Here is a 65,524-nt window from a genome sequence, read left to right as displayed (position 1 = left end):
GCAATCGGGCATTCCTCAGCACTGTCTGTCCCTGTCATCCTCTGGCTTCCTACTCAGTCGCAATGAACGACCTCTTGTGCAAGATGGCTACCTCTCCTGACATGGCCGGCATCGCCAGCCTAGGCTGTCAACTCGCTACGAAGCTGGTGGCTTACGCGATCGGCACGTCCGAATCACTCTCTGCGATCCCGTTTCTGGTCGAAGATATCTTTGCAACCGCAACAGCACTCGGTGAGCTGCGAGAGTTCCTCGCCTCTGACGCTGGCGCGGCATCACCTGTCTACAAGCGTGCCGGCCGCGAAGCCATTGAAGATCTCGCAACGCGATGCGGCAAAGTCTACACCACTATCATCCGCACCATCTACCGTGCCAGTCTCTCTGCCAAGGTGGTCGAAGGTGTTGACTTTGAGGCACTTGGCCCCCAGGATCTGAAACCTTCCAGGCTCATCGCCGTCAAGGCCAACATGAAGTGGGAGATGATCTCAGACGCTGTTGACGACTGCAGAGACCAGTTGCGCTGGCTCAAGCCCAGTCTTTTGCTGCACCTACAAGTGGCCAATATCGCACACCTACAGACCACGTGAGCTACCTGTCGACCTGTTCGTGTTGTGTTGCTAACGCTGCCGTGAAGATTCAGAGCCCCTGGAAGTTTCGACGATGAGTTAGCCTCGAGGGCGCTAGCAATTCGGATGCTGATGCGCAAGGTCGCGGCCACCAAGTCAATTGTTAAAGTTGCCGAGAGGAAGGAGAGACTGGCATTGTCAGACAAGTCTGACACCATGAGCGTTACTTCTGATGCGCCGTCTTCAAATGGCGACGATTCCAACGATGATACAGCATCCTGGAAGTCCGGAAAAACGGCCAAAGACTCAACCGTGCCGTCCATCCGTGGCGATAAGACAGTTGAGAAGGCTGATGTTCCTCCTGTCTCGAATTCTATCGCGCCACCTCCGCCTCCGCATGTTTTTCCAACAAGTATCTGGCACCAGCCGCGGAATGGGGGCCCTGATGCCGGCCCTGTTGAAATAAAATTGCTGGCCCCGAAGCCCCGGTTCCCGGTCAAAGTCTTCAAAAGCATGGGGAAATGGGTCAAGGGTCTCTTTCGCCGCAAGACCACCCCTTGCCTCGACGACGTGGAATTGGAGGCGACCATTCTGAGACACGGGCCGTTCTACGATCAGATGGCCTTTGAGCCAAACATGCTGCGCCGGGAGCTGAAGCGCATCCTGAAGCGCCGTTCCGATACCTCCAATGATGCGTTGGTCCCCCAAGATAGCCAGCTCCGCTCAGCTGTCTCGAACGCCCTCCTGCGTGCTCAGAAGAAGGACGGAAGGGTGAGACAGCTGATAACTGTCGATCTCACAACCCAGACCGATGTCGCCGTTGTCTTTATGTCTGTCAAGCCCGCCCTCGAGCCTATCCACATGACAGACGTTCTTGGCCGCAAGTACGACCTACCGTATGAGATGTGTCGGACTGTTCAAGTAAGCTCACTTCCCAAGATGGCATGCGTCGACCATGTAAGAAACTGACATGCATTTATCTGCTAGGGTGCGCGCATGTGCATCCGCGACCGCTTCAGAGATGTTAACAGGCTGTGGTCCATCGTCAGAGATGGAGCCTTCGAAGTTGTCGACGAGTGCGACACCGTCATAATACCAGAGGCGTGGGCCACAACAATCAAGCCAGGGGCCGTTGTCAAGATGCGCGTCTCAGCCTTCAGCGACAGCGGAAAAATCTTCACGCACGTGAATCAAGGATGCGAGCCCCTCACCTGGGCCGAGCCTTTGGGGAGGCCGGCCTGCTACCGACCTCCAGGTATGCCTCCGCATATGGGGCCGAGAAATTTCCCTCCCCCTTCGAGGCCCCTGCCAGGCATGAGTAGGCCGCCGCCACGGCCGCCTACGCAGCCGTTCATTGTCAGCACTGCCCAGAAGGCCGCCGCCGGATACGAGCTTGGCTTCGAGCCGGACTTTGGCCCCCCTCTGACCCGCGAGGAGGACCTCGGCGAGGAACGCAAGGACCTCGGAGCGTGGGTCGCTCTGTGGACCAACGCCACGGACACCAACTTCACCACCGACTCGGGAGAGATTCCGTCGTACGATGACGCCTCGTCCATCTGTTCCGGGTCGTCCTCGTCTTCCTCGGAAGAGATCGTCGACTGATGTCCCGTACCCGGTTGCCGTCGTCTGGTTTTCTTCGGAGGGTTGGTGCTTTTCAGTGGTTTCCGGGCGTCACTCCTTCTCGACCCAAGACTCTGTGGAGTATGATGATGCCACGATATAATAGTTTTTTGATTTTCGAATTGACACTCTTTTTCTGACAGACCCGTTCTTCGCTTGAGGTGTCTCGTTCCGATTCGTGTCAATGTCCCCCACACTGTACGGTCTTGATTAAAAAAAAAAAAAAAAGGTCTGGCTATCGAATCTTTCACTCAACTCCTCCGCATGAACGGTCACGGGAATCTGATTCAGAAGAAATTCGGTGGCTAACCGCTACTGGACCGCCTCTCTTCCCTATGATTTACAAACGTGCCCGCTGCTGACCAAACCACATTTCTTTTCGTTATTTTGCATATGATTATATATATATATATATCAAGAAGAGGGATAAGAAGAAAAGGGCATCTGGGGCATCCACCTTCGTACCAACGTCCATGCTCCTTTCCGACACGCAACAGGTTGCGCAGGCATCACCGACTAAGCGCCAGCAACCAAGCCACCAGATGCAACATGACTGACTGGAGAAGAAGACAAGAGTGCACTAAGACCAGTCGCAAAGATGCGCCTCTTTTCTAACTCTTACCAAGTGAGGCAATTGGCAGCGAGCAGGGCGGGGACGTCGAGGTGGTGGTGGTGATCTCTATGGAATGGAGGAGGGCGATGCGAAAGAACAGGCCGCGTTCCAGGCCGTCAACAAACTCAGCTGATGTGTCATTTCGCACGCTTTGTGATGTCGTCTTTAGTAGATTGGGGTGTATTCGCGCCAGGGGCGCTCCCGTCTTGTACTGTGATACTACGGGGGGGGCGGCTCCCAGTCAGGCGCGAACCAGGACAACAACGTCCGTTTGCTCGTCAAAGTGCTCTTGTACCATCTATTCTTGATTATTCAAGGGCGAGGGCATGCATCTACTTCCACAGCGCGAAGAACAGGGCGAGGACCACGGTATTTGGGCCGTTCCAGCCGCAGAATCAGCGTTCTTTCCCCTCCTGCCTAGGACTTGAAGATCAAAGTTGTTTCCGGCGGGTATCTTGGCACGCGGGGACACAAGAATATATGGGATGGGCCAAGATGGCCAAACGCTGGTCAGCCGCGAAAGGATTTGACAGAAAAAAAAAAAAAACCCCCCCGATGTCCCAATTGCGGCTCAAAAAAAAAGCCAAGTCGTTCAGATTAGAGTTGGAGGTTCCGCACCCAAAACGGAAGGTGGCAGCGGCGACCCGGCAGAGTGGGACCGGTGCACACACCAGCTCGGAAGCCGGCGTCCGTCGCTGGTGATGCGAGAATGGGGCCGGAACAAGGAAGGCATCGTTGCCGCTCGGCTGCCAGGAGAAGGTACTTGACCAAAAACGGCTGGGATAGTAAAATTAGAGAGATGTCAACCTGGGTCGGGAAAAGGGGCAACCTTGAAGAAGGCAAGGTGGCGCTGGAACGTCCCCTTGGTGCACAACCTAATGAATGCTCTAGCTTATTGTTGGCGGCTGCTGTGGCGGTCGAAAGATGGGAGTTTAAACGGTTTGATCGGGCCTAGGACAGTTTATATGCGATATGCCTCGTTTGCATCGGCAGTGCATCCTGGGCCTATATGATGCTACGCACCGGCACCTGGTTCCTTGCATACGAGAAACTGGATCGGTTCATGCAAAATTTCGACGCCAGATGCGACTTGGGATCGTGTTCCGTCAGGGAAGCTGCACACTGGACCTTCTGGCCGCGTCGTGTTCCATGCCGTGCAATCATCGAGGTGGTGGCAGCTGAGTCAGAGCGCGCCTCACTGTCGGCGTGCCTACCTTCAAGAACCTGAAGCGTTGATGTGAAGGAGTAGAATTAAAGGACAGACCTCGGAAACATTAGCAGGGCCAATAACCTCTGATAAAGGCTGTCAGGAATGCAATCCGGTAACAACCCTGCCCAAAATGAGACACGCCACAACGGTGAGCTGGGGAGACACGTAGGTGGAAAAAGAAAGAAGGGACCGTTTCGAGAGCTGGGGTCAAAGCTCGTATTTCGAACCGAGCGGGGTGCAGTCGATGGTCAGCTCAGACCAGATCGTGCACGAAGGCTCATTGTATAGTAACATAACGCCAAAAGATGCTGCACAAGATTTGACGGGGTTCCGCGGAGAACCCGGGGCAGCCCTTCTGGAGCGGAAACGGCGGGACCTCATGGCGGGTGACAAACATGCCCGTCAGTACCTTGGATTGTGCCCGATGACCCAGCCAGGAAGAAGCAGCAGGGGGGGAGCAATCCTATCGTTCGCTGGCCCAATCGATATTGTTCGGGCCTATAATGTTACGATCTAGCCGACGACCTTGAGGCGAATCGCAGGCGAGAGAGACTGGCTCAAGCCGTGTGGCCACGTTGATAGCGATACGAGCTGCCGTAGTGCTGAGGGGGGCGGAATTCCTTCGACCAAAAAGGGGATGCCTGAAAACGCCAATATTGGCAAAGGTGGCATGGATCGATAGAAGGGGTATGCTCGCGACTGTGGTGCAACATCTGACGAACATCTGCCAACAGAGTCCATACGTTCGAACCATACACACGTCATGGTGCCCAAGGACTACGGAGCGGAAAACGGGTCGGATTTGGCCTCGGAGTACGAACGAAGGGTACGTGAAGTGGTGGACTTGGCCGAAGACAAAGCTTACAGGCCGGCGACGCAGGGGTGATTAAATGAGGTGAGCGAGAGCACCACAAACGAACGCTAGTGGCAGCAAAGAAAATGATACCTAATCAAAAAATGCGGCAGCCTTAACGGGAACAGGAAAAAAAAGAATAATAATAATAAGGAAAAAAAATTGACAGGCGGTGCGGGGCGGTCGTAATCCGGGCGCACGAGAAGCTGGCGCAGTGCCGTGGTCGACAGTACGGATATATCGGAGCTATCTGCCCTCCATGGGCGGCTGAGAAACATCTCCGGAATACTACGCTGTGAGATTCGGCCGAGCTCTGCAGTGAAAAGCAATAGAGAGAGAAAAGGGGAGCTCGTCGTTCCAACCCGTTCAAGTTTGCGTGCGCCATGCGTTGTTCGTTAGTACGATCGTGTGTGTGTGTGTGTGTGTGTGTGTGTGTGTGTGTGTGTGTGTGTCAGACACTAGCTAGAGCCGGTGCTTGAGCCGCTGCCGTAGCGTCCAAAAAGGCAAGGTGACTGAAGGCAGCGACGACGACGGCGGCAACACCAACTGAAATGTTGCATCGCCTTGGTGGCCTTGAGCGGTGAGTCTGTTCTGTGTCTTATGTCTGTGGCGCAAGGCACTAAGCTCTTCTGACATGGATGCTGGGGGGCGCGTCAGTACAGTACGTACCTGCCTGTGCGGCATACTACTGGTACCTACCCACCTAAGTATACTAGTAGTAGCGTAGTAAGGTACCCACCTTTGAGCACCTACCTACAGTATGTAAGAGGGACCACATTGAGTACGTACCCCCACGCCTTGCTCTATCTTACCTAAATTAATAGCCCGGAGCAAGTGCCGACCTACACTGTGTGGCTGTTGACACATGCCAACTGCCGTCACACGTTTCTCGCGCCGTGTCACAGTGCCCGTTCTTGCGCAGACTGTGCACGCGCTCCTTCCCCCCCCATACCTACGATGTACGTAGCTAGTAGTAGCTACCGGTACTCCTTCATGTCAGCTTTGCCCCGGTCACAGCCTTCCCGCGGTTACCACCCACCAACAACAACCCCAATCCCGACCTCGCGTCGCAATACCCGCCAACTCAAGTAAGCTTCTTTTTTCAAACCCTTTCAATGTCATTCGCCAAGCACCGGTATTGCGTCCTGCACCTCATCATCCCATCTCCCATGTCCTTGGACTCCTGTCAAGGTATCCTGGTCGAGAAGCGGCTGACTCCTCCTCTCTACGTCAGACCATCATCGTCTGGTCCCGTCTTCTTTCGTCTCGATGCACTACCATCTACTTAGTAGCCAGCCTAGGTAGTGTGCTGCAGGGCGACAACCAAAGTGCCAACGACGTGGTGGATGATTCCCTCCTGAGCATTATCTTACCTCGTTAACCCCAAAAATAGCCCCCAAAGACCCTATGTTCGGGATGGCAGCCTCAACAGTCGAGTGATTGATTACCAGTACTGAGATAACCAGAGCAGATGGCGCTCAATACGAGACACCGGCCATGTTGCTGAGTACATGATCCGGAAAGGACTGGCTTCAACACACCTCGATTCGCCTACCGACCATGCAGCACCCTGCACTCACTCGATGGTGCTGGTCTGCCCCGGGTGCAATTCACCTGGTCCGACGTTCCCGTCTCTGGACTGGCTCCATCTTTCTGCTCCTCTAGGGCCCGACCACCCTACTCACCACTTGACATGCATCACGAAGCATGCTTTTGCTTTTTCCATCTTCTGCCCTCGTATCTGCGAACCTGGTCCCTGAGTTCACCTCCCGCTGCTTAGCCATCCATTCCCACCTCACCGCCGAGCACCCGTCTTGTCAACAATAATAGCACTTTGGTCTCGCTACGGTCGACTTCTGTCCACCAAACCCCTCTGCCAGATGGGCCGCCATGACGCCTTCACACCGTTGATGCATTCCGTTTCTGGCTTGCCGGCCTAACGGGCTCCCCTGCCAACTTGCGTTTCTCCGAATCCTGCAAGGCTTACGGATACATCTGGACTGATACGGTCCACTATTGCTGCTGCTTCTCCCATCTATGCATCACCATGTGATGCCGACTTTCCGCCCCGTCCCGGTTTCCGGCCAGTCACGCCGTGTGCTTCTTGAATGCGGTCATTCCCCTACTGGCCGCTACGAGAATCTACTCTCTCGTGATCACCTCGGGACCTCCAAACTATCATTGCAAGTTGGCAGTCATGGCGGATATTATGCTGACAGTCGTCTGCAAGTCGAGCCAAGCGCCCGCCGAGACGTTGCGATCCGATTGGCGTATACTCATCCATGAGTGCCGGACCATGCCATGACATATGGCTCGCCTCCGAGAGGCCTGTCAGCACATTCCTTCACCCCTTCTCTGCCTCCGCCCCGCGAACAAGGCAAAGCTCGGCTGTGGTTCATATTCGTAGGGCAGATTAGCGTCGTCAAATACGGATATTGGGCCCAATTTGGGGATCTGACACGATCGGTTCCCCCCTGGTCAAGTCTGTTGCTTTCCGTCTGCCTAGCTACAGCCCCCCCCCCCCCCTCCTGGCTAAGCCGGCGCTCAGCCTCACCCGCAATTATTCATAACCGACGTCTCCATACCACAAATCTATTGCTGGCTCAAAGCTGACCTGAAGCCTGGGTCATCGACCACACCGTCTTCGTAGTGCCGCACGATCGTCCCCATTTCCAAAAGGCCTTGGCTTGTTGTTCCCTCCATGTCAGAAGGAGTCTAGGTCGCTGCCTGAGGGACAGGGGTGGATGCACCTCATCTCAACTCACACGTCTTCTCACTTGCATCATGGCATAGCTGGAAGGCCGCATGCCACTCCGCCGGCGTCCTTGGGCATGCAAGTGCGTCGAGACTATTGCTTTCCTTCCCGAAAAGGGTCCTCACGTCTAGTACGACGAGGCATCGTGTTGATGCACAATGTGTATATAACACCTTCTATCCGTCCGATATTTCGACGACAATTCAGATCATCAACTCACTCGCTCATCTCCTACTCGTTTCTGTTCTTCCACTCTCACTATGTTTTCCACCTTGGTGCGCTCCAGCCTCGGGGCTGTTCTCCTTGCTTCTCTCGCCCATGCCAACCCCGTTCGTTCGGTCGAACCAAGGCAGGCAGGTTGCGGCTCCAATGGTCCCGGTAACCGGGCCTGCTGGAACGGAAACTTTGACATCAACACGGATTTCGAGATCGCCGTACCGCCCCAGGGAAAGTTGAGATCAGTAAGAATCTCTTTCGCCCCGACGCATCATCGCATGTGCTGAAATCTGTGCAGTTTGACTTCACCGTTAGCAACTTGACCGACATCGCACCAGATGGCGTCCATAAGCCGGCCATGCTGATTAACAACCAATTCCCCGGTCCGACGATCGAAGCGGACTGGGGCGACATTGTTCAAATCCACGTGCACAACCAGCTCCAGAACAATGGCACCTCTTTCCATTGGCACGGCATGCACCAGCGCAATTCGAACGACCAGGATGGCGCCAACGGTATCACCGAGTGCCCCATCCCCCCCGGGCAGAGCAGGACGTACTCTTTCCAGCTCACGCAGTACGGCACATCTTGGTAAGCAAGCGTGTTTCTTTGTGCAAGAAGTTGCGGGACCCGCGTGCTCACCCGCCCTCCGCAGGTACCACAGCCACTTTTCTTCTCAGTACGGCAACGGCGTGGTCGGGTCCATCAAGATCAACGGCCCGGCGTCTGCAGATTACGACATCGACCTTGGCCCGTATCCCATCACCGACTGGTACTACGAAACCGCGGATCGTCTCGAGCGCCAGGCCGAGCTCGTGTCGAGCGGGGGTCCGCCGGCCAGCGACAACATTCTGTTCAACGGCAAGAACATCAACCCCTTCGGTCCGGGGGGTCAGTATCAGAAGACCAGGTTGACACCGGGCAAGAAGCACCTTCTCAGACTCATCAACACTTCTGTCGATAACAGCTTCACTGTGTCACTGGTTGGCCACAACTTCACCGTAATTGCCACTGATCTCGTGCCTGTCAAGCCCGTCGTCAAAGACAGCCTTTTCATGACTGTTGGTCAGCGATACGATGTCATCGTTGAAGCCAACAAGGCGGTTGAGAACTACTGGTTCAACGCAACCGTCGGCGGGGGTGGTTTCTGTGGAGTGACCAAGAACCCGCATCCCGCGTCCGTGTTCTTCTACGACGGTGCTCCCGATAGACTCCCCGTCGACCAGGGCACGCCTCCCGCCGACTTGGGCTGCGTAGATACTACAGGATTCACCCCTATCCTCCCTAGGACCGCACCCAAAGACGAGTTCGACCCGAACAAGCAGATTCTTGACGTCAACCTGGCCCAACCGACCATTAACGGCACCCAGGTCTTCCGCTGGACGGTCAGCGGCAGTTCCATTGACATTCAGTGGGACAAGCCAACCCTCGAGTACGTCGCCGAGGGCAACTCGTCCTGGCCGACGCGCGCCAACATCATTGAGATCCCCCAGGCTTCCGTATGGACGTGGTGGGTCATCGAGAACGAATTCGTCCTTCCGCATCCCATCCACCTTCACGGCCACGACTTCCTCTTGCTAGGTATCGGTGACGGGAAGTTCACCAGCTCGGAGACTCTGAATTTTGACAACCCCACTCGCAGAGACGTCGCGCAACTCCCCGGCGGCGGATGGATGGTGATCGCCTTCAAGACGGATAACCCGGGCGCGTGGCTTATGCATTGCCACATCGCATGGCATGTCAGCATGGGCCTTAGCGTCCAGTTCCTCGAGCGTAAGGACGACATTTCCAAAGTCTTGGACTTGGGTGCGCTCGCACCAACCTGCGATGCGTGGAGGAAGTACTACCCGACAGCACCCTGGCCCCAACACGACTCTGGGTTGTAAAATGCAGCTGATTTGGGCTGGCTGAGAGCACCACAGGCAGCAGCGGCTGCGTCCAATGGCCGGTGACAGGTTGCAGCGTGGCGCTTGCCAACACGAGCGCACCATCTTACAAGCGCCGCCGACGCCTCCTCCACCGTCATTTTTATACATTCTAGTGGGCTTTCGATCTACTATCACGTAATCAGGCATCCAAAATTGAATACCAAAGGTCCAGGACGGCATGGAATATGGGCGTTTATGGTCCTGCGCAGAACCACCCCGCTCGCAAAGCAGCCACACCCGCCCTGCGATAGGGAGTGTCGGGCGCGCGCACACACATACACACACACACACACACACACACATTCTCCTCACCATTTTCTTTCTTCGGGATGCGAATCGATTATTTGGGAGATAAATAATGTAATCAGTACAGCTGTCGCATTTCATTGGAGTTTTCGTTTGTGGCTTTGGGTTGGAGTTATCCAGGAGCCAGCGCCTTTTTCTTCTGCCCGCTACTGTCTCATCGTCATCGACACTTATTATTGGCGTCTTGCACGATGCATAGGATGGGTGGGCATTTCTGTACATAATTAGCCAGTATTCATGCAAATATGCGCCTAGTTCCAAGATTTATTCTTTTTTTTGTGTCGGATTTGTGTTTGATTTGGAACACCTGAGCCCTATCAGCAAGCTATGCCGCTGCAGTAAGGAAACAGTAACCACGCCGATTGGGCGGAGAGGGGGACACGAGAGGGAGGATCGCCTCGTCTTACGCGGGCGGAAGGGACGGAATCAAATGAAGCAGCCCTCATCAGCCAACAGTGCCGAGAGCTGCGGTAGTGGCCGGAGAATATCCACTGATTGGGGATTCCTGATGTCACCCTTTGTCCTTTTGTATATGAGCCCCCTCCCACTTCTCTATCTCTCTCTCTCTCACCCACTCTCTGTGTGTGTGTGGGTAGGTGTGGGTGGCGTAGTGGTGTAGTATGACTTCAGCCTGCAGGGCTACGTTCGCCCGGCCCGGTACCCTGGGGCTTGCGTGCGCTAGGCAGGCATGTCAGCTTCGGCCTTGGTTATTGGACTGGGAAGAAGGAGTGTGTGTGTGTGTGGCGGTGCAAAAGTGTCAGCTGTCCAGTTTGGGGGTGATGAGGTGAGATTGGTATCGAGCGAGACGGTCCCGGGGCGTTGCGGGGCGCCGGGCGAAGGCGTTCCGGGGGCTTGGTGGGGTGTAGTGGGGGTCCGGACATGGCGGAGGGTCCTTCGGGCCCGGGCGGGTCCAGGGTGGATTTGAGGGGGCGGTCCCCTTGTCGGGATCTACGTCTCGATGTGGGGGGGGGATGAACAACACTGGTTTACAGCTTTCTTGTTTGAAATTCTTTTACGATGGTGCTCTGCGTGGGCGTTCTCGGCTTGTTTTCCATCTGGCGTTCCTGATGTTGTGTGCGTTCTTGTTCAAGCGCCCTCGTAACCCCTCCCAGGGCGGGCCTTTGCCGCGATTCGTGGTTGCGTTTCTGCTGTGTCTGACGGGAGCTACAAGTTAACGACCCGTTCCGTTACAGATGCCGTACCAGATGCCGCCCCAGCCGAACATCAATTCTTAACCTTTGCAATGTTTCGTTCACTGTGTTTGGTCGGACCCGTCTGGCTTGAGGTGTTTGCGACGTTTGTGTCAGGTATCGAACCCGCATTGCTCACGCCATGTGACTGTGAACAACAGCGGTCCCGGAGAAGAATGGAAAAAAAAATTAAATTTGAAAGGAATGAAGAGTAGGTTTGCGATCTGAATAGGCAGGCCGAATAAGACGGCAGCTTCTCTCACACATTTCTATCTAGGGGCCAGCCCGCGCGTCCAGATACGCACGCGCGCGCGCGCGGCTTCATTGTATAGGGTGCCCGTGCTCGCCTCCATACAAGTCCAAATGCAAGAGGGGAAGGGAGCTCAATCGTCCTCGTCTTCCCCGTCATCCTCGACGAGACCGGCAGCGTCGAAGTCGTCGTCGCTGTCGTCGTCATTGTTGGCCCTTTTGTCCTGCTTCACCGCCCTACACTCGGAGGGGTCGATCGACGGGCACACGGTCTCCCCTTGCCTCCTCTCAAGGCCGTCGGCCGCCACGTCGGACACGGCGAGCGTCGCTTGACCAAGTGTGAAAGCCTGGACACCGTCCAACGTTGTCCTTTTGTTAGCCATTTGGAACTCGGGAGAACGCCGCGGTGTGATGCCCGGGGTGTTGGGGGGGGGGGGGGGGGGGGGGACGAATTCATGGGTTTCTTACCATGCTGAGAGCGACGGTCGGGAGGCCCAGGCGGAGGGAGTGCACGCCGTGGCTGGCGGCTAATCCGACGGCAAGGAACGATCGTAGATGCATCGTAGAAATGGGGGTTTTTCTCTTCTTCTGCCAAGTAAGACCTTGAGTTGATTGTAAATGAGAGATTAAGACTAATCAGACGCTAGCTTCACAACAAAAAAAAGTTGTTACTCGGAAGAATGGGGATAGGGGATATGCTTTTCTTGCTCGGGTCTGAACGGAGATGTCGCGAAACCACACGGTTGCTGCCGACGCGGGGTGTCCATCCGTTAAATATTCCCGCCCCCCCCCCCCGCCACGAGTCGCGGCACGCTGTCGATATACATCGCCTTCCCTTCCCCGGACTCAACTGCCGCCCGCGAGAGCTTCCAAGTACGGGCATGAAACACCGCGTCATGGAGGCCCAAACCGATCGTCTGGTTTCATGCGGGGGGACGGGAGAGAGGGGTCTTTGTGAGAGCACTTGTAGGCTGGTGGCTGTCAAAGAACGCGTGCGTTCCCTCTGAGGGGGAAAGGGCCTGCCAGAGGCAGCTCGGGCAAAGTCTAAATGCCACAAGGACCACTGCCAAGGGCGTCATACCGCGCCGGGGAGCCTTGGAGTTTTGAGAGTTTTAGGGATGGGGTCCCGAAATAGACGGAGCCTTCTTCGCGGTCTGGTTTTCCACAACCGCCCGTTTGGATGGGGTGTTTTTGCGAATGTTGGGACTCCTGGGGAATTCGCAACTGGACGGTCGCTTTTTGTTCTCTCTTTCTCTCTGTCCGTCCCTACGCAGTAAGCGCGGGTAGCTTGCTGTCTGGCTGCTGGCCACTGCTATGGACGCTCTTGTGAAACAGACCGCGTTTCCGGCGCGCAAGCCCTCGGGATGCCATGCCGTTGGAGGCGAACTTCGGAGAGGGCAGCAGCTGGGACTTGGTTGAAGCTTTGGTCAGTTTTTGGGTTTGGCGGGCCGGGCCGGCGCATGACCTGGGAGATTGAGTGAGGACTAGCTGCCATCCCCCCCCTCCCCCAAAACTTAGTCGCCGTGACTGCAAGGCAGTTGTGGAAGGTGAAAATGTTCACGCGTGCGAGATGCTGCATTATGAATATTTGATATCATTGTTTTTGCCCCGTACCTTTTTTGGGGGGATGGATGGAGCGTGAAGGACCCCATCTTGGGCCATCAGGGTTCTCCATGGCTACTTATATACAACCTCAATTTCTTTCCTCTTTTTTTGGACAATCATCTCAGTAGATCAGTAAAGCTCCAGGTTTTCCAGATTCTCTAAATGAATCAACCCGTTTGGAGCCTGTCTCTCTGTCAGCCGTCTCAAGTCGCCGAGGTGGGGTCGGGAGGAAGGAAACTTACCGGAATATACTGCCTCAGGCGGACCCCCGCCTGCGCAAACACGGCCGCCGTCTCCGTGTCCATGCTGTAGCCGTGGGCATAGACCACCTCCTCGATGCCGACCTGGCAGATCTTGATGCTGCAGGTCAGGCACGGGCACGTGTCGCAGTAGAGCACGGCGCCGTCGCGGATGCGCTCGCGGCCGGCCTCGAGCAGGGCGTTCTCCTCGGCGTGGATGCACAGGCAGGTGGACAGGCCGACGCCGGACGAGTTGCCCGAGTTGCAGCGGGCGCAGCCGCCGTCGGAGCAGTTGCGCAGGCCGCGCGGGGTGCCGTTGTAGCCGGTGGAGATGACGCGCTTCTCGCGGCCGACGAGGACGGCGCCGACGCGGCGCTTCATGCAGTTGGAGCGCAGCGAGGCCAGCTCGGCGAGCGACATGAAGTAGGCGTCCCAGCTCGGGCGCAGGCGGACGGGGTCGGCGAGCTGCAGCTTGCCGAGGGTGGCGTAGAGGTGGGCGAGGGAGGACGAGGTGTTGAGGAGGCGGACGGTGGCGCGGGAGATGAGGGGCTGCAGGCCGCCGCGCGGGTCGTAGAGGTGGCGGTCGGAGGCGAGGGCGAAGGACTCGAGGGTGCAGTGCGGGTTGTGCAGCGCGCGGAAGCGGGCGTGGCGGACCGTCAGCGGGGCGTCGACGGAGACGAGCATGAAGAAGGGGCGGCGGGAGAGGGCGTCGAGGACGGCCTCGTTGTGCACGTCGGTCGTGACGAAGCGGGACTGCCAGCGCGTCGTGACGTAGTCCAGGAGGGCGTCGGCGGAGGCGAAGGAGAGCTCGCCGGGTGCCGCGGCGCCGAAGCCGTTGGTGGCCGGCTGTTGCGGTGGGGGAGGGGGCGGGAAGTCCTTCCTCGTCACGACGGAGAAGGCGTGGACGATCATGTGATGCTTGCCGGCCTGCCGCGCCGGGGCTTCGGGGGTCCCGTTGCTGTTGTCGTTGCTGTTGCCGTTGCTTTTGCTGCTGCCGTTGCCGTTGCCGTTGCCGTTGACGGCGAAGGCGGGCTCCTGGGGCGGGAGGGGGCAGTCCACCCTGGGGTGGCCCTTTTGTTTGCAGTTGAAGCAATAGGGGCCCTTCTTCTTCTTCCCCTTAGTGTCGGTGGAAGACTGTTGCGGGTGCTGCTGGTGCTGCTGGTGCTGCTGGTGCTGCTGGTGCTGCTGAGGAGCCCCCGACTCGTCGTTGCCGGCGGTGGGCGGGGCGGATTCCGGCTCCGGAGCATTGTAGGCCGGAGTCTCGTCACGCGGCAGAGTTGATGAGGGGTCCTTCAGACGGAGCAGCTTGAAGCCGTGGTGCTCGACCAGGTACTGGGCGACGGTCTTCTTGCCGGCGCAGATGCCTGTTCGGTGTCAGAGAGGCTATTCCCACCTTATGCACAAAGGAGGGGGGGGACGGCGGAGCTTGGTTCGACCCCTGGGGAGAAACTCACCGCCGCAGATTCCGATGAGCATCTTGTCCAAAACGTCGACCTTCTAAATTGGAGAAACCCAGGTAGATGATTGGGGAGATTGTCTACTTGCACGCGTGTATTAAAAACTGCGACAAGTGCCGGGCTGTTTGCTGGTTGCGTATGCTATAATTACAGACATGCTTTTGCAGGTCAGCCCGGCAACCAGTGTCCAATCGAAAGGCCACAATGCAAAATTCGCTTCCCTTGCATGGACGCGTCTCCACGCGTAAATGGGGTTTCCGCTTCGGGCCCGATCGGTCTGGCTCCTCCCGCGTTCAGTTCATCGGACCGAGATCTTCCGGTGTTTAGCCGGCGGGACCTGCAGGGCATGACACAACCCCGTGCACCGAGCTCCCCCACCATGGAAGTCCAGCTGGGCAGCTGCTCTTCTGGAGGGGCTTCTGGAGGGGGTGGGGGATGGGGGAGCTGCTGCCCTACCTCTCATTGCCATCTGCCTCATCCTGTCAGACAAACCATCTCACCACCCCTCCCCCCAAGGAAGCTCTCACCAGCCCGGTTCTCGTGACTCGCAAGGCGCAATCTGACTTTTCGCACAGGTGACTTTTTTTCTTCTTCTTCCTTTTCTTCTTAGCTCAACATCATCAAGCCATTTTCCAGCTGCTAGCGACTTCTCCCGGACCCTGCGCTTTGTCCGGAGTCCACCTGGAAGTGCGACCTGCCTGTTCCGTCGCATAGTGAGCGTCTTGAACCTTTTTGAGCCATTTCGATCCAGAGCAACGTCTGATTCCGGACCTCTCCTCCTTCATACACATAACCCCTGAGGCTTTCTGGCATATTGTACGTCTTTCGGCACCAACGTCGCAGCGCTCCCCAAGACCCAACTCCCGGCGCATCGTATCCAGGGCAGTGCTCTTCCATTCCCACTAGGCGTCCGACAGTGCGCGCCCGCCAGAGCTCGCCCGCCATGGCAGCGATCCAATATGCGCCCTTCTCCTCCGAAATCGAACTCCCCTTCTACGCCGCCCTCTTCTCCTCCAAGCTCGAGCATGACAAACTTGACGACTCGGCGCGCCGCGTGCTCGGCCAGTACACGACGTTACCCGTCGAGCCGGGTCAGAGCTGCAAGATGTCGATCCTAGGCAACGCGCTCACCAGCGACCAGTAAGGTGTTCGCAGATGAGCTTGACGTCTGCTTCGTATTAACCGCGTCAAGACTGATGAGGAGAGCAGGCCCAACGATGAGCATGTCCGCGCCGAGGGTTGGATCAAGAATGTCAACACGATCGAAGACTTCAAGAACACCGACAAGCAAGCCATGCTGAAGCTTGCGGCAAGACACGTAGGCTGGGCCCGTAACGTTGGCGGGGATGCCGCGGGTATAGCTGACACTTTCTCTCTAGGTCTGGGACGCCATCAACGACGGCACCATCTACTCCGTCCCCTCCCTCCTCTCGTCCTTCACGATCCTCTCGTACGCCGACCTGAAGAAGTACAAGTTTACCTACTGGTTCGCGTTCCCGGCACTGCACTCAGACCCCCAGTGGAAGCGCACTGGCCCGATCGGCCGCCTTGGTCCCAAGGAAAGTACGGCGCTGGTCGACCGGGTGGGCACTTGGCAAGCGAATCGCGACAAGAGGCAGAACGGCTTTTTCCTCGCCAAGAAGGCCCGGGGCGTCGACGTTAGCGATCTGGACAAGGATGCAAACAGCGACCTCCACGACCTCAACGATGCTTTTGGCTACGTGTGGGAGGTTGCCAACCTCGGCGACTTTGAGAACGGCTTCTTCGACGACGTTGCCGAGGAGGACCGGTACGTCGCGTTCGTCGACCCGTCGACGTACCCCGAGAACCCGTCTTGGCCTTTGCGCAACCTCCTGTGGCTTATCCGACAGCGGTTCCGCCTGACAAAGGTGCAGATTCTGTGTTACCGGGATATCAGATCAAGCAGGCATGCCGCCAGAAGCATCATTTTGCCTTTGGAGATGGACCCCGTAGAGCCTCTTGCGGTCACTGAGATGCCCAAGGTCACTGGCTGGGAGCGGGATGGAGAAGGTAAGCTCCGAGCCAGGATCGCAAACCTCGGCGAGTACATGGACCCCGCGCGACTGGCGGACCAATCCGTGGACTTGAACCTCAAGCTCATGAAATGGCGGATTTCGCCGAACCTGGATCTGGACACAATCAAATCAACCAAGTGTCTGCTGCTAGGCGCTGGCACACTCGGCAGCTACGTATCCAGAAACCTCATGGGCTGGGGCGTCCGCAAAATCACCTTTGTAGACTACGGACGTGTGTCGTACTCGAATCCAGTCCGACAGCCTCTGTTCGAGTTTGAAGACTGCTTGGAGGGTGGAAAGCACAAAGCGCCGCGGGCTGCCCAGGCCCTCAAGAGGATTTATCCCGGCGTCGAGAGCGAAGGTCATGTTCTGTCCGTCCCCATGCTGGGCCATCCCTTTACGGACGAGGCCAGAAGCAAGGCGGATTACGACAAGTTGAAGCAACTGATCGATGACCACGATGCCATCTTCCTCCTGATGGACAGCCGAGAGTCAAGATGGCTCCCCAGTGTTTTGGGCAAGGCCGCTGGCAAGATTGTGCTCAACGCTGCGCTCGGGTTTGACTCGTTTGTGGTGATGCGCCATGGCGCCGAGCCCGATAACGTCCAGCCAGAGGACAAGAACCGTAATACGCTCGGCTGCTACTTCTGCAACGATGTTGTAGCACCGGCCGATGTGAGTAGCGCATGTGAAGAATTCTGGGCCTTTGCTAACTTTACGGCAGTCACAAAAGGACCAGACTTTGGACCAGCAGTGCACAGTCACTCGACCTGGCGTAGCAGCCATCGCCTCGGCACTTCTTGTCGAGCTTTTTGCAAGTCTCCTCCAACATCCCCTCAAGCAGCACGCGCCGGCGCCTCAGACATCGAATGACGAAAAGGACCCCGTTGACCACGCTCTGGGACTGGTACCCCATACCGTCCGTGGCTCCTTGCACAACTTCAACAACAAGGTGATACGCGGCGAGTCGTACCCGTGCTGCAGCGCTTGTGGCCCCCCGATCCTCGAGGCGTACCGGTCCGACGGCTGGAGATTTGTGAAGAAGGCGCTGTTGGAGAAGGACTACGTCGCCGAGCTGTCGGGGCTGGCGGAGGTGCAGCGAGAGGCCGAGAGGCGGGCGTCTTCGATGGACTGGGAAGAGGAGGAAGATGGAGCGGACGACGGAGACGGAGAGTTGATTTAACGGGGTCACGAGGGGGTTTTCGACCTTGCCAACCAGCATTCACGGCGGTATAGAACGAGGTTTTGGCGTTTTGGGCAGTGGAGCTTGTGGGCGTCTTGGATCTCTACAGGGGTACGGGATTTCACGGCGACTGTTTTTTTCTTTTTCTTTTTTTCACATGTTTGGTTCACAGTTGGTTGCTTTCTATGAAGCTATCATTAGGATTGGATTATGACGCTGAATAGTCGATCATGACCCGTGTCATACAACGTTCATTCGAGCGGTTCATTCAACAGCACCTAAGCGTGTTCACTGAAGAGGTTCATTCCTGATCATATCTACGCCTTTTCAAGCTGCATTCGAGTAAGCCTCACTTGGCTTGACTGTCCTGGCATCTCATTATAAATCAAGAAACGATGATGAAATACGAGATGCACAAGACCAGTGCGGATGACAGGGTTCCCCGCACTAGGCGACCCTCTATGTCACACAGTCCCCGGTCTTCCGTCGTCTCTAACAGATTTAGAGTCGTCGCGCACCAAAATCTGTTAGTGACGGTCCCTGGTTTGCTATTTTCAGGTTCTGAGCCGCTTTGCCCCTAGTGTAAGCAGCCGCAGGATCGCCGCGGCACGACGGGGGCCCCAACGCGCTAAACACTATGGGGATTACTTAAGTGCGCTAAGGCTTAGCGTGTCCATCTCTTCTCGTCAGCTGGTCCGCAGTTCCGTCGTAACACACGACCACACACCAAGCGTAGGAAGGGGAAGGGAAAACACAGTGTCCGGAATCATCGCATCGGTCATCACCTCTTGTGCGCTTGTATCGTTGCATTGCTGGTGGCCCATGGGTATCTCCGTCTCTCATGACCGAGTGTTATACGTCTCGTTTCAATAAAAGGATGTAGAGAAGGGTACGAAAAGGAGTCGGACAAGCCCAGACTGCGATTGCTCCGAGGCCGCGATCGGGGAGTGAGACGACATTCCTCACTTGACGAGGTTAGAGAGGGTCGACAACGACGACGACCACAGCGGCGGCGGCGGCGGCGGCGGTGGAATCATTGGCGACTGCGCACGAAGAAGTAGACACGCTTCGGTTTCGCACCTCGTCGACATCACTGCGTGCACGGCACGCCCCGGCGTTTTCCCGTCGACACACATACAGATACATACACACACACACACACACACATATACACACACGCATCACACGCACGCATCACACATCCATCATATATCACAACTCGGGTTCTCACTCATTCCACCGCCGCACACTTCCCCCTTCTCAGCCCCCCCTCACAAGACGCCATGCTACGCTCCATGCTCCGGCGCTTGACGTCGGACCGGCCCGAGTCGGTCGACGACTACGTCGGCGTCGTTGTCCCGCTCGTGGAGGCGCACCTGCACAGCCACTCGGCGCGGACGGGCAAGTGCGAGTTCGAGGAGCGGCCGAGCCAGGACGGGGATGGCAACGGTGACGGTGACGACGACGACGACGACGTCAAGGACCAGACCGAGAGCACAGGGATGCTCGAGATGAGCGCTGCCGAGTACACGATTGAGGGACTGAGGAAGGAGGTGAGGAGGGGCGGGAAGGGGCAATGGACCGAGTATGAATGTGAGTTTTTCTTCTTCTTCCTTATTTTCTTTACTCTTGCTGGGTGCTGGGGTGTTGGAGGGTGTCGGTAAGCCGGTGTGCTGACGAGGCTGGGTAGTGAAGTCGAAACTCATCAACAAGGCGGTTCAGGATATCGGGATGGGGAGGTATAACTGGGAGCTCTTCGTCCTATGCGGATTCGGATGGTTCGCAGATAAGTAAGTTCGGAAACACCCACTGCCTCTTTAGGCGTGACAAGTTTACTGACTATCGCTACCAGTCTATGGATGCACGTAAGTTGACTAGCAGGCTTCCACCGCCGAAAAGACACTGACAGCACACCCAGGGCGTCGCTCTCACACTCCCATCTCTATCTGCCGAGTTCGGCATCTCGGAGCAACGCGTCCGCTACACGACTTCGTCCATCTTCCTCGGCCTCTGCTTCGGCTCCTTCATCTGGGGCATCGGCTCCGACGTGCTCGGCCGCCGCGTCGCCTTCAACCTCACCCTCCTCATCACCGGCGTCTTTGGCATCCTGCTGGCCTTCGCCCCGACCTGGGGCTGGGTGAACGTGCTCTTCGCCGCCCTCGGCTTCGGCGTCGGCGGGAACCTCCCAGTCGACGGCGCCCTGTTCCTCGAGTTCCTGCCCGACGCCTCGAGCAGCCTGCTGACGCTGCTGTCCGTGTGGTGGCCTGTCGGGCAGCTGTCCTCGTCGCTGGCCGCCTGGTACTTCATCGCCAACTGGCCTGCCGACCAGGGCTGGCGCCGGTTCGTGCTGACCATCGGGCTTGTCACCTTCTTCATGTTCGTCGTACGCTTCTTCGTTTTCCGCCTCTTCGAGTCGCCCAAGTTCCTGCTCTCCAAGGGCCGCCAGTCCGAGGCCATCGCCGTCGTCCACGGCATCGCCTCCCGCAACGGCGCCAAGACCTGGCTCACCGAGGAAGTCTTCGACGCCGTGGCGGACGGCGTAACCGGCGACGACGACGAACGAGACGAGCAGGAGCGCTCTCGAAGCAGCCGCGCGGGCGTGGTCCGCCGGCCGGGGAGAACCGCCGACGCTATCCGCGAGAGGATGAAGGCCTTTTCCGGCGAGCGCCTCCGCCCCCTCTTCAAGACCCGCACCCTCGGCCTGGCGACCGTCATCGTCTGGTTCGTCTGGGCCACCATCGGCATGGGCTACCCGCTCTTCAACGCCTTCCTCCCGCAGTACCTCTCGCACGGCGGCGCGGCCCCGCCGCCCGAGGGCTCCCCCGACGCCGGAGCGACGCCCATCACCCCGGACACGTACCGCACCTATGCCATCACCTCGGCCGTCGGCGTGCCGGGCAGCCTGCTGGCCGCCTACCTCGTCGACCACAAGTCGCCCTACCTCGGCCGCCGCGGCACCCTCGCGTGCTCCTCGCTCGTCTCGGCCGTCTTCCTCTTCTTGTTCGTGCGCCTCGGCACCTCGCCCGCGTCGCAGCTCTTCTTCTCGTGCGTCGAGGCATTTTCGCAGAACATCATGTACGGCGTCCTCTACGCCTTCACGCCCGAGATCTTCCCGGCCCCCGTCCGCGGCGCCGGCACCGGCGTCGCGAGCTTCCTCAATAGGGCCATGGGCCTGCTGGCGCCCGTGCTGGCGGCCAACGTGCCGGGCGACGGGACGACGACGCCCATCTACCTGTCGGGCGCGCTGATCCTCGCGGCGTTTGTGGGCATGTGCCTGATCCCCATCGAGACGAGGGGGCGGCAGAGGCTGTGAAGGTGGGGCGCGCTCGGTTTTGCCCGGTGTAGGAGGAGGAGAAGCAAGATAAGAAAAGAATTGTTGCTGTAGATTTAATGGTATTTGTTTTCATCGAAATCACTCAGTGAGTCCTTGGCCCCCGGCCGCCAATGCGAGAGCCCTTGATGTGATTTATTGCCCCCTCCCCCTTCTGAACGGCACGCCTTGCGGAACTCAGGGAGCTTCCTCGAACCATTGAGCTAGGGTGATGGACCGCGGCGAGTGCCCCTTTCATCGCCCAACTAGCCTCCATGCCCAGCAACATTTGCGTCGACCTCTGGAGCATGACAAGAGCCAGGCAGGTGCATGGAATCCGGCCTGAAGAAAGGGTCTGGGCGCTTAAGCGTGTTCGCTACATCAAGACCTTGGCGAAGGCGTCGCCCAGCCCGCGCTCCGCCAACCAGGCCTCCACGGCCTTCATGTCGCCGCGGTTCGCGCGCTGGCCGCGCCTCTCGCCGCCGACGGAGTCGGTGACCTCGCGCATGTCCGGGAAGGCGCGGGCGGCGACGCCGCGCTCGCGGTGCCGCTCGCTGACCTTTTTGTGGTGCGCGGGGATGTCACCCCAGCTCTCCGTCTTGATGAAGGACATGTAGTCGTCGATGGCGCGCGAGCCGCCCTCGAGGCAGAGCAGGCCGGGCTTGCCGGCGTAGAGGAAGCCCGTGAGGCCGTAGCCCGGCGCGTGGGCGACGAAGTCGTCGCGCTTGGAGCGCGTCGAGATGGAGGGGAAGTAGAACCACACCCGGACGAGGGGCTCCTCCTCCTCCGCCTCCTCCCCCGCCTGCCCCTCACCGCCGGCGGCCGCCCGCTCGAGGTGCTCCGCCGCCGCGTCCTTGACGACCTCGATCGTGCTGAACAGGTCCTCCCCGCCCCCCTCGGGGACTTTCGCGTTGAGCTGCGCCGTCGCCGCGCGGCTCAGCCACGCCGGCTGGCGGACCCGGACCCTGATCCGCGGCGCCTCCTGCTCCTCCTCCCCCGCTGCCCCTTCTACTTCACGGGCGAACGGCACGCCAATGTCCAGCTGCAGCGCCTTCGGGCTCGACGAGCATTCTTCTTGGGTGATGGTGAGGGTGAGCAGGATCGTGACCTGCGGGGGTCTGGCGAAGGGCGGCAGCGGCGGTGACGACGACGGGTCCTCGAGGCGGGACCTGAACAGCGAGAGGGTCTGCTCCGATTCTCTCTCAATTGCCACCTCTCCATCAGCGGGGTACATGGCCGTCAGGAGGTCGATCTGGCCGACCTGGTGCTCGACCAGGTCTGTAGGGAGGAGGCGCCATGACGGCGAGGCCGCCATCGTGACTCTGGCACCCTTTTGTCCTCGGCGTTCTGCTCGGTTCACGAAATCGTATCAATACGAGAGGACGGAAAAATGGCCCGAGAAGATGTCCAAAGCGATTTTTCCAAAAAACCTCTTTTTCTTTTTCCTTTTTTCTTTCTTTCTTTTAACTTTACATGTACGTTTTGGACGATCGCCTGGGATACGCTAAGACTGAGAGATTTTCAAACTTGAGCCACAGACATCAGCCACAAACGCCACATTTCCCTTTCTCACGATATCAATGTTTCCCAACGTTTTTGATCCGGTATAGCGTCATGATACTGAACGGTCATATATCTTTTTCTTCTTCTTTTTTGGTGAATGGACGGAGAAGCTGGCTTTTGATTTTAGCTTGTGCGTTGCTGTTCGGTTCAAGCGAACGCGACACCTGGCCGATCACAAGCAGTGGTAACGTCACCAAAGCGCAGCAAGTCACCCTGTGTGCTAGTGATGATGAGTAAGAAAAGCTGCATTGCAATACACTTGTATCATGACCCTCTAGCAGCTTTACGTTCGATGTCTATCATCTCTATCTGTTGCCCTTCGCGCCCGCAGGCGCACCGACCCTCCGCTTCTGGAACGACTTGCCGATGGCATCTCTGACCATTGGATCCGCCCGGATGGTGTTCTGCACGAGCCAGTCCTTGACCTTGGAGCGGACACTGCTCAGCGCCTCCTTGTCGCCGGCGAACGGGGTCATTTCCATCTCCAGCAGCCTGCTCGTCTCGCCGTCGAGGCCGCGCGTAATCGTCTCGAGCCGCTGCAGACCTTCGTCGACGGCGGCGGCCGAGCTCTCGGCCGCCTTCTGCGCCGCTTGGCCCTGCGGGTTGATGAGCGGCCCGATCTGGCCGAAGGCGATGTATATCGTGACGGCCGCCTGGCGAGCCAGAGACACGAGCTGGAACTGCAGGTACGGCGGGCGGCGCAAGGCTGTGCTGAGCGCCGTGTTGAGTACGGCGAGGAATGGCGGCATCTCGGGACGCGTGACGACGATGAGCTCCGCGACGAGGAAGGTGACGAGGATGACCCAGCGCCAGTACCGTCCCCAGTCGAGGTACCCCAGCAGGCCCAGCCCGTAGGTGGCGGCGGCCGCGAGGCCGTAGTACGGGATCGTCCCCTGGAAGATGCCGCGCGAGACGTAGTCGTGAATGGTCTTGCAGTTCTGCCAGGCGCCGACCTCGGGGCCAAAGCGCTCGTAGGCGAAGCGGCGGGCCGGGTCCGAGAGCGTCTCGGAGGCAGTCTTGAGGTGCATGAAACGCGCAGCGGCGGCGCTCGTGTCCCCGCCGATGCCCGCCTTGTCCGGGTGGTAGACGGCGGCGAGGCGGCGGAATCGAGACTTGATGATGCGCACGGGGGCGTTGGCGGCGACGTCGAGGTCGGTGTAGAAGGTGCCCTGCACGCGGAGGGTGCGGTCGGCCTCGACGAGGGTGTAGAGGAGGTAGAAGGAGACGACGAGGATGTGGATTCGACGACGGTGCGTCGCGTACTTTGCGGAACCGGGCTGCGGCTTGGGGTCGCCGGCACGAATGACGATGCCGTAGTAGATTGACTGCACCCAGCCGGTGACTAGCTGCGAAGGAGTCAGTCTTGGTGATCGCGAGCACGGGGTTAACGAAAGGGATTATGGGCGGGATGCACGTACATTGGGCAAGAAGGCCCAGCCTAGAAGGGAGAGGACGTTGGACATGATGGAGCGCTGCGCATCACTGATGGGGAGCTGAAGACACGCAGAGAGAGTTTAAAAAAAAAAAAAAAATCAAGCGTGAAAAGCCACGACAAGAGGGTGTTGCGGAGGGGAGGTTGAGAAATCCGATGGCTGATCCAGGTGATGTCAATTCGCGATCGAGCTTGGGGACTCGCTGGCGTTTTCGACATGGGAGGGAGTGCCAAGAGCTGACCTCATTCCAGCCGGACCTGGCCTAGGAGCCGCCCCGATGCCTGTCCGGACGGGGGGCGGTTGACATGGGTGTGTTGCTGATTATGTCAGCAAGACGTCGAATGATTGACGCGAAAGTGTGCAAATGGCTTTAGGGCCCATTCAACTACGGATTGCCGGGATAGGGTTATATGAAAACTGCCGCCCTGTTCACGATATCCAGGCTATTATCATTTGTTCTGATATATACATATATATGTGTGTGTGTGTGTGTGTGAGTATGTGCGCGCGCTCTTTTACCCGTGGCCTGTTCGGGTTAAAGCTTGAATTTTCTTGTGACTTCATAACCCTTGTGCCTGCTGATGTTACAAGTGAGCCACATCTAGCATTCCTTTAGTATCTCTAATAATCACGGTGGGGGGGGGGGGGGGGAATCACAGGCCCTTAGGAAACTCGCTATTGAATTATTTTTGCCATTCTAGAGACTGATACTTGGTGCTAATTTCCCATAATAAGATGCCGTGGAGTGCCGTGTCATCAGTGAGGACGCTTACTACAGTCCGAAAACCCGGAGAGACACTTTTATTTCAAGGTGCTAGGCCACCGAAATGCCCAGCTGTGTCACCAAAAGGATAGCAGACGATCTAAATTCCCTGCATGAATTCCCAGCATCGTACGGCTGGCCCTTATCTGATTCTTGACATCGGAAGGTAGGGCAGTTAGGACAGATTCACAGAGCTAATGTTCACCTAGTGCTACGTGTTGATTAAACCTATGTCCCTCTGCAGTCAGGCGAAGGCTTCACAACACATTGTCCGGCTAGCGGTCGGAGGTAAGGCGGGGGAGAGCCTTTGTTACCGGTCTAAGCATTTTAAGAATGGAAACGGACAAGATCATCTCTGACCAGTCAGAATATTTGTTGCATTAGATCAGGTTGGACAGATCCGAAGGTTTTGGCTATCCGAGCATTCCACTTTTCCAACAAATCATTTTACAGCGTTCAATCACACACCGGCCTAGAAACAACGGCTTTTCCAGCGAGGGCCAGACACCGAGGGCCTAAGAGCCGGCACAGCGCGAAACACCACATCCAGGAGTCTTCTTGACCGGAAGTAAAGATAGGTACCTACCGGGTAGGGGGAAAAAAGAAAGAAAAAGAAGAAAAGAAAAGGGAAGCCACCTTCCGGATCCACGGGCAGCAATACTCTTCACCATGGAGTAAGTACGGAGAAGCGAAACGAACTTTACTTCTGCGACTCGGCCAAGAAACCGACAGGACACATACTGAGGGTAGAGTGCCAGGCATCGGATGATTGATCACTTTCTAGTGTAATTGTAAGGGCAGAGGTGGGAACATCGCGTGCTGCCGAAACAACCAGGAATATATGTCGTACTGCTATCCAAACATTGCATTCCGGGCAGATGAACTGGTGATTATACTCCATACAACCAACTTCTGGCGCGTCAAGGTTAATTCCGAAATCCGGTACGGCACCGGATCTGGCTGGCTCCTCGCAACGAAGGTGGATGATCTCGGACCGAAGCCTAAATAGGCAGCTGTCATCCCTCCCTTTCCCGTGTCAACAGCTCAACGCGCTCAAATAGCAAGTTATCACAAGAACACGTCCATAAACCAGACGAAGCTATTCAGTGTCAGCTCCTTCGGCACACCTCACCTCCTCCTAGCCCACCCACCCTCAACACGACCATGGCCGATCCCACAACCGCCACCACTACCGCGCAAGCCCCGCAGGAAAAGAAACAGGACGCAATCGTGGCCATCGAAACGCCGCCGGCCTTCGACGACCTGCTCTCTGGTAACACCTACGTCGTCGTCGACTTTTACGCCGCGTGGTGCGGGCCATGCCGTACCATCGCACCGGCCTTTGCACAGCTGGCCGCCGCACACGCGGCCCCGGGTAGCATCGTCTTCGCAAAGGTCGACGTCGACGCTGTGCCCGACGTGGCCAGCCGCTACCGCGTGACCACCCTACCGAACTTCACCCTTATCAGGGGCGGCGAGTCATTCCAGGAGGTCAAGGGCGCGTACCCGGCGCAGCTCCGGAGTGCGGTAGAGGCGATGGTGAAGGAAGCCAAAAAGAAGGGCGGAGAGGAGGGGAACGCGGTAAAGAAGGCCTTGGAGGACGAGAATCGGCGAGTCGGGGTATTTGTCTGGATCTGGACGGGGTGCAAATGGGGCTCGCGTTCAAGTGGGCTCATGACGATAAGGCTGCGAAGTGTCAGGGAATTGTAATGGAATTGCCGGCCTTTCCTGGACCGGGTTGTGAATAAAGTTTATTCTTTCACTTTGCTGAAATTGCCTATGAGATGGGAATACAGACCCTGCCCAGCTCTTTGATGCACTGCTACACGCACACCAGCACCCGGACAACCCGGGCTATGTACATGTAACGATAGTTTGCGACGCGCCTCCGGATGCCTCGTCGGGCACCGGGAGGATTGAACGAATCAGACCCACTTGAGCGCTCTCCCTGACCATGAATGCTCAAAGTCAAGACCCTACCTGGGCATCCGCAGATGAGACGGCAGAGGGTCTTGGCTACTTGTTGAAGCCGAGCCTGAAGAGATAAAAAGATCGAATACCCTCCCAGGGGTGTTGCAGCAGCTATCACTGTCTTAACCCCTTTGGTGGTTGAAGGTAACGCGGGCCACAGTTCGAGTAAGGCTAGAAATCTGACTGTTGAAGCGTGGGCAAGACGGAAGCGCCTGACGAGCCCACTGAGCTGAAATAGGCAGATTTAGTAGAGAAACACTAGATATGTAATTCCACCCATGTAGAAACATCCAAAATTATGTATAATTTACCATCAGTGTTATGTCTTCGGAGCGTGGGTGAGATGATAGACTACGATATTGTTTATAGAATTAAACAAGGATTACGATAGTAATATTACATGTACTTTAACACCTACGCTGCTGCCCTATAATGACGCATACAGACAGCGAGTAGATCTGTTCCTTTATGGAGTCAATTGACTTATGTAAGACACAGAGTCGTTACGAGTAGCCACTGCGCAAATAGCTAGCCGTAGGTGGAAATTCGCTAGTCAGATGCACAGCTGGCTGGACAAGTATCCAGTCATGAATCACGCGTTCCTTGGCGTTGAGCCAACCTGACAGCACTCACCGCTCTCAGCCTACGTCAAGTCTCATTGTTGCCATTTTGACTGTCTGGCAGTTGCGGCTTGGACGTTGCTGTCTCAGATGGGGTATTTCCAGATGGCGATAGGTATTACTAAGCCTTCACACGATTGTACTGCTTTGCTATTTTGATAGGCGACGCCGCACAGGTGCATATCAGTATTAGATTCTCGTATTTCCTCACCTAGTTTACATTGATTTTCTCTAGTGAAACATTCAAAACACTCTTAGTTTCTTCTTGATATCTATGGGAAGTGATTTCGTATGGGCCAAAAACGCGACTGCATCGCCATTAGTTTGTGTTATGTTTGCAGAAGGGGTTGATACGGTCAACCCAGTCAGTCAAGTTGGCTGATGTGGAGAAAGATAGGGGCGAAAGATCTGGGGGCAGCTGGGTGGCAATTTGCATCCCTTTTCCTCGTCTTACCTATCAACCAGGGCTGGAGGAGGCTGAGCGACTGGACAAGCTGACCTTGGCGTTGCCACTGATGCCGAGTGCTTACGCTTGTTATGTCGTGTAATCAAGCTCGCCGGTCAGATAGATGGCCCACGGGCCGAATATTATCAGTTGTTTCCGTAGAATGGCACTATTTGCATTCGATGAATGGAGGCTGCAGCCTGTTTTAAAATCCCCTTTTCAATTTCCAAAACGAAAACTGCGAGAATTAATAGCCTCATTCAAGTTGTCCAAGAGCTCCGAAGTCTTTTCGAACAGCAAAGCACTGCATCCAGAGCGATTGCCCGACTTCTTCGCCCAGAGAACACTGGGACAAGGCAGCCTCATTCCACAGGGCAAATACATCCTTCTCAACAAACATGAAGAGCAAAGACCTCAATATGACCGCCCGACAGGTTTACTTGTACAAGCCAATTTCACTTGAGAGCAAAGACATACGCCTTCTACACTTGTTACCCGGCAAGTGGGAAGAAGACATTCAATGCCAATTGGAGGTTATAGGACTCGAGAAACACCCAGTGTATGAAGCCTTGTCCTACGCATGGGGAGACCCCAAAGTCGTACGGCCTATCCTCCTTGACGGCGAGCAAATGAACGTCACGATCAATCTCGAGTCGGCGCTAAGACATCTGCGATTTCCGGGGTCCACGCGCATACTCTGGGTTGATGCACTTTGCATAGACCAGAAGACCGCTGTTGAGAAGACACATCAGGTCGGTATGATGGATGAGATCTACAAGCAATGCTTTAGGGTTATCATCTGGCTTGACATCTCGCCCATATCAACGCCCAGGATTCGGAACAGCCCGATTGCTAGAGCGCGCAGAGCCCTTTGGCTTCATATTCATAAATGTATTTCGGTCATGCCTATGTCATCTTTGACTTCTCAATGGGCCTTTCGTACCCGCCCGGAGGAATTCGGTGCGTATTTATCCCACAAGTTTTGTCGCACGCCGTCTTCTGTCTGCGGCTGCGCTGGCGATTGTTCAGAAGCTCGACATGGCAACAGTTTCTTTCTGCCATGCAGGCGACTATACGCACTTCAATCCTTTCATGGGTGTGGAATTTTTTGCAGACGACAAGCACTTCCATGAGCTTCCTTGCTTCTACCGTCGGATTTTCGCGTTTGGCGAGTCCTCCTTCCGGTTTTACAATACTCAAGCCTTTGAGTCCTTGTGGGACGGCATTGCCTCCAGCTTGAAAGCTCGCTGGTGGTCTAGGCTTTGGTGCGTGCAGGAGGCCATCCTCCCGCGAGAGGCAGTGGTGCGGAGCGGAAAGTACGAAGTCAGCTGGGAGCGCCTGCAATCGGCAGCATGTAACCTGATGAAGCATGCAAGGACATGTTGCAGAGCAAATAATAAGAAAATACCCATAAGTTACGGTGTCACGCCGGACAACTTACTGGTGGCTCAAACCCAGAAGAAGACCCGAGGCCTTACTCTGGACCCGCAGGCGGAACAGAGTGTAAGCGATAGAAATAACGAGGACCTGGGAAACAGTCTTGACCGGACGCTGAGGCTATATCGCTACAAAGACTGCAAAGATCCACGGGACAAGGTTTACGGCACACTCGGACTGGTGAATCGGACCGCATTTGACGAGGCTTCCCAGGCACTTCTTACGCCCGATTACTCTCGTTCGATTCATGATGTTTTCTGCGGCACAGCAACAGCCATTGCTCGGCAATACAGACAAGGGAATCTAAGGTTTCTTACTGGTGATGGCTTCAGCAGGGAACATAGCGACCTGCCATCCTGGGTCCGCGACTTGGCCTACCGACCTCACGAGACTTCTGTCTTGTACGAAATGGAACGATTAAAGTCTTACGACCTGTATAATGCCTGGATATCCGAGAGCGATGAAGCAGAGACAAAGAACCCACCCGAAGTTCGTGAAGGAATGCTTCTTTCCTTGACAGGTGTCTGCTGTAACAACAAGGTGGGCGAGGTTGTTCGGGTTTCCGAATGCACGTCTTCTAAGCATGACTGGAATATAATACGAGACATCTTGGATTGGCTCCGTGTAGCTGGGCTCAAGGTACCCTACGGAAGGCAGCCGTTCAGGGCGCCAGCACAGCGGGCCTTCTGGCGAACCTTGGTTGGGAACCAGATAATGATTGAGGAGGAGATGCGCTTAATGAGGCTTGATGAAGGTCACGAGGCGTTGTACGAAAACTGGCTATCAAGCGCTATAAGTGCTTGGAGATTGGGAAGACGGCCACCAATGGACGGGAGGTTTTTGGAAGCTCTTCATTGCGCCACATACGGTCGTGGTCTTTTCGTGACGGCGAAAGGTAACGTAGGATTGTGTCACCCTGGCGTACAGCCTGGTGACGAGATATGGGTTTTGAAGGGGGGCAGAGTACCGTTTGTTCTCCGAAAACAAAGTCAAGGCTGCACAGGTTATGGGCCTACACGGTACCGCTTAGTAGGGGACTGTTACCTTGACGGTGTTATGGATGGAGAGGTGTTTAAGGTTAAGCCTTTCTTGAGTGAGATACTATTGGTATGAATTCTAGACTAGTAATTTACCTAAGTGTTACAACCTAGTAAGTTACAGGTAATGTTAGCCCCACCAGGACCGAGTAGCACAGGGGAGACCATAGTTGACCTTTACGCAGTAGGAGTTGACGAGGATGATGTCGAAGCAGTCGGCGCCGACGCTGGGGTTATGTGGTTTGTTGTCAGCGGTTGGTGTTCATTGGCGTCTAAGGTAAGGCAAACTTACATAGTCAAGGAAGCCTGCAGCCGAGAGGCCCCGTTCGCTCTGGAAAGAGTCGCAGTTGTAGGAGCTGTCGACGGCAGTGTCGTAGTAGGTGCAGTCTGAGGCGGTGCCCGGAGCGACGGGGCCGGTCTACCGGCGGATGTGGGCGGGGTGGCAGCGTAAAGGGTGCTTTCTTGGCGTGTCTGGCTAGGGTTCAGGGTTGGGGTTAAGGGCTAGGATGATCGGGTGATATTCAGGGATTGAATCCTTTGCACTACCCGAGGGTGTTAGTCAGCCTTCGTCAAAGCTAAACACCCCCTCCTCACGGAGGGGGCAAAAAAATGGGGTTACCACTAGGAAAATAGGGTTACCACTTGTCCTAACCTAGTCCTACTTTTTATTATATTCTTACTAAAAACAAGTAATTATTTAAATATATTATTAATAAATATTAATAGTAATTAAACTACTTACTTTACTTTAACCTTTTAATATACCTTACTAATATAATAAAAATATAACTATTACTAAAAAAGTAGCTAAGATACTATATATTACTTATTAATAAGTAACTTACTAATAAGTAAGTAAGCTAGTAACTAATATACCCTTTATATACTAGGCTACTTAAGATTATAGTATATCTTATATAGTAATTTAGAAGCACCTCTAGGCCCTTTAGGAAGGCTATAACCTCTATATTAGCCTAGATAAGCCTAGCTAGCCTTAGTTACTTATAAAGGCTAAAGATATAGCTTTTAGTGCCTTTATTATATAGCTTTATAAATCTAGCTTTTTAGCCTTACTACTCTAGGTTAAAGAAATAGCTAACTACTTTTATAGTATCTAAGGTTAACTACTAGTCTCTAAGTACTTTATCTAAAGCTAGCTTACTAACTATTTAAAGCTTTAGAAAAAAAGCACTATTAAACTAGTTAAGTTATACTAAAAGGGGGCTAAGTTAAACTTAGCCTTAATAAAGGACTTTTTTACCTAGTACTAGACTACCCTTTATAAGTATAATATTAGCTTATTTAAGATATAGAACACTAATAAATCTAGGTGCTAGATTAGCTACTTTAGTAGCTAGCTATATATAATTATTTTTAAGTAGCTACTAAAATATAACTACTTACCTAAAGTTATAAATCTAGCTAATTAAGAGTTATATACCTTAGTTAGGTCTAGTAATATATTTAGTAATATTATTTTAGTATATATAATCTTTAAAATATAGCTAGTTATTACTTAAGTAAATTACTAAGTCTAAGAAAGTGTCTACTTTATATATTTACTAACTAGCTTCTTTAACTAAGAGATTATAATAGACTATATATAGTACTTTAATATAGAGTTATATATAAGGTTAATAAAGTATTACTAGATAGGCTACTTTTTTAAAGACTATTTTAGTATTAATATATATAGTTATAATACTTATAATTTATATTTACTTAATAGTTAACTAAGTAAATAAAAAGTAAAGTATTATAACTATTAAGATACTATAGAAAAGTTAAAGTAGCTATATTACTTTTTTTTTTTAATAGATTTATAGGCTATATAAGTCTAGAGTATATAAAATATTATATTAACTTTAATATTATTTTTACTTTTTTTTTACTTTATATAATATATTTTCTTTAACTAATAAATATAAGAGTCTTCTAATACTTTAAGAAGGCCTAATAGATAGTGCTCTATAAGTATATATAAAAAAATAACCTTATATTTATAAAAGGTAACTTTATTACTACCTTTAATACTATAGTTAAAGAGGCTATTAGTATATAGGTAATATAGCCAGAGGCAGTAAGTTATATAATACACTGCCTACTAGCAGAATACTTTACCTTTGCCTATACACAAAGGTACTACTATACTTATACTTCTACTTTACCTTATTAACTAGTTAACTATTAATAAACTAATAAATTAACTACTTTTTCTTAACCTTTATAATATTATAAGATATAGGATCCTTATTAATTAACTAGTAAAAACTAATATTAATTAATAGTTAATTATTACTAATAACTAGTAATTAATAAGGCTTACTATTATAGAGTTTACTTAGCCTACTATAACCTAGTAGACTACTAACTAAGTTAAGTATTATTAAGGCTACTTTACCTCTACAAGAAACACTATAGTGTCTATTACGCTATTAGAACCCCTTTAATAAGCAAGAACCTTTTTATACTAACTATAGCGCTATTAAGAAGAGATACTTAAGTAGTAATAATTACTACCTTATTTAACTTTTTTTTTATCTTTATATTTACCCCTTTAGAAAACTTATCCTTATTTACCTTATATATATAAAACTAACCTAGCACTATCTAGACTTATAAGTGTAAGTTATATTAAAAAGAAAATTACTACTTAATTACTACTATAAAAGTTATATAGTAATTACTACTAATTAACCTTAATAACTAACTTTATAATAAGTTAATTTAGTAGTACCTTATACCCTAAGGTGCTTACCTCTATAGTAAAATATATTAACTATAAGAAGTATAGCTAAGAAATCCTTTTTAATAAGTAAGACCCTTTTACTATTTACTTCTACTTTACTTATTATATAGCTAAATAGCTAAATATACCCTTATAGGTTATAAGCTCTAGAGGGACTTTTAATATTACTTTAATAAATAAATAAAGCCCTCTTTAGTACTACTAGTAAAACACTACTATTAATTTTTTATAACTTCCTTTTAACTAAGGCATCTTTATACCTAAAGACTATTAATAAATTACCTTATACTTTATTACTATTGTTAATAATAATAAGTTTTATATTTAGATAGATAAAGAAGTTAAAAAAGTATAGTATAAGTTAGTAATATTTAATAGGCTTATTAAAATATATAATAGCTTCTTAAATAATATCTAATATAGTTATATTAGCCTAGAGTAGTATAAGTAAAAACAGTAATAGTAACCTATTACCTATATAACTAAATAAAGCCTAGTAATATTTATAAACCTTAAGTAATAACTAGTAATAATATAGGCCTAACTTAATAAATAAGTATAGAAGTTATAGTAGTAAAAGTAGTAAACCTTAGTATTACTATAGTAGACTTAATCTATATAAATTTACTACTTCCTTTATATAACTTAATATAAGGACTATCTTAATAAGGTAATAGTCTATTATCCTTTTTTACTTATTATTAATTATAGTAAGAACCTTTACTTACTTATACACTAATCCTATAGAACCTTAAGGTATAGGATAGCTACTACTAATTAAGAGTAGTACTACTAGTAACTATTTTTTTCCTAGTAATTAGGTACTTAACTAAGATTATTACTAATAAATCTAAGTATACTAGTAAAATATATAATATACTTAACGTTAAGTTAAACTTATTCTATAATAACTATAGTAAAATTAGTATTAAAAGACACTAGATAGTATTAGCCTTCTTATTAATACTTAAAGGTAAGGCTTTTACCTTTTATTTTACCTAAATTAGTAGCAAGAATATCTAAGACCTTACTACTATAGTTACTTAAATAAGAGCTTACTTTAAGAGCCCTAAAGCTATTTAAATATACTTTACTAAGTAGAAATACTACCTTTTACTATATTATATATAATAACCCTAAGAAGAGTAAGCTTAAAGTACTTAAGAAACTTATTAATAAACTTAACCTTATCTAGTAAGTATTACCTAATAGCTACTATAATAATAAAGTCCTTTAATCCTAGCTATTAAATATTACTCTAGAGTTTATAAGTGTAAATTATACCTATTTAATCTAGTGCCTATATTAAAAGAAGTCTATAACTAACTATAGTTATTAGTAAGTACTATAATAAAATATAATAATAAGGTTAGCTAGTACTAAGTAGACCTTAATAATTAATACTAGGTTAACTATACTTACTATAGCTAAAGGTATAACTAGTAGTTTAGTAATAACTATAGTAATAGTAACTATTATAGTAATAATAATAGTAACTATAATACTAAGAAGTACTATATTACTATAAGCCTAGTTACTAGTTAATAAAATATACTACTAATAAGTAATATAAGGTATATTAATAATTTAAAAATAACTACTAAGTAAAAGACTCTTTACTAACTATATATTAAACCTTTTTTACTAGCTATAAAGGTAGTTACTTATAAAAAAAGAAGGTAATAAAGATAATAAAGACCTTAGTTACTACCTTTAAGGTAACTATACTCTTAAAAGTAGTAAAAATAAACTAGAAGGTAATACCTTTTATACCTCTACTATATTCTTTAGTAGTACTACCTTTAGTAGTAATAAGCTTACCTTTAGCCTAGCTAACTAAGCTATCTATTACTAGTTAAAAAGGATAACCCTAGTGTAGTATTATTAGATCTAGCTACCTCTTTTATATTAGATTATTACTTATTAGTACTTTTAAGGTATTTTACCTAATATAGGCGTAGTAACCTTCTCTACTACTAGTTACCTATAAGTAACTATATTATAGTAATCTAACTATTAGTAACTATTAATATAGCTACTACTAGCTAAGTAAAGATCTAGTTTAGTAGTAGTAATACTATTTACTTAAAGGGCACTATTATAGTTAGTATACTATTTAGGCCTATTACTTTTATATAATACTATAAATATACCTTCTTACTTTACCTAGTAGATATAGATTAACTACTTATTTACTTTAATAACCTTATAAATACCCTTTAATAAAGTAATATTATAGTACTAGTTATATAAAAATAAGGGTATTTATAGATACTCTTTAGCCTACCTAAATATAGCCTTACTAGTTACTACTTAACTAATATAGAGTTATAATAACTTTACTAATAATTTAGGCACTTATTAGTCTACTATCTTTATAAGGTTCTTTATAAGGCTAGTTATAAGGTTAAAGTTAAGGCTATTAAGTACTTAACTAAATACTACTATTACTACTAGCTTATAGAAGGCACCTTTATAATTTAAATTTACCTTATATAATAACTATTCTTTTAACTATAAGGTTATTATTAATTATATACCTTAAAGGTAACTAACTAGTTCTTTATATTATTAATACTATAACTACCTTTAATATAGTATACTTTCTTTATAATATTTCTATAAAGACTATATAGAGGCACTTTATTACTACTAGATTAATGTCTACTAAGGACCTCTAGACTAGATTATTACTAACGTAGGCAAAACTTTACTATAACTAAATTTTTATATAAAGCCTATATAATAGGTATTAAAGTTAAGATTATCCTTATTAAGGTAACTATAGTATTAGAAAGGTTAAATAATACTATATAGTGCTTTAATAGGCCTATAAAATTATACATAAGGAGTACCTAACTACTAACTAAGAATTTATCCTTTAGAGGTAGTTAAGGTAGTTAATAATACTATAGGCCCTAATAGCCTTATACTAACCCTTTAGTATTTAGTCTTACCCTATATAACTACTAACTTTACCTTTTACCTAATATTATTTAATAGGTAACTACTATCTAAAAGGCTACTAATAACCTTATAAGAGCTATATAATATACTAAGTTTATAAGGCACTTAAGGTATATAATAGCCTAGATACCTCTACTATTAAGACCTACTATTAGGCAGTAAGGTATAAGTATAGTATAAAAAGGTAAATAGTTAGCCTATACTACTACTATTATTAATAGTAAAGATTATACTATTAATATTAATAGCCTATATAACTTCTATTTTACCTTAGTTAAACCTTACTACACTAAGAGAAAATAGGTAAGCCTACTAATATAAATCCTTAACTTAACTAACCTATAGATACTAACTACACTAGTAAATATAAGAATACTATTATTATTACTATAAGAACTAGAAAACCTATCTAAATAGTAACCTTTCTCCTCTGTAGTGTACCTATAGGTAACTATATAAGACCTTAGTTAATGTACTACTATAGGAAATAGATAAACCCTTTAGTGTCTTCTTCTTAGCTAAAGAAGAGGCTAATCTAGCACTTATATAATAACTATATAACTAAGGCGTTATTACTATACCTAGTAAGCCCTTTAAATAGTTAAAAAAAGCAAAATCTAAGGCCTTATTAACTATAGTGTATTTAAGATTATTATATATAATTCTTTATTTACTAGGGCTATATCTTTAAATTTACCTTATTAATAAAGTTAAAAGTAAAAATAATAAGCTATATAAGAAATTATAACTTATAGTATAAGGTTATAGTAATAATAGTAAAGAAACCTTACTAGTTTAGTTACCTATAATTTAAAGAGCTAGCTAGTGTATAATTCTTATGTTTACTTTTCCTTTATAGCTAATAGTAAGGTAATATAGCTAAGAGATATAACGTAGGCCTATATATAGTTAACTTTATAACTTAACTACACTATTTATATATAACTTCCCTTTTAGATCTATAATTAATACTTTTAAGGCACTATTATAAAGGTAGTAAAGCTATTATATAGCCTTACTAAAGTAGGTACTTATTAGTAGGTAATATATAACTACTACTACTAAGAAAAGCTTAATATAGTTACTACTTTATATAACCTATACTTACTTCTTTTATCTATAAATAACCTTAACTTTATAATAATTAAATATAAATAGATAATATAATTAGCCTAACTAGCGTTAATTTCTTTAACTATAAGGATAATAAGCTTACTAAGGTAAAGCTTTTTATAAAAAAGAAAATTTTACTTATAGAGAATAAACCTTTAGCGTTTAATAAAGGGATTATCTCCTTAACTTTAGCTAAAAACACCTTTATTATACTTTACTAGAAGGGCTAGGGCGTAAAGCTAAGACTTATTAACAAGAAATTACCTATAGCCTAGTAAAACTATATCTAGTAGTATACTTAAGGAGTATATATTACTTTTATCTATTAGCCTAAAGTATACTTTAACTTATTTACTATAGCCTAGTATAAAGAGCTTAATAGTAAAGCTATTTAGTAACTTAACTAGAGAATCTAGTAGTAGATAAATATACTTAACTATAGCTTTACCTTTATTCCTTTTAACCTACCTAATATAAAGCTTTTTATATTTATTAATAGATCTTTTACTAATAATTATAACTTAACTTTATAGTTAGGATTTATTATCCTTTTTACTAATAAAGAGGTTAATAATAAGTAAAGTAAGTTTATCTTCTATAGTAATATCCTCTATTTCTTATTAACTAAATCTAAATAAGTAATATAAAGTGTTCTTATATTAGAAGTCTATAGTATAGTTATAAGTATTAATATAGTATATACTCTCTTTATAACTATTATAATAGTAGTAAATAAGCTTAGTAACTTATTAATCTTTACTATTATCTATACTAACTTATACTTACTATATAAGTACTTAGTAAAGTTAGGTACTATTTACAAGAAGTACTTAATAATTAATATTATAGTACTATAATAATTATATAAGCAACATAAGCTCTTTAAGGTATAATAGATCTATAGTAATAATAACCCTGCTAATAGGTTTATAAAGTCCTCCCTAAACTAAGCACTTAAGAGTCTTATCTCTTATAATAAGGCAAAGATATAGATAAAGGGATAAGTTATATAAATATAATAGGAAATAATAAGAACAATAGGATATAAGATAATAGGCACTTAGAGAAAGAAATAGGTTATATAAACTATATAGATTAATAGTAGTTAAATCTATTTAACGTAGGTATATACCTCTAATAGCTATAGCTAAAGAGAAATATACCTAAATAAGATAGTGTAAGCCTACCTCTGCTAAGTAAATAGATAAATAAATTTATAGTAGTATATAACTATAAAAAGTGTAATACTTTTGCTTTTCTTGTTTTTATTACGTTTTTAGGCTTTTTAGGAAGAATAAGAGCGCTAGCGACTTTTACTATATAAGAAAGTTACTAGTGTTAGTATATAGGTAATATAGCTAGAGGCAGTAGGTTATATAATACACTGCCTACTAGTAAAATACTTTACCTTTGCCTATACGCAAGGGTGCTACTACACTTATGCTTTTACTTTACTTTGTTAACTAGTTAACTATTAATCAACTAATAAATTAACTACCTTTTTTTAACCTTTATAATATTATAAGATATAGGATCCCTATTAATTAACTAGTAAAAACTAACAGAGGCCTTTACTATTACCTATATTATAAAAGGTTTTAAGAAGGTAAGTATATAGCCTATATATAATAATATTATACTTAGCTAACTAGTTAAAAGGATATAATAAAGTAATAAAGATATACTATTATATCTTATTTATTATTTACTATATAATAACTACTTTAATAAAGTAATCTTTACTATTAACTATATAAAAAAGAAATATAGTAGTATATAAAGTAGTCTTTTAAAGAGGAGATTTAAAGTAGTAAAATAAGTAATTTATAAAGGATCTTTTACTTATAAGTACTAGTAGTAATACCTTAAGGACTAAAATACTAGACTAGAAATATAGTAATAGAAAAGCTAGTACTAGTAAGCTATTAAACTATAATACTCCTTTATAACTAGTATTACTATTATAAATATAAAGGAAGTATATAATAAGTAAGTTATAAAGGTAATATAAGTAAAAATATAGTACTAATAGGTAGTAGTAAAAAGGATAGCCTATAAGTAAAAAAAAGAAGTCTAGTAGTAATAAAGTACTACTAAGTATTAAAAGGTAGATAAATAAATAAAGTAACTAACCTTTAAATAGTAGCTAGTTTATATTAAAAAAGATTAACTATATATCTTATTTAACCTTTTAGATCTATAGTAGTATAATAATAATACTAAAGGTAAAAAGAAATTTACTATTAACCTTAACCTAGCTTCTCTACTATAGTATATACTTAACTAATTTAAGTATATAGTAAGACCTCTTAGTTAAGGTAATATTAATTAGGTATTAGCTAATATAACTATAGAGGTAGTAAGGCTAAAATTTAACCTTAAGATCTTTATAGATATTAATAACCTTATTAATAAGGATATTAATTTAGTTATATTAAGTAAAGAATTAGTTAGTATACCTAAGAGTAATAATAATAATAATAGTTATATATTATTACTATTACTATTAATAATACTAATAGCTAGCCTTTTAATATTATAAGGTCTTTTATAATATAAGTTATAATATTATACTATAAAAGATAAAATAAATAGCTAAAAAGCTATAAAGGTTATACTATAAAATTACTTATTTATACCCTTATTAATATAAATAAAAAAGGACTAGTAATATATAGTAGATAATAATAAAAGTAATACCTATATTATAGTAGTAATATAAATTTATAGTTATTATATAAAAAAGGAAAAAAAAGTACTATTATAAAGCCCTTAATTAAGGCTATTAATTAATACTACTCTTATTATTATATAACGCTATAGGTGTTATTGCTTTAAGAAATAAAAAGTTGACTATACTATATAATGTACGCAAAAGTGAGGGTATTTGTAATAGGGGTTGGTAACCCCTTTTTTGGAGTGGCAACCCTATTTTTTCGCCCCCTCCGTGAGGAGGGGGTATTTAGCTCACAGCGCTGACTAAGTTGCCCCCGGGTAGTTATTCTAGTCTTCGATCTAACCTTCTCTTGGCTCTCCACCTTAGCCGGGATAATCAACAATGTGCTACAGCTTTACCCCCTAATGCCACCACCTGGACAAACTAGCTTACGACGTTATATGGGAATTGAGGAAACCAAAAGTCCGAATGACTGCTAACAAAACTGCAGGGTATTATTTCCCTCCAGGCAACAGCTACTATTTCAGTCTCCTGATTCCAGAACACCATTGGCTAAGCCTTGTCTGGCTGACAATCCCACCCAACACCCTACACACATATCAGTCACAGTCACAGTTACACACACACCATGGCTATATCCAAACTACCTGCAATCCTTAAAAGTTCTTTTCGCCCCTCGGCGGGCACCTCATGGACCACCGGAGAGGACGTGAGCGAATTCTACCGCGGCTAGGGCTTCACCATCTACTGCACCGCCTACGGCCCGGCCACCGACGTGCAGTGGCGCACCCTCCTCGACAAGACCCGGGCCCAGGTTATTTCTGAGATAGACTGTTACGTCGAGGTCGGTGCGCGATCTGGCTAGTATTGCGCCTGCTCCGAGGGTCGTAGACGAGATGCCTGTGTATAACGGCGAGCTAACTGGGTCATTGCTGACAAGCAAGATATCAAGCGGCAAATGAGGCGGTGGAAGAGGAGGCCGTTAGGATTCTGGACGGCGGGAGATTTGGGGACGATAAGTATAAATCATGGAATAGACTTAAATGGCTGTTCAAACCATCGGTATGTCTTGTGGCCAGAGAAGTTAAACCCAGAGGTAGGTAATAAACTACACAAAAATGCAAACAGTGCCCCGAGAGCCCTCAGTTGAAGTTGGCCGTATTGACGGAAAAGCTGTTAATCGCTGCCTCCATGACCCTTAGGTCGTGTGGTTGATCAGGAACGTGTTGAAGAAGTCGCGGTACCACTCCCTCCAGAACTCCAGGATCGCGATCCGGTCTCCGGGGTTGGCCTGCAGAGTGCGTGTCAGTCAGCAATCTTCACGATATACATACAGCTCAGGGTTCCGCCATAACCAGTTCCATTCCGTTTACCTGTAGTTCCATTGGGTGCTGACATTGTTGATGACGGTCGTCAGTCGCCCGTTGACGTCGAGAGTTGTCTGGCGGTCCAGGTAGTAGATGACGCCGATGTAGGCCTTGAGCTTCATTAGGACGTAGTTCGACTCGCTATCTCGGACTTGTCTGGAGAAGCTCATGCTCACGGTGCCCGACCGGGCTGTTGCGCCATTTCGAAGCCTGGCCAGTCGTCAATCTCCGTTATATGAAAGACATCCATTGACAAGCTCAGTAAGGGCAGACCTTCCAGATGCAGCATCTGTCATGAACTAGCCAATGAGATTACCGTCACAGGGGCGTTCAACTGCAAACCTCTATCAAAATTCATTCAGACGCAGGAGAAGCCTTGGTGATTGCTGTCTTACTGTTGTAGAACTGTCCATTGTTGCTGCTAAACGGGATCGCTACGTGTGTAAGTCAGAGGTTGCCACAGTCATCCTCACTTTCGAAATCAACCACCTGGTCAAAGAGCGAGTCACTCGGATGCAAACCTCTGAAGTCATAGTACTAGAGAATCAAGATATCCGAAAACGTTGTCGCCGTCGGGCCCGGGTCGTTCAAGGCCCAGCCGCCTATAGCGATGAAGATCTTCAGGTTCAGGTCCTTCTTCTTCAGCACCACCAGCCGCTTGTACAGACCAATGTACGACTCCACTGCCAGCAGTACATTGAACGTCTTGGGGTCGGTGGTGGCGAAAGCAAAGTTGATGTGTGTGTATAGCGGGAGCGGCATCTGCTCCGGATGGAAGACGTTGCACGGCCAGTTCGAGGCCCATCCCTTGAAATACCCAGTCACACGGGCATTGCCTCTGTCCTTGTAGCACGTCTTGGCCGTGACCTTTTTGTCACCGCAAAAGTACTTAGTTGTCTATTGAGAGGTTGGTTGTTGGCCGGTGGCTGAGATTGCCATCTAAGATCTCGATCGGTTGAAGATTGGACAGATGTTTACACCGCAGTAGTTGTGCTTGAAACAGCACACTTTGAGAGGGTATTTATCCCTATGAGCCCATTGAGCTCCGTAGCCCGGATTGCATTCCGCTTTGCGATCACAGTTTGAGATGCAAGCGTCCTTTCCACAGACTCTGCCACCTCTCAAGTTAGCCAGCTGCACGCAAGAACCTGGATCTTCGAGGCATGATATATCGTTGTACACCGGCCGGTGCAACCGGCGAATGGCATCCATCCAAAGAGAGCATTTTAAAGCGCAGTTTATTTCTGATGGTTTTGGTGATGTTCTATGTAGGGTGGATGAAGTTTATTGCGTTCTATATCTAAGCAAGAAGAAGAGGTTGTGGGTAAGCGCTGCGGCCGTCCGGCCAGCGTATTCCGTTTTAAAGGGAAGTGTTAAGAAAGTAAAGGTGGGGTAGATACGATTGAAATAAGAAGCGGGCTGGCATAGAAACCAGATATGCGCCCATCCGCCCCTGGACATTTTTGTGAAATGGTGTTTGTTCCAAATGACAGTGTTCCCCCTAACATCGTCGCCCACGGGCGCAAAAGGGCGTACATATCATATAGTCAAAAGGAAAGGCCAAAACATACAACACCAGGTATTCGCTGGTCGTCACCGACCCAACTACTAATCCGGCCCTTATGAAGTCTTTGCTGTGAGAGCCTGGACTTCCTATTTTGGAGATCTTGCACTTCTATCATCGGAAGACAAGGCTCCCTTCGCAGCCCAACTTTACGGCATAAGGTAAGTTCTTATTAAAACATGATTATACTATTTTTACTGTTCTAAACTCTACTGACTACAGCAGATAGCGCTTAGATATGCGTACTCCCCTATTACTGCCTTGGTTGATTTCCTATATCTCCCCTACTTCTAAAAAGAAGAGAGTTAGTAACAGACTTCAGTTTTTTAATTTTATATTATTCTCTATCTTTTGCCCCTTAACACTTATAATTTCCCTCCTATAGTGTTTGTTATCTTAGTATTAATGATGGTATTAATAGTTCTTTACTCTAAAGAGTCTAGTAAAGCACTTATAAGGTGAGCCTTGTGAAATGCCTTTATTCTTTAATTTAAGTAGAAAGAATGGTAGGTGACACGTTCTATTATTATAATCTTAGGTAGAAAAGAGTAAGTTAATAAGCAGGTAGGCTATATAGGAGTTTATTAACAAGGGATTTTAGGCGTTCCTATCTGTTGGTGGTGAGGGGCCTGAAATGTCCAACAGGGGTTGCAGGGCATAACGTGGTTCAGTTAATCTTAAATTCAGTTTCTAATATAAGTTAACGTTGTAAGCGCCGTTCTTGCTTTTTATTGACCTGGCAGCGCCGAAAGATGGCTCAGCTGGCCAGTTTGTTCCCAACTAGCCCCTTGCTAGCTGCCCATTGGCCCATTATGCCCTTCCTGCTGGCTTCCTGTTAGCCTCAATCTATTATGTGTTTACTAGTATCTTGTTTACATATTAACTCCACTTGTTGTTAGGCTTGTTGGTTGAATGTGTTGGTTGTATATTTTCGGTTAAATGTGGTCTGGGTTTTATTTTGTTTTACCTTGGAAGTGCTAACTAGTGGCTAGGCTGATAGGAATGCTACTTATCCTGCCATGGTGGATAAGATATTTACTTGTTGTGATGTATGGCCTCCTGTTGATTATCTGCTGATCGTTTTCAACCCCCTTTATGGCTTTATCTTGGTTACTTGTTGATGTATTGTTGGTAATGGCTAGAGTCTTTCTGGTTGTAGCTTTCTGTTGGCCTCCTACTGGTGGTGATGCATGACGTTAGTCCAGTTTGGCGGGCGTCTTTATTGTTACGACCTAACAAGCTACAGGTGATGTAGCCCTACTAGGCAAGGTAAAGGCAGAAAACGGGCGGTACAGTAATTCTATTGGTTTGTTTGTTCGTTTGATTGATACACGGTTATGAAGTTGTTTTTATGTTAGTAACTAAGCCCGGATAGCGGGGTCCGGCAGATAGCCGAAGTGTTCAAGCATTACCGTATCCTCTCAGCAAATGTGAAATCCGCACGGGCCACGGGCTGCTGGAAAGGGGTAAGCGGGCTGGCAGAAACAGGGATCTAGATGTGGCAAATACAGGAATTCATTTACGTCAGCAGCAGGTAGGTGGCAAGGGTTAGGGTTATATGGGTGGGTGTGTGTGTAGGTAGGTTGACCGCCTGTTATAATGGGACTAGCGTGTGGCCCGTGCGGATTTCACATCTGCTGAGAGGATACGGTAGTCCGAGCCGCCCTACTTCAATAAAAACTGTTAGGCCGTACGTACACAACCCGCTCCGCATACATAAGAGCCGACAAGTACCTAATTAATCTAGACCTACTGCCTAGATCTACTATAATAACACGTATATCTATAAGTCTAAACAGGCAGTCTAGAACGTAGATAGTTAAGCCGTTTTCCTATGACTTTCTGTGACCAAATAAGTGCATTATGACAGTTTACCTATAACTATAGGTATTAGGTCCTAAGCATTTGAAAAGTACAGTTAAGTACTTATAAATTACTAGGCAGACTAAAAGCTAAGAACCAGTACCTCTCTCCTCACAATCCACCAGACTATTTATCTTCTAAGGAAGTACCTACTAGTAGGGTTTCTATTTGTCTCTAAAAGACGTTCTTCTTCTAATCTCTTTTCGCGTTATATTATCAGATAGCTAGCTGCTTGTAGCTAGATTGTTTTAGCCCAAAAGCGCCCAGGAAAGAGGTTAACTAGATCAAAAAAGAAGGAGGCCATCGACAATAGTTTCACAAGAGCAAGACCAGTGCTGTAGATAATCCGAGACACTGACAGCGCTGCGCAGTTGCTAACGGATTAGATAGGGACATAAGTGTGGGGCAGGTTATGTAGATTGACAAGCTGGCCTCATGAGTGCACGCTGATATCAGCAGCCCGATGTCGAAATAATGCACCTCCCGCAGCGAAGCCTGTAGCGTAGGTATATCTGTTGGCGGAGGCACCGGCAACTACTCGTGTCCTTGAGCCTCCCGGTCTGCCCGGTTCTCTTGCTCCTGATACTCGTCCAGCCTGTCCATGCACCTCTCTCTATCGTACCGCTCCGTGAAGACGCCCTCTTCCCGGTATATCTGCGCTTCAGGTACATCCGGACTGGTGCAGTGTACGTGTTTTCTATCCACAGCAATCTAGGTTGTAATTATAAATTAGCATAGAGAAACTACTGAGTTTATACGCCGCCGGAGCGCAGAGGTAGATGCTACTAACCATTTCGAATTTTCTAAACATTTCTTTTGCTATTGAGAAGAACTCGCGAAAGGTATAAGTCTGGAGCCTACGCCAAGCTTCTTCATCTGGTGCTTCCTGTCACCCACGATATTGGCAGCTTATTCATACACAGCAGACAGACTGTTCATAGGGATAATGGTGTCTGTGAGGAGTGATGTGCGTTACTGAGGACTTACTGGGTTGGATAATCGAGTGGGCTTCGGACCAGTCTGTGGGTCTGCGACGACAATTGTGCCGCGCTCTGTATCAATAAAAATGTAACGACCATTATGACCGGATGGAATCGTTGCATAAAAAAACACATGGGGCGGTATATCAGAGATACTGCCCTCATAAGGCTCAAAAAGAGACTCATTTGCATACTTGCTAGGTAAGTTTAGGACAATCTCACTAGTGAAGTCTACAGGAGTAGCGTTCCCGTAAATCTGCCACGGGTCCCAGTCGTCCTCCTTTGTGCGGCGGATGTAAGGGATATGCTTCATCAGGTCTGCTACGGTGTTGTTCTTGCCTAGACAGAAGGACTTGACGAAGTCGGGTGTGATGTGCTCCCAGCCGCCCTCCGGGGGGTGTTGGATGACTTCTGGGGGCAGATAGATCTGAGTCAAGAATTCGTAGTAGGACGTGAGCTCCGATACGAGCTCGTCCCTAGAGTAGGAGGGCTGCGCCATGTTTGGAGCCGGGCGGAAGGGCGGGAAAGATGTTGTAGGTGCAAAGAATGAATTAACGCCCAAGTAGGGAGGGTTTTGAACTTATCTAAGGTGATGGAGAAAAGGCGAACAAGGGTACTAGAATTATCATACGAGGCCTAGGAAGACTGAAACACTCTGTTGGAGCACATAACATCTCAGCGACTCAGCAGGCTCAATTACTTAGCGTACCAATGCAAGAATTCATTAGTTGCCAATCTCGGCAACGTTAGACTTACCCGCAACGGGGCCGCCTCCAGTGCCAAACCTCTTCGGGCTAAGAGATACCTTGGCATGAGTCTCGCAACGAGGACGCCTTTCGCCTTTCTATTTCCAGTGGGTGTTGGTTATGTGATAGAATCAGCCCGTCAATTTACTAGTAACCTAGTCCTAGCTCTGTAAGACTTATTGGGATAGCATTAGGCCTACAAGCCTGTGGTGATCCCATCCACTCTTTAGTACATAACTACGAATAAGACACTCTTCTCTGCTCACTCATAGATGCATATTCCGCTGGCCACCCTGACTAACCATCATTCTGTTGGTTCTGTTGCTGTTGGTTCATTAAGCCTTGGCCGGCCTCCCTCCTGTAAATGTTGTTGTTGTGGTTGGTTACAACAATCCCATCCCTCTCTCCAGGTCGTACCATGTCGGATATTGCCCGAAGAGTATTGCCCCACAGATGAGGTGATGAACTTTGTGTTGGTAGCGCTGCCAGTACAACCAAGGCTGCGTGAAACAGGGCCAGGTAAATTAAGCTTGTTGGTTCTTCAGTCGTCAACTGCAAGGGACACTACTTAATAACCAATTTTGTCTCTAGGCCCCAACGTCTCGGTCTCTTAGCATGGAGCTTTGCTGAAAATCCCGCGAAGCAACCTGCTCTCTCGCCACCAAGATCCGGTGCTTTAATTAAGCTTCTCGTTTGCCCTGTCAACAAAGCAAAGCATCACCTTTAATAGCTTAGCAAAGGCCGCGATAGCCGCATTCCGATTCTGCCTAAGGTCCGCAACGCTGCTTGAATACTACCTGCACTCTGTAGACACCTTGTGCGGCTGTCAGTCGAGAGTCATGCCACTCAAAATTCGTTACCGCTGCATGTTTTCCGATATCATCATCATGTAGTTGTTTTTTCTGACTTCCCAGGGGCCGTCTCAATCCATTACTCCTTCTAGCTTAGCGAGACAATATCAGCTTTTTAACCCCTGATTCAGGGACTTGCAGATGAAATTAGCACGATGAACCAACAGCCATGCTTCAAAGGTTCTCCGCTAGCTACATGTGCTGCTTGCCGCCAAGGAAAAGGTTGGAACGGCGGCCGATGCGGCACAGCAGTTCTCAAATCCACATCAGCCCCTACTAGTCTCTTTGGACTTGTTGAACTTCCTAATCCAGCTTAATAGTCTTCACAGTAAACCCTTGAGCAAAAGAGCATTGTGGATTTCCGGTGGTAAAAGTCTTGTCGTATTGGTTTCATTGCGATAAAATTCCCAGAGGCCATGTCGACACGCCTCGGATTCTACTTGCGGGAAGCCCATATCAAATAAGGCAAACTAGAAGGATTAAAAATGGCTCCTCGTCCCAGCCCTCGATGTAATTCCTAGCGACTCCCCAAGCCTCATGAATAGCCTTATCATTTCTTTCAGACGCTTTGGTGACTACACCGTTCGCTCGTTCGACCATTGGCTGCGTTCCTTTCCATCTTTTATGGAACACATTGACACACACTCTCTTGGACATCAAATTCCTCAATCCTATCTGAAAGACTTGGCCACAGAATCTAGGAAGATGACTGCCATTTTCTTCGCCCTATGGACTCTTCCGTTTTGTATTATGCAAGTGGATGCAAAGGCTGTCTTTGCTCATTTCATGGTGAGATCATCAGTTCAGATACTAAAAGCCAATTACTCATCATCACGGGTTGGGAACACTGAGAACTATGCGATGAAAGACTTTGAATACGATGTCTCGCTGGCTCAACAAGCGCATATTGATGGGTTTGCCCTCAACATAGCCTATAGAGAGGCCACCAACGCAGGAAGCGTCAACATGATGTTTAATGCAGCCCAGACGGCCAGGTTCAAGCTCATCTTATTTGACTACGCCGACTGGGGTCCCTGGCCTTAGCAAAATGTCATTAATATATTAAACGTCTACTTAGATAGCCTGGCCTACTTTTAACATTCAACTGGTCAGCCCTTAGTTTCTACCTTTAAAGGCCCTAGACAGTCTAAGGACTAGGTCTATATAAAAGAGCAAACTAATGCCTTCTTTATACCCTCCTGGTCTTCACTTAGCGCCAAGCGCACAATAAAGAAGAATATTACTAACAGACTCTTTACCTAGGGCACCTAGCCTAAAGGACCTAACGACATTAGCAAGGAGATTAACGCTTCCTACGTTAACTTTTTAGGGAAAGACGCTAGTAGTAACAAGAGGCCTTATATAATGCTTGTCTTGCCCTGGTTCTATACTAACCTCCTAGGCTATAAGAAGAATTAGCTTTAGCGTAGTAATAGCCTCTAGTTTTACTACTAAAGCTATATCTAGTATATATAACCTAAGTATATCTGTTATGGCGCTGGCAGGAAGGTCCTGGAGCAGCAGCTGTGTGCACCTGCCTACTTAAGTGTGGTTGTTCTAAGACCTTCTAGTCTTAGAATTCTGTATCCTTTTGCGTAGATGCCACAGTGGAATGCGCAAAGCCAAGGACACGTCAGCAGTGTGACTACCACTGGAGTAGCCTGGCTGCTAGCATGTGACAAATTTAGATTATAAATATATTAGTTAAAAGTCTATAAATTTAAGGTAATAACTATAGTAAATTTACTATTAGTTATATAATTAATATATACCTAATTAACTAGGGATATTATTATAATTAACTACTGTATCTATGTACTTTAACAGCGATAGCTTCTGAGTGGTACCTTGGTCGTTGTTTATATACCACTTTGATTTTGGCCAGTTCCTGCATCCTAGTTAGGCACCGGCTGTGCCACGCTTCGTGTTCGCCGTGGCATGCGGCGCACTTCCGGGGTGTAGCCGTGTTACTTTTCGAGGGGCACTCTTGGGTTATATGTTCTTGCGCACAGTAGCCATATGTTATTGTTGCCTTGCACTAGGTTCCTATATGGCTGTATGCGTGGCATCTGAAGCATTATCTTAGATGGCACTGTCTATTGTATTGTTTGCATTAGAAAACCTTACTTCACTAGATGAGTCCTTTATTAATAAGTTTATTAGCATCCTCTACCTTATCAAACTTAATAATAATAGATAAGATAGACTTTATAGTAGAGGATCTAGTTAACTATTTAATGTATTTAATCTCTGCAGTGGGGATAAAGGCTTTATTATCCTGCAGTAGTTCATCTCAGAGTTCCATAAAGAGTTCCATATCTATTAAACTAGTTTGTATACCATATACTAGAATTCCATAGGTTAGGATCCACACCATAGCACTATTGCCTATTCAGTGTTCCCAGTCCTCCGCGAACTGTTATATCTGAGGTAGTGGCTGTTTTGATACTCAGGTCGCCACTTTTCAGTTAATTCGCAGACACAGTCTTTAGTTTACAGATGTGCTCATTACTGCTCTGTTCAATGGCGCAGTCTATGTGCACCTTGAGGTTACAGGTGTTCATGGCTCTAATACTAGCAATAGTGATAAGATCTCTAATGTTTATAATGACCTCACGTAGGATTTAAATTTAGAACGGTCTTTAGTTCTGTAAGTTATGCATGCTTACTATAAGTCCTCCTCTGGTGGCTACACTGGCATAAGACTGTGCGGCGCTCCCCTGATTCATCGGCCCTAGTGCTTGTATATCCCTCACCATCTTAACAATCAGCTCACTAGCTTTCAGTGCCTCCTTAGCGGCTGTGTTAGTGTCCTTGTTAGTGTTAGTATTCTCCTTGATTTCAGCTGTGTTTTACTGGATTACGATTCTAATACTACTCGTGGTTCAGGTAGTATTCTCATCCTTTTACTATAATAAAGGGGCCTTAACCTAACCCTACTTGTTAATTATTAAGCTAACTCTAAGGTTTAGGTAAAACAGGCACCTATATTATCGGTATTTTTATCCCTAACTCTTAGTTTAACGTTCCCGTTAGTTCGGCATTCCCGTTAGTTCGGCATTCCCGTTAGTTCGGCGTTCCCATTAGTTCGGCGTTCCCGTCAATTCAGCATTCCTATTAATTTAGCGTTCCTAATACTATAGTATTAATAGTAAGTTTAAGCTCCCTAATAGGTAGCATTGCGCTATAACCCATAGCCTTCACAACTCTTAAGGCTAGATTTATACTACAAGTACATAATAATTTTAAAGTACTCCTTACTAAGGTAATTAGAGAAGCATAGTATCACAAGCAGGTCAAGGTAACTAACTGCGCCACAAAGCAAAATCTTCAATAATAATGCACCTACATCATTTTCTCTTGTTCTGCATTATATAGCTACACACCAGTTAGACGCCTACCACTGTAAGCGACCGGGTCTTAATACATGGCTACATGTAACAGGCTAGGCCTGTATCAGGCCTTGCTGGATATCGCGGCCATAAGCCACCCCTGATGAGGCCCACCGTGGAACCCATGATGCCGACGATCCAATGGCCAGTGCGGCATGTCCCTGATTAGACCAGTGGTAAGGCAGAGATGGAATGTTTTTCCCTTCTGATCCTTATCTGAGGATACTCGTACGTAGTCACCATAGCTGGTTGTAATACACCTCGCCTTAGACCGTTACATTACATCTACTCAGCAGGGGGGTTTTACTTTTGCCTGCTACTAAAGTAGTTTAGTATTCTTAAGCCTATATAGTAGGCTCCTATGGTCTCCTGTGTTATACTTAATAGTGTGCATCTACAGAGCCTAAATTACTACTTTAAATATTTAGTATATAATTTAAAACTAAACTCTTTTTAAATCACTTGAATATAATACTAATTGAAGGATTTTTAAGCCTCAACCTGATTTAAAAACTATATAAAAGAATTAAAACTGCTCTCTCTTCTTCCAAGTAGACTATCACTAATTCCTTACCATATTAACTTACACTACACTTTTGTCCTTAAAATGAAGCTTGTTACTATACTTTCTATTTTCATTAGCACTACAATGGCTACTCGTCGTGTTTGCCGGTATGTTGTCTCTAACTCTCTTGCATTATAAGGTTTAGGTAAATAACATGCTATTAGATGCACGTACAATAGTGAATATAGCTACGACGACACCGAAGCTACCTGCGCTCAAGTTGGAGGGACCATGGCGTCAAAGTATTGCGTAACTAATCATGCACAGCAGGACTGGAGCAAGGTAAGTTAGATTACCTTTTACATAATTACATACTAACATGCGTATAAAGAGGTGTGTAGATCAAGGGAACTGCTGGAAGACATCAGGGTAAATAGGAGTTTTGTTGGTATGTTTGGTAGCTGGATGATGTACAGAGGAAAGTAGGGATAGAGCGGCCTGGCTGGGCCGATTAGATCATGCAGATCCAGCTATATTAATGGCCTTCTTCAGCTGTTGCCTCTTAGTTACGGCCAGATATCCTTTAGCGGTGTTATCCGCTGGGGATACTAAGGCTTAATAACTAACAAAGGGGTCTTAGGTCTTGTTAGGAATCTTGCTAATTAAGATACATAGTAATTAATTTTGTAACTTATAAGACACCCCTATGTCACAAGGTGACCAGGACTATAGGCCATAATAGCTGTGCTAGGTGTAGCTGATAAGCTATAGAGACCACTAGGGCTAGGCATAGACCACTAGAGGTCATATAACTAGGAAAGGGTTTATAGAAGGATTTAAAGGCAAAGCTACTAAAGAAGGCCCTACTATAGTTTTCTTTTCCTCTTTATCTTAGAATCTTTATTCTAGGTAATATAGTTATAAGTTATTTAACTTTAGTTATTACTACTATAATACTATTTTAAGATTTTTTTTTTACTTTTTAAAAATAAAAAATAATATTTTCTTTATACTATTAAGCCTTAACTAATAAGTACCTTTAAATATTATTTATAATACTATTATAAAAGTAATAACTAAGGTTAAATAACTTATAACTATATTACTTAGAATAATAATTCTAAGATAAAGAAGAAAAAAAAACTATAGTAAGACCTTTTTTATAGCCTTGCCTTTAAATTCTTCTATAAACCTTTTCTTAGTTATATAACCTCTAGTAGTCTATACTTAGCCTTAGTAGTCTCTATAGCTTATTAGCTACACCTAGTATAGCTATTATAGCCTATAGTCCTAGTTACCTTATAATATTACTTTTTTTTTACTAGTAATATTATTTATAATATTAGAACTTACTAACTAGCCTTAAAAATAACCTTTTTTTTATAAGTTAATTTTTTAATTTTTTTATATAAATCTTTTTTTTAAGAAATATTTTTTTAAAATAAACGCTAGTAAAGTAAAGTTAAGACTTAAAAAGTATTAGTTAACTTATAAAGTAATAATAAGTTAATAGTTTATTAAGTAGCTTTATTATTATTAAAATAAAAAAGTACTTTAGTGTTTTTTACTATAGCTTATAACTATTAAAATAGGTTAACTAAAGGTCTAGTAGCTATTAAGTAATCTTTATAAAATCTTTATAGTACTACTAGTAAATAATAAAAGCCTTTAGTATTATACTAAGTTAAATCTTTATTATAACTTAACTAATTAACCTAGTACTAAAGTCTTTTATAGTTTATCTTAGACTTTAGTACTTATAATACTTTATACTTAGGTTTATTACTAAAGTTAAATATTATAAGGAGAAGTAGTTCTTATTATTATCTAAAGAAAAAGTTAATAAGGGCTTTTTTAAGCTTACTTAGGTAAAATACTAAATAGGCCTTAATACCTTTAAGTAATTAAACTTTCTAGGTTTTTTTTAATTTAGTTACTATAATAGGCTAAAGACTTACTTATAGGTTCTAAAGCTTATTAAAGTTATTATATTTCTAGTAGTTTATATTAATAAAAACTTTATTATTAACTTAAAGCTTATTAGGTTACTTATACTAGTTAGTATAATAATAGTACTATTCTTAAGTAATTTTTATATTCTTTTTAGCTATTTACTAATACTTATAGATCTTCTAGGCCTAGTACTAAGTATCTATTTTATTAAGCTTTTCTTTAGTACTATTATACTTCTAGGTATAGTTATCTTAATTAAAACTTAACCTTAGAGGTCTTTTAAATTTAACTTTATAAAAAAATAAACTAGTAGTCTTATTAAAGAAGACTATATAAGTAAAGTCTACTACTAGAACTATATTACTTTAGTTATTTTAGTAGTAATTAATAAAAAAGTAAAGTTATTATATAATATATTAGTTTAAGACCTTAGTTTATTTATTAGTCTAAAAATAGTCTATAGTAAATAGCTTTATTTTAATACTATAGATATAGTAAAGCTTATTTTAAAAGTCTAATATAAACTAGAGGCCTTAGTCTAAAGTAATAGTTTTAAGTAAACTAAAAATTAAAAAGACTTTTTTATAAAATATTTATACTATATTTTTTATAGTAATTATCTTAAAGTAAAAAATAAATATAGCTTATTTACTTAAGTAGTTAACTATTACTTAAAGGTTATTATAGCCTTTTTTATTTTTTAAATAAAATATAAAGTTAGTAATAATATACTACTAAAGGTAATATAAGATAAGTAAAAAATAAAGTTCTTTAAGGGGTTTATTTTATAGCTTTTAGCTATAGTAGTATATATAGTAGTTCTAAATATATCTTTTTATATTAGCTAAAAAACTAAGCTAGTAATAGTATTCCTTAAGGATTTTTATTATTTATTATAGCTAAAGTAAGTAAATAGTTTTTAGTTATAGGCCTCTTAAATTATATAAGTATATAGGTTTTTTTTAAAAGTACTACTAATTTATAATTTATTATTAATAAGTTATTCTAGAGTTTTTAGTATTTTTACTTTTTTACTTATAAGCTTATAAAAGGCTTTTAGTAATAAGATAATAAGGTTATAGTTTAACTAAAGAATTTATTTTACTAGTAAATATTTTTAAAAGTTATTTTCTAAGGTTAAAGTATTAACTATAATCTTTACTAAGGTAGTTCTTATAGGTATTAGTACTATATTTTATAGTAGCTACTTTAGCTCTTTAGTAATCTTAAAGAAAAATAATATAAGTAAAAGTAATACTTAGGTATAGCTTACTTCTTTTAGTAACTTTTAGGTTACTAAATCTTTTTTTTTAATAAAGTATTTACTAGTATATTTTTTTTTAAGTAATACTAAATAATAAAATTAAAGTCTACTATAGTTTTAGCCTAGTAAGCTTAGTAACTATTTAGTAACTTCTTTATTATAAAGTATAAAAGTAGTTAGTAGTTAATAATAACTTTAAATCTTTAGTAATAGCTTACTAGCTCTAAGTACTATTCTTTAAGAACTAAAATTACTACTAGTAGTTCTTTATTATAAATTATATAGTTAACCTTAGCTTTTATTATTATCTTTAAATAAAAGGCTATAAGATACTAAGTCTTATTTTTTTAGTACTAAAGTATTACTTTAGTATAAATAAAGTCTAAGGTATTTATCTTTAAATAAGTAAGTAGCTTTAGTTAAAAATATTAAAGTATAAAGGTATTAGTTAAAGTATACTTTAGGAATTTAAAAGCTTTCTTATAATCTATAGTTTATTAGTAAATATAGTCTTTAGTAGTTAGGTAGTTAAAGAGGTATATAACTTATTTATAGTTAATTATAAACCTTTAGTAAAAGTTATAAAATCCTAGAAAAAATTATACTCTTTTTACTATAGTAAGTACTTTTTAGTTTTTTACTATAGTAATCTTTTTAAGGTTAAGTTAAATACTATTAGTACTTAGTATAAATCCTAAGTATTTAGTAGTTATTATTTTAAATTTATACTTCTTAATATTAGCCTATAGACTAGCTTCTTAAAGTTAACTAAGTACTTTTTTAATATACTCTTAGTATTTAAGGAGGTCTTTAGAGAAGATTAAAATATTATTAAGGTATATAATATAAAAATTATCTAGGTATTTTATAAGAATATTATTTATATAGTATTAGTAAGTAGCTAGTTTATTATAAAGTCTAAAAGGTAATACTTTATACTTATAAGCTTTATAATAGGTATAAAAGGTTATTAAGTCCTTAAAGTTAAAGTATACGTTAATTTTATAGAACACTTATTAAATATTTAGCTTAATAAAGATTTTTATTTTACTTATTTAGTTTAAAGTCTTATTAATAAGTAATAAAAAGTATTAGTTTTTTTAGTAATATTATTTAGTTTTTAAAAATTAATATTAAATTAAAGACTTTTATTAGCTTTATATATAAATAATATAAGAGAGGCCTAAGAAGTATTCCTAAAGGATATAAAACCCTTCTAGAGATTCTCTAGTAGGTATTTCTAGGTAGCCTATAGTTCTACTAGTAACTACTTATATAAAGGGTAGTAAGTAAGCTTATTTTTTTTATATTCTTTAAGTTTAATTTTATAGTTATAAGAATAATAAAAAGAAAGTTAGTTACTAGTAGTTTTACTAAATATATCTTAGTAAGTAGCTAGCTTAAGAGGTAATTTAGTATTAACTAAGTCTTTTATAACTTACTTATTCTAGTCTAATAAGTCTTATTTATTTCTTTTAGATTCTTTTTTTATATTAATTATCTTATTTAGCTTATAAAGAAAAATAAAGCCTAATTTAATATTTTTTTTAAAGGTTTATATTAAAAGTAATAGTATTCATAAATATAAAGTAGTTATATTTCTAAAGTATAACTAATTATATTAAGTGTCCTTTTTTTTAATAAAGTCTTAGTTACTAAAGGTCTTAGTCTTAAAGTGCTTATTTTATTTTATAAAGGCTATTAGTTATATTTTACTTATAAAAGTATTAAAGGATTAACCTAGGCTACTAAGGTAATTACCTAGCTTTTATTTTTTACTAGTATTATTAGTAATTAACTTTAAAAATAGCTTACTATCTTTTAGTATTAATCTAGTACTAAATATTAATTTTATTAAAAGTATAAAGGTCTTTTATATCTTATATAATAGTAGGTAGTAATAATACTTAAGGGGTATTAAGAGGCTAAAAAAGATATTAGTTTTTTATATTAAGGTTTACTTTATAGTAAGTAAACTACTAATATCTTAAGATTATATTATAGTAGCCTATATTAAGCTATAATAAGGAAGTTTATATTAAGTAATATTAGTTAATATATATATTAGCTTTTTATATTACTTAAATATTATTTAATTATTTACTATTAAATCTTATAGTAAAGATAAGCTTAGGTAGTAGGCTATAAAGAGTATTATAGAATTTTTTAAGTAAAGTAGTTACTTAAGGGTATATAAAGAAGTAACCTTTTACTCCTATATTAAGAAAAGTATATAGTTAAATTCTATATTTATTAAAAGCTATTATAAGTTTAGTCTTAAGAGGTCTTTTTCTTATAAGGTCTTATAAGTTTATTAATATAATAAATAGTCTATAGTCTTCTTATATACTATACTTTAATAAAAAGTTATATTTTACTAAAGTATTTAGTTTTTTACTAGTTAATTAAGATCTTTCTTAATAGTCTTCTTAAGATTAACCTTATTTATAATAGCCTTTTAGTAGTAAAAGTAATTATAAATAGTATAGTTAGTACTACTATAACTAAAATAAGTATTAACTTTTACTAAACGTTAATAAAAGACTATAGGTATTTAGTTATAGTTAAGTTAATAAGTAATAGTATTAGCCTTTAAAGTATTAGTAGTAGTAAATATAAAAGTATTATACTAGCTAAGGCTAGCTTTTTTAGTATAAGTAATAGTAGTATAAGTTAATAAAGGTTTTATAGTATAAGTAGCTTTTACTATATACTTAGTATACTACTAGTAATTTATACTAATATTAATATACTACTAAATAATAGTATTTTAAAAAGTAACTAAGAGCTTATTATAAAAGTGTTTTTTTATTAGCTAGTAAATAGCTTACTAACTTTAGTATATTTTATAAATTTAGTATACTTAGCTTATATATTTTTAAAAGTAATTATAAGGTTATTAAGCTTTTATTTAGTATTATTAATAACTATAAAGCTAATATAAATAGCTTATAGCTTTACTAAGATATTTTTATAGTAGTAACTATTAGGTTAGTTTTACTAATTAAAAAGTAAATAAGGTTAATAGTATATTCTTTAACTTAGCTATAAGTATATTTAAAATAGTAGTTATTTTTTTAGTAAGTATAATTCTTAAGTTAAGTAGTAATTTAAAAAAGCTAGTACTTAAACTTTAAGTTCTTATTATCTTTTTTATCCTTAATTCTAGTAAAGATAAAGACTTTAAGAAGTTTAGTATTCTTATACTAGTAAATATTATTACTAGCTATTAAGAAAGTAAAAAGGTTAATATATAGGCCTCTAGCTTTTAAGTTAGTAATTTACTATTATAGGTCTTTAAAAACTATATAGTCTTAGGTTTTATTAGCTTATTATTACTTTAGGTATTTTATTTAATTATTTAAAGTAAAGTTAGTATTTTTTACTTTTTAAAGTTTAGTCTTTAGGAAAGTAATTATAAAGATATACTTTTTATAATTAATAATAAGTTTCTTAGTCTTAGTAAATAAAACTTCTTAGTTATTAGTATATACTATAGTAATAAAGCTAAGTTTAAGCTTTAAGTATTACTAAGTAAGTCTTATAGTAAGTTATTAGTATACTTAGTTATAAAGATTAATTAAATTATAATAATAAAGCTTTTTAAATAGCTTTTAGGTAAATTTATACTTTTTTTTATTAGTAAATAAGCTAATACTTTTTAGTTAAAGAAAAGCTATAATATTATTAACTAGGTTATTAATATATTAGCTATAAGTAGCTTAGTTAGTAAATATAAAAAGGTTTTTAGTATTAATATTTTTAAGGAGGTAATTAAAATTAAAACCTAAGACTTTAGTAAGGTCTTATTTTTTATTTTCTATAAAAGTACTATAGTAGTTAGCTAGTAGGACTTTTATAAAAGTAAAAGTCTTAGTATTTAAAGTAATAAGACTACTAGTACTTATAAATTAGGTTATCTTTAATAAAAAAAAAGAAGGTTAATTAGTAAGTATATTATTAACTAGTATATAATAGTATTATAAATAAGGTTTAAGGGTACTTACTAGTTAAGGCTTAATAATATAAAGAAAATATTATTTTTTATTTTTAGAAAATAAATTTTTTTTAAAATAGTATTATAGTAGTAATAACTAAGGTTAAATAACTTATAACTATATTACTTAAAATAAAGATTCTAAGATAAAAAGAAAAAAAAAACTATAGTAAGGCCTTTCTTTATAGCCTTATTTTTAAATCTTTTTATAAACCTTTTCTTAGTGTTATAGGCTATACCTAGTTAATTAGTATAGGCTAGGTGCCTATTACTTACCTTTATAAGTGCTAGTAAACAACAAGTAAAGGACTTATTATTATATACTTTTTAACTATTTAGCTAGATAGCTTAATTAGTAGTACTTACTATTATATTTACCTACCTAATAGGTAGGTAGGCCTTATATAATAAGACACTAAAGGCTAAGATTTACTAGTAGCTAAACTATACCTACACTAGTAAGGCCTATTTCTTTACACTTAGTTATATAACCTTTAGTAGTTTATACTTAGCTTTAGTAGTCTTTATAACTTATTAGCTATACTTAGTATAGCTATTATAGCCTATAGTCCTAGTTACTTTATAATAATACTATTATATACTAGCTAATAATATACTTACTAATTAACTTCTTTTTTCTTTATTAAGAATAGCCTAATTTATAAGTACTAGTAGTCTTATTACTTTTAATACTAAGACCTTTACTTTTATAGGAGTCTTACTAGCTAACTACTATATATAATAGGATTTATAGTAATAGCTGTAGGTCTTAGTAATAGATTACTAAGCCTCTAGCGCTCTACCCCACCATCTAGTTTTCTAGTAGTAGAGCCCCTATTGTCTAGGCTCTATAAGCTTAAGTCTTATAATACACTAATACCTACTATTAAGCTCTACCTAGTTAAGTGCCTATAGCTATTATCTTATAATTCTTAAGCTTTTATCTCTCTTAAGTAACTAGTATAAGTAAGATAAATTAGAATAACAGTAGATATACTAATTACTTACTAACCTATTATTAATATACTACTAGTATAAATAAGCTATAGCTATCTATAGCTAAGTACCTAATATACTTAATTAAAGGTAAAGACTAACTACTATTATTAGAAAGGTTTATATAAGGACCTAATAAAGAAGAAGTATAAGGAAGTTACTATTATAAGGCCTAGATATACTAGACTTACTAATAGTTAGTAATAATACCTTTATTAATAAATAGTTATAAAGTAGTTAAAGTATTAGTATAATTATATAAGTTAAGGGTTTAGATCTTATATAGGTAATAATATTATACTTTTAAGAAACTATAAAGACTATAGTTAAAGAACACTAAGAAAAATAAAGGTATTATAAGTGCTTTTATAAAAGCTTACTAACTAACTAGTGTAGTAATCTAGTAAAAAGAATATAAGAAACCTTTATTTTATAACTATAGACTCCTAGGGAAGAATCTATAAGTGCCTAAGTAGTAGATTAGATTAATACTATAGAGGTAGCTAATAGGCTTTATCTAGAGAGTACTATAAAGTAATAAGTTAAATAGGCCTTATTAAAGGTATCTTTATTATTATAAATATAATAGTATAACTATAAGAAGAGGCTTACTAAACCCTTAGTCTAAGATAACTTTTTAGTGTTTATTTACTAAAAGTATATTAACCTAGAGGCCTAGGAGTAAGACTACTAGTAAAGCTTTAAAGAATATAAATATATAATAGCTAGACCTTATTATAGTACTTTACTAAGTAGTTAGTAATACACTATAACCTTAGTATAAAGATATAGAGGACTTAAAGGCTAAGGCCTACTAATACTTCTTTAGGTTACTTTACTTATTATAAATAAAATAATCTAGTAAAAGGTACTTATCCTCTATATAAAGAATATAGCCTATAAAGCTAATTAATTATAGTTACTAAAGGACTAGAAATTTAGTAAAAGGTTATAAAAGATAATAAAAAGCACCTTAGAACTACTAATAAGCACCTATAGAGGCCTATGCCTTAATAAAGGGATTAGAAGAAAGAGGCCTTAAGGACTTAAAGCTAGTAAATATAATATACTACTAGCTAGAAGGTAACTAGTATAGTAGTTAGTTATATAGTAGCTAGTTACTAAAAGGTTAACTAAAGTTTAAGTACTATTTTATTTATAACTAAAAAGGTATCTTATAACTATATACCTAAAGAAAAGTTTAATAGTATAAGTAATAGTAGGCTATTTAATTACTAACTAGACTAAGAAGCTACTATAGTATAGTATATTATAATAGGCCTAAGAATTTAAGAGCTTAATCCTATAGAAAATAAGTAGTATAAGTAATATACTTAACTTACTTATACCTTAGATAATAAAGGTACTTATTAAGGTAACTATAACTAGTATAGTAATTATCTTATAAAAGATATTAAGAAGGTTATAAAAGTATTAATAAATATATACTCTAAGGTAGACCTTATTAGTAGTAGACTAGTAAAGTACTAGGCCTTAAGCTAGCTAAAGTAAAGACACTAACCCTTAAGGTATTTATAAGAGAACTAATAGGTTAAAGAAGGCTTATTAGTTAACCTTCTTCTTAATTAATAATTAAGGTTAACTATAGAAGATTTACTAACTAGTTATTAAAATAGACAAAGGAGAAGACCTACTTAATATCCTTATATCTAGATAGTCTATAGGCTAAAAAGTATCTAGATTAATATAGCTACTAATAAGTAGTATTATAAGTAATCTTTATTACTAAGCCTAAGGTAATTACTTATAATATAGTTAAAAAAAGAAGTAAGTATATATACTTTATATTTTTATAAAGTTAGTAAACTAGTAGAGATAAAACTAGTAATATTCTCCTAAAGAGCTTAAGAGTAAAGTAGTAACCTTTAATAAAGGTTTAGTAATAGGACTATAGGTCTATAATAAGGTAAAATATATAATTAACCTAGAGCTAGAGAAGAAGCTACTATTTAGGCTAATCTATTTATTAAATAAAAAACAGCTAGAGAAGCTTTACTAATATTTACTAAGAACTTAGTAAATAAATATATTACTATATCTACTAGTAAGGCTAAAGCACCTATATTATTTATACTAAAGAAAGATAGTACTATATACCTTTATATAGATTATTAAGGCCTTAATAAGGTTACTATAAAGAATTAGTATCTATTACTATTAATTAGTAAGCTATTAGATAGGCTTTAGGAAGTAAAATAGATCTTAAAGGTAGATATCTATAATATATACTACTATATTAATATTAAAAAGAAGACTATTAGAAAACAGTGTTCTAGACTAATATAGTTACTTTAAATATATAGTTATACCCTTTAGGTTAATAAATACACTATAATATTCTAGGCGTTTATTTACTAGGCGCTTAGTAAGCTACTTAATATATATTATATTATATATATAGATAACCTTATAATTTACTTTACTATAAGGAAGTAATATACTAAGGACCTTAAGAAGGTCCTCTAAAGGCTTTAGATATTTAGACTATTTATAAAGCTATCTAAGTGTTTATTTTATTAATAGAGGGTTAAATTCCTAGGTATATAATTACCTTAGATAAGATTAAGATAAATAAGTCCTAAGTGTAAATAATTACTAACTAGAAGGCACTAAAGTCTATAAAGATATCTAAGTGTTCTTAGGGTTCTATAATTTTATTATAAGTTTATCCTAGGGTATATAGGTATTACTATACCTATAATATCCTTATTAAAAAGGTATATAAGTGCTCTTATATATTTAAATAGACAAAGGAGGCTAATATAGCCTTTAATTAGCTAAAGGTTACCTTTTTATTAGTAACTATACTAATATATTAGAACCTATAATAGGCTATATATATAAAGATAAATATATTAATTAAGGCTATTATAGTTATCTTCTCTTAGTAAGTAAAAGGAGTAGTAACTAGTTACCTACTAGTTATAGAAGCTTAGTAAAATAAAGTAATAATAGGCTATAAGGCAGTAAAAGCTACTAGCTATTATAAAAGGATTAAAGTATTAGGCCTATTACCTTTAGGGCTATTAAAGAAGTTCTTAGTCTAATAGATTACTAAGTATTAAAGGTATTATTAGTATACCTATATAGGACCTTTAGGAAGGCTTACTTACTAAGTATATAAATTATTAGTATTTAACTTTAACCTAGAGTATAGACTAAGAAAAATAAATCTAGTAATAGACTATCTAGAGGCTAAACTATATAAGAGAAAGTACTATATATAGATTCTTATAAACTAGTAAAAAAGCTATAGCTTATTAGTAAGCTACTACTAATATATACTAAAGATTATAGGCCTTAAAAGAAAAGTAAAACTATAACTATATATATTTAGGTAGTAAAGGCTTTATTAAATAATCTAGCTATAAGGTAAATAGTTCTAAGATAAAGAATCTCTTCTTAAGTTAGTAGTAGGCTATAAGGTGCCTTAACTATTTAGTAATAATTACTACTATTACTACCTAAGGCTAAAAGTAAAAGGTAATTAGAGAACACTTAGTAAAAGTTACTAGGTAACTAAGAACCTAAAGAGCTAAGGTTATTATACTAGAATAATATATCCTACCTAAGTTATAAAGAACTTATAACTAGTAAAATAGTATATACACTAGACTTTATAACTAAGATAAAAGAGCTTATTAAAGGACTATAGGCTAAAGATAAGTTTTACTTATTATAGTTAGTAAAGGTATATAGTATAGCTAGTAAGTTAAAGTATATACTATTAATAAAGAAGGCACTTATTCTTTAAAAGAAGACTAGTAATCCTATAGGTAAAATTCTAAGGGTAAAGATCCTTTACTAACACTATAATAACCCTAGGGTAAGTATATAGGGCTACTAAGACCTTAAGCTTATTATAAGGAAGTTCTATTAAGAAGAAATTATAAAAGATATATAATAGTATATTAAAGATATAAGTATTATCTTAGTATTATAGTCCTTAGGTATAAGCTATATAGGTAGTTATAGTTACTACTATTACTATTATACTTATTTAAGAGATTTTATAGACTTTATTATAAGGCTATTACTAAGCGCTTATAATAATAGTACTAAGTATAACTATATACTAGTTATCTATATTAAATAACTAAGTTTATAATATTTATATTTACCTAGAAGACACTAAATATAGTATAAATAGTAAAATCCTCTATAAGAGGGTAAAGTATAGGTTTAGGATACCTAAGGGATTATAAGTAATAAGACAAGCTATTTATAAGCCTTTTCTAGAAAAGTTTATAAAAAAAAGGTAATATATTACTAACTATTTACTATATATTACCTATAGACTAATAGTAAATAAATAGACCTATTAGATATTAAAAAGGTATCTATAGCTATATACTAATAGGTTACTAAATAAATAAGTAGTATAGCTAGATAAGGCTAAGTTTACTTATAATAATAGCTATACTCTACTACTAAGGTATTCCCTTTATAGTACTATATAAGTACTACCCTAGGAGTATAAAGTATATACTTAGTAATAAGGTTACTATATAAAGGGTAAAAGAGTAAATTAAGAGAATTACTAAAGTAAAAAGGTAAATAGCTAAGGCATAGGTAAAGGCTACTAAATTATAAGCTACCTATTATAATAGAAGGCACTTATATAAGAGTTTTATTATAAAAGGTTATTAGGCTCTTAATAAAGAATATACACTTTAAGAAAAGAAGCTAGTACTATACTATATTAAGGTAGCTATTATAGAGAGAATTAGTAGCTAGTATACTAAGTGTATCTTCTAGAGTAGTACTAGCGCCTATATAATATATTCTTAGTCTTTTTCTAGAACTATAGGAGGAAAATTAGTAACTACTTACTAAAGACTTAATAAGACTTCCTAAATTAGAACTAGAAGATAATATATAAAAGTAAAAAGATTATTAGCTACTAAGGTAGCAAAAATAATCTCTATTACCTAGTAAAATAGGCTAAATAGCCTATAGAATATAATATATAAGAACTACTAAGCTACCTAAAGAAGGCAAAAGAGTAGTTAAAAGGTATAAGAAATAAAGAAAAAAGTTTACTAAAAATAAGATAACTAGGATATTATTAGTAACTATTTACTAAATATATATTTATTAGTAAAACCTATTTAAGAACTATTTTATTTAACCTAAATACCTTATAAATATCTAGAATAAAGGATTAATAGTATAGAACTATTACTAAGAGGTTAATAATAGATTTATACTTAAGTATTAGGGTTATAAAGATTAATAAAAAGACATTAGCCTTATAAGTAGCCTAGAGGGTATTAGTATAAAGATTAATATACTTATTATAAGTAGCCTACTTTATATTAGTAATAAGGTTAAAAATAACTATTTTACCTTTAGCCTTAGTAATAGCTTTACCCTTAAGGCTAATAAAAGTATAATTATTTACTAAGTGTTTAGTAAACTTATTATATATAAAAGTAGTAAAGTTACCTTAAAGGCTAATAAAAAAGCTATTAAGGGTAACCTAGGCGTTAGTAGTAAGCTAGGCTAAAGTAAAAGGCTTTACTAAGCCTTTACTAATAGTAAGGCTAAAGGAACTAGTAGTAATAAGATTATTAACAGGATCTATAGCTTACTAAAAGCTTATATAAACTCTTAGTTATTCTAGTCCTTACTAAGAGCCTTAGCCTTAGCCTTAGTAGCTTTAAGGAGACTATAGAGGGTTCCTAAGGCTACTAACTACTTAGTAGAGAGAAGGTAACTAAGCTAGTTAAAGGCTATAGTATTATAAGTAACTATAGTAAGGTTAACGTTAATTTAGTAAAAAGTACTATAAGTAAGGTAGTTTACTAACTAGTTACTAATATAGTAATATTTACTATAATACTTAAAAAGAGAGTTAAAAGTATTAGGCTTTAACTTAGATATATACTTATTTTTTTAGTAAGAACATAAGTAG

General features: G+C 42.7%; 19 protein-coding genes across 19 annotated transcripts; 9 read left to right on the top strand and 10 right to left on the bottom strand.

The window, feature by feature from the left end:
- Positions 1-62: 62 nt before the first annotated feature.
- On the top strand, positions 63-2,165 carry LY79DRAFT_582799 (uncharacterized protein; the record flags this gene model as incomplete). Its single annotated transcript, XM_060560288.1, has 3 exons — positions 63-580; positions 632-1,520; positions 1,551-2,165. 3 exons carry the CDS (start codon positions 63-65, stop codon positions 2,163-2,165), a joined length of 2,022 nt encoding a protein of 673 aa, XP_060410162.1.
- Positions 2,166-3,165: 1,000 nt separating this feature from the next.
- Positions 3,166-4,214, bottom strand: LY79DRAFT_361822 (uncharacterized protein). Its single transcript, XM_060552744.1, has 3 exons — positions 3,820-4,214; positions 3,626-3,747; positions 3,166-3,573 (listed from the first exon to the last, which is right to left on the bottom strand). Exons 1-3 carry the CDS (start codon positions 3,958-3,960, stop codon positions 3,228-3,230), a joined length of 609 nt encoding a protein of 202 aa, XP_060410161.1. The 5' UTR covers positions 3,961-4,214; the 3' UTR covers positions 3,166-3,227.
- Positions 4,215-7,874: 3,660 nt separating this feature from the next.
- LY79DRAFT_523433 (multicopper oxidase) lies at positions 7,875-9,716 on the top strand (the record flags this gene model as incomplete). The annotated part of the gene is made up of 3 exons (XM_060555538.1): positions 7,875-8,075; positions 8,129-8,421; positions 8,486-9,716. The coding sequence occupies 3 exons, from the start codon at positions 7,875-7,877 to the stop codon at positions 9,714-9,716; spliced, it is 1,725 nt and encodes a 574-aa protein (XP_060410160.1).
- Positions 9,717-11,303: 1,587 nt separating this feature from the next.
- LY79DRAFT_361675 (uncharacterized protein) lies at positions 11,304-12,070 on the bottom strand. Its single transcript, XM_060552743.1, has 2 exons — positions 11,972-12,070; positions 11,304-11,850 (listed from the first exon to the last, which is right to left on the bottom strand). The coding sequence occupies exons 1-2, from the start codon at positions 12,062-12,064 to the stop codon at positions 11,638-11,640; spliced, it is 306 nt and encodes a 101-aa protein (XP_060410159.1). The 5' UTR covers positions 12,065-12,070; the 3' UTR covers positions 11,304-11,637.
- An 803-nt stretch (positions 12,071-12,873) lies between these two features.
- LY79DRAFT_361603 (uncharacterized protein) lies at positions 12,874-15,007 on the bottom strand. Its single transcript, XM_060552742.1, has 3 exons — positions 14,802-15,007; positions 13,351-14,711; positions 12,874-13,291 (listed from the first exon to the last, which is right to left on the bottom strand). The coding sequence occupies exons 1-3, from the start codon at positions 14,821-14,823 to the stop codon at positions 13,238-13,240; spliced, it is 1,437 nt and encodes a 478-aa protein (XP_060410158.1). The 5' UTR covers positions 14,824-15,007; the 3' UTR covers positions 12,874-13,237.
- Positions 15,008-15,747: 740 nt separating this feature from the next.
- LY79DRAFT_523424 (E1-like protein-activating enzyme Gsa7p/Apg7p) lies at positions 15,748-18,023 on the top strand (the record flags this gene model as incomplete). The annotated part of the gene is made up of 4 exons (XM_060555535.1): positions 15,748-15,944; positions 16,011-16,122; positions 16,184-17,515; positions 17,565-18,023. The coding sequence occupies 4 exons, from the start codon at positions 15,748-15,750 to the stop codon at positions 18,021-18,023; spliced, it is 2,100 nt and encodes a 699-aa protein (XP_060410157.1).
- A 1,078-nt stretch (positions 18,024-19,101) lies between these two features.
- Positions 19,102-21,523, top strand: LY79DRAFT_361541 (major facilitator superfamily transporter). The gene is made up of 4 exons (XM_060552741.1): positions 19,102-19,616; positions 19,714-19,813; positions 19,876-19,888; positions 19,942-21,523. The coding sequence occupies exons 1-4, from the start codon at positions 19,307-19,309 to the stop codon at positions 21,334-21,336; spliced, it is 1,818 nt and encodes a 605-aa protein (XP_060410156.1). The 5' UTR covers positions 19,102-19,306; the 3' UTR covers positions 21,337-21,523.
- Positions 21,524-21,709: 186 nt separating this feature from the next.
- LY79DRAFT_523427 (uncharacterized protein) lies at positions 21,710-22,648 on the bottom strand (the record flags this gene model as incomplete). Its single annotated transcript, XM_060555536.1, has 1 exon — positions 21,710-22,648. The coding sequence occupies one exon, from the start codon at positions 22,646-22,648 to the stop codon at positions 21,710-21,712; it is 939 nt and encodes a 312-aa protein (XP_060410155.1).
- A 156-nt stretch (positions 22,649-22,804) lies between these two features.
- LY79DRAFT_639260 (DnaJ domain-containing protein) lies at positions 22,805-24,566 on the bottom strand. Its single transcript, XM_060562316.1, has 2 exons — positions 24,315-24,566; positions 22,805-24,242 (listed from the first exon to the last, which is right to left on the bottom strand). Exons 1-2 carry the CDS (start codon positions 24,357-24,359, stop codon positions 23,202-23,204), a joined length of 1,086 nt encoding a protein of 361 aa, XP_060410154.1. The 5' UTR covers positions 24,360-24,566; the 3' UTR covers positions 22,805-23,201.
- A 1,195-nt stretch (positions 24,567-25,761) lies between these two features.
- Positions 25,762-26,802, top strand: LY79DRAFT_695061 (thioredoxin-like protein; the record flags this gene model as incomplete). Its single annotated transcript, XM_060564807.1, has 2 exons — positions 25,762-25,766; positions 26,136-26,802. 2 exons carry the CDS (start codon positions 25,762-25,764, stop codon positions 26,800-26,802), a joined length of 672 nt encoding a protein of 223 aa, XP_060410153.1.
- A 1,517-nt stretch (positions 26,803-28,319) lies between these two features.
- Positions 28,320-28,956, top strand: LY79DRAFT_614362 (heterokaryon incompatibility protein-domain-containing protein; the record flags this gene model as incomplete). Its single annotated transcript, XM_060561976.1, has 1 exon — positions 28,320-28,956. A coding segment is annotated over exon 1 (429 nt), but the record flags the coding sequence as incomplete, so codon positions are not given.
- Positions 28,957-29,133: 177 nt separating this feature from the next.
- On the bottom strand, positions 29,134-29,558 carry LY79DRAFT_565379 (uncharacterized protein). Its single transcript, XM_060558727.1, has one exon. The coding sequence runs from the start codon at positions 29,538-29,540 to the stop codon at positions 29,325-29,327; it is 216 nt and encodes a 71-aa protein (XP_060410151.1). The 5' UTR covers positions 29,541-29,558; the 3' UTR covers positions 29,134-29,324.
- Positions 29,552-30,101, bottom strand: LY79DRAFT_565378 (uncharacterized protein). The gene has a single exon (XM_060558726.1). It carries the CDS (start codon positions 29,759-29,761, stop codon positions 29,603-29,605), a length of 159 nt encoding a protein of 52 aa, XP_060410150.1. The 5' UTR covers positions 29,762-30,101; the 3' UTR covers positions 29,552-29,602.
- Positions 30,102-41,306: 11,205 nt separating this feature from the next.
- LY79DRAFT_672758 (uncharacterized protein) lies at positions 41,307-41,645 on the bottom strand (the record flags this gene model as incomplete). Its single annotated transcript, XM_060564093.1, has 2 exons — positions 41,307-41,399; positions 41,505-41,645. The coding sequence occupies 2 exons, from the start codon at positions 41,643-41,645 to the stop codon at positions 41,307-41,309; spliced, it is 234 nt and encodes a 77-aa protein (XP_060410149.1).
- Positions 41,646-42,012: 367 nt separating this feature from the next.
- Positions 42,013-42,372, bottom strand: LY79DRAFT_523414 (glycoside hydrolase superfamily; the record flags this gene model as incomplete). The annotated part of the gene is made up of 1 exon (XM_060555533.1): positions 42,013-42,372. A coding segment is annotated over one exon (360 nt), but the record flags the coding sequence as incomplete, so codon positions are not given.
- A 2,893-nt stretch (positions 42,373-45,265) lies between these two features.
- LY79DRAFT_565373 (uncharacterized protein) lies at positions 45,266-46,419 on the bottom strand. The gene is made up of 3 exons (XM_060558725.1): positions 45,890-46,419; positions 45,693-45,788; positions 45,266-45,613 (listed from the first exon to the last, which is right to left on the bottom strand). Exons 1-3 carry the CDS (start codon positions 46,379-46,381, stop codon positions 45,437-45,439), a joined length of 765 nt encoding a protein of 254 aa, XP_060410147.1. The 5' UTR covers positions 46,382-46,419; the 3' UTR covers positions 45,266-45,436.
- Positions 46,420-48,035: 1,616 nt separating this feature from the next.
- On the top strand, positions 48,036-48,744 carry LY79DRAFT_695051 (glycosyl hydrolase family 71-domain-containing protein). Its single transcript, XM_060564806.1, has one exon. The coding sequence runs from the start codon at positions 48,104-48,106 to the stop codon at positions 48,521-48,523; it is 420 nt and encodes a 139-aa protein (XP_060410146.1). The 5' UTR covers positions 48,036-48,103; the 3' UTR covers positions 48,524-48,744.
- A 560-nt stretch (positions 48,745-49,304) lies between these two features.
- On the top strand, positions 49,305-50,402 carry LY79DRAFT_695042 (uncharacterized protein). The gene has a single exon (XM_060564805.1). The coding sequence runs from the start codon at positions 49,615-49,617 to the stop codon at positions 49,837-49,839; it is 225 nt and encodes a 74-aa protein (XP_060410145.1). The 5' UTR covers positions 49,305-49,614; the 3' UTR covers positions 49,840-50,402.
- A 1,062-nt stretch (positions 50,403-51,464) lies between these two features.
- On the top strand, positions 51,465-51,949 carry LY79DRAFT_639252 (uncharacterized protein). The gene is made up of 3 exons (XM_060562315.1): positions 51,465-51,543; positions 51,601-51,718; positions 51,768-51,949. Exons 1-3 carry the CDS (start codon positions 51,479-51,481, stop codon positions 51,807-51,809), a joined length of 225 nt encoding a protein of 74 aa, XP_060410144.1. The 5' UTR covers positions 51,465-51,478; the 3' UTR covers positions 51,810-51,949.
- Positions 51,950-65,524: the final 13,575 nt, after the last annotated feature.

This window comes from Colletotrichum navitas, assembly GCF_030913465.1.
Source record: "Colletotrichum navitas strain CBS 125086 chromosome Unknown LY79scaffold_72, whole genome shotgun sequence".
NCBI classification, from domain to species: Eukaryota; Fungi; Ascomycota; class Sordariomycetes; order Glomerellales; family Glomerellaceae; genus Colletotrichum; species Colletotrichum navitas.
Note: the sequence above shows the minus strand (reverse complement) of the source record. Positions and strands in the feature narration are given on the sequence as shown.

What these genes read in the sequence shown, in the direction of transcription:
- LY79DRAFT_361822 (XM_060552744.1), bottom strand. Translation starts at nt 3,960, where the DNA reads ATGATTGCACGGCATGGAACACGACGCGGCCAGAAGGTCCAGTGTGCA. An exon ending in ATGCAAGGAACCAGGTGCCG is followed by an intron (nt 3,748 to 3,819) that starts GTGCGTAGCATC and finishes AAACTGTCCTAG; the next exon opens with GCCCGATCAAACCGTTTAAA. An exon ending in GCCACCTTGCCTTCTTCAAG is followed by an intron (nt 3,574 to 3,625) that starts GTTGCCCCTTTT and finishes TTACTATCCCAG; the next exon opens with CCGTTTTTGGTCAAGTACCT.
- LY79DRAFT_361675 (XM_060552743.1), bottom strand. Translation starts at nt 12,064, where the DNA reads ATGCATCTACGATCGTTCCTTGCCGTCGGATTAGCCGCCAGCCACGGC. An exon ending in CGACCGTCGCTCTCAGCATG is followed by an intron (nt 11,851 to 11,971) that starts GTAAGAAACCCA and finishes GACGGTGTCCAG; the next exon opens with GCTTTCACACTTGGTCAAGC.
- LY79DRAFT_361603 (XM_060552742.1), bottom strand. Translation starts at nt 14,823, where the DNA reads ATGCTCATCGGAATCTGCGGCG. An exon ending in GCTCATCGGAATCTGCGGCG is followed by an intron (nt 14,712 to 14,801) that starts GTGAGTTTCTCC and finishes GACACCGAACAG; the next exon opens with GCATCTGCGCCGGCAAGAAG. An exon ending in GCCTGAGGCAGTATATTCCG is followed by an intron (nt 13,292 to 13,350) that starts GTAAGTTTCCTT and finishes ACAGAGAGACAG; the next exon opens with GCTCCAAACGGGTTGATTCA.
- LY79DRAFT_361541 (XM_060552741.1), top strand. Translation starts at nt 19,307, where the DNA reads ATGCTACGCTCCATGCTCCGGCGCTTGACGTCGGACCGGCCCGAGTCG. An exon ending in GCAATGGACCGAGTATGAAT is followed by an intron (nt 19,617 to 19,713) that starts GTGAGTTTTTCT and finishes GAGGCTGGGTAG; the next exon opens with TGAAGTCGAAACTCATCAAC.
- LY79DRAFT_639260 (XM_060562316.1), bottom strand. Translation starts at nt 24,359, where the DNA reads ATGTCCAACGTCCTCTCCCTTCTAGGCTGGGCCTTCTTGCCCAAT. An exon ending in GCTGGGCCTTCTTGCCCAAT is followed by an intron (nt 24,243 to 24,314) that starts GTACGTGCATCC and finishes ACTCCTTCGCAG; the next exon opens with CTAGTCACCGGCTGGGTGCA.
- LY79DRAFT_565379 (XM_060558727.1), bottom strand. Translation starts at nt 29,540, where the DNA reads ATGGGTATTTTCTTATTATTTGCTCTGCAACATGTCCTTGCATGCTTC.
- LY79DRAFT_565378 (XM_060558726.1), bottom strand. Translation starts at nt 29,761, where the DNA reads ATGCGGTCCGATTCACCAGTCCGAGTGTGCCGTAAACCTTGTCCCGTG.
- LY79DRAFT_565373 (XM_060558725.1), bottom strand. Translation starts at nt 46,381, where the DNA reads ATGGCGCAGCCCTCCTACTCTAGGGACGAGCTCGTATCGGAGCTCACG. An exon ending in CCACTCGATTATCCAACCCA is followed by an intron (nt 45,789 to 45,889) that starts GTAAGTCCTCAG and finishes CGTGGGTGACAG; the next exon opens with GAAGCACCAGATGAAGAAGC. An exon ending in TGTTTAGAAAATTCGAAATG is followed by an intron (nt 45,614 to 45,692) that starts GTTAGTAGCATC and finishes ATTACAACCTAG; the next exon opens with ATTGCTGTGGATAGAAAACA.
- LY79DRAFT_695051 (XM_060564806.1), top strand. Translation starts at nt 48,104, where the DNA reads ATGGAACACATTGACACACACTCTCTTGGACATCAAATTCCTCAATCC.
- LY79DRAFT_695042 (XM_060564805.1), top strand. Translation starts at nt 49,615, where the DNA reads ATGAGTCCTTTATTAATAAGTTTATTAGCATCCTCTACCTTATCAAAC.
- LY79DRAFT_639252 (XM_060562315.1), top strand. Translation starts at nt 51,479, where the DNA reads ATGAAGCTTGTTACTATACTTTCTATTTTCATTAGCACTACAATGGCT. An exon ending in GCTACTCGTCGTGTTTGCCG is followed by an intron (nt 51,544 to 51,600) that starts GTATGTTGTCTC and finishes ACATGCTATTAG; the next exon opens with ATGCACGTACAATAGTGAAT. An exon ending in CACAGCAGGACTGGAGCAAG is followed by an intron (nt 51,719 to 51,767) that starts GTAAGTTAGATT and finishes ATGCGTATAAAG; the next exon opens with AGGTGTGTAGATCAAGGGAA.